At 44.9% G+C, this 72,089-nt stretch overlaps 1 protein-coding gene across 1 annotated transcript; it reads right to left on the bottom strand.

Annotated features, from left to right (window-relative positions):
• Positions 1 to 20,218: 20,218 nt before the first annotated feature.
• LOC147991565 (uncharacterized) lies at positions 20,219 to 60,138 on the bottom strand. The gene is made up of 4 exons (XM_087538727.1): positions 59,927 to 60,138; positions 50,087 to 50,514; positions 20,779 to 20,810; positions 20,219 to 20,401 (listed from the first exon to the last, which is right to left on the bottom strand). Exons 1-4 carry the CDS (start codon positions 60,136 to 60,138, stop codon positions 20,219 to 20,221), a joined length of 855 nt encoding a protein of 284 aa, XP_087394853.1.
• Positions 60,139 to 72,089: the final 11,951 nt, after the last annotated feature.

Below are 72,089 nucleotides of genomic sequence, written 5' to 3'. Positions count from 1 at the left end.
GTGCTTTAACATGATGGAGTCGTGACCATGTGCCCAAAGTCTACATCTTTGCGGCTCTATGGTCCATATGCTCAAACATGGTGACCTCGGTCACCGCTTGTATCTTGCTTGTATGGACCATTCGTTACGTATTGTGGTTGGGTGGTTAGTTCATCTTAGTATGGCCATAGATGACTCAGGTTTTCACCCACATAAATCTCTAAAAACTCCTTGCCGGAGTCTATATTCAATTATATGTGTTGACCCCATGCAAATCCTTTCCACTGCCCTGTTTTTCCTGTCCAGTGGCCGGACATCCGGCTCTGTTGCCGGACATCCGGGCCCTGGGGAACATCCTTCTACTGTTCAAGCCGTCATCATGTACTTCCAGTGGCCGGACATCCGGGCTCTAGCCGGACATCCGGGCCCTGAACCCCATTATGTTTTCTCCCTGACCTTCTCACGCCGGATATCCGGGCTAGTCCCTGGATGTCTGGCCCGTTGACCCAAATTCTTCTGTTTCCTGACCTCTGCTCGCCAGATATCCGGGCCATGCCCCGGATGTCCGGCCAGTACCCTACCGCGACACATAACAAGGGCGGGGCGTGGGATCTGGGAGCAGTTCCCCACTTGCCCGTTCCTCTCCCCATCTCTCCACACAGCCGCCGCCGCCGGGCTATGCTCCGGCACTGCCCCGGCCCTCTCCTTCGTCCTCCGGCCCCGATCTCCTGCCCACGGATTCCCCTCCTTCCGATCTACGGTTCTGTCCAATACATTTCTTGGGTTGTGGTATGAATCTCTCGGGAGGGACCGGTCTTGTGCATTTCTTCACCGGTGTTCCTCATGGCGCGTACCAAGAACTGCGGCCCCCAGTGCCCCGAGTCTTCTTCTAGGGGTATGGATGCTATCTCTCTTGCATCTTTATCCTGTTTTGACCAAATCATCTTAGGATTTCATTATCTCTCATATATCTTTTGGCACATATCTCTCTCTAGTGTTTTGGTGTCACTTGCCTAAACCTCAAATCTCGTTATGTACTTGGTTAATCAACATGATCATGGGGATGTCCACATCACTCCCTTGCTTAATTTGTTTTATCCTTGTTCATATTCTTTGACTCCTTCTCATCGGCACACATATCATGATCTATTTCAGTCGATCGCCGACAAGGCTCAACCAACTCCGATGAGCATGCCCGACCCAAGAAGAAGAAGAACACCATCAAGAAGAAGAAGCGGGCACCATCTACAAGTCCTACCGCCTCGGATTCGGATGATGAGGATTAAGTTGGAGAGGAGGAGGATGACCTTGTGCCAAGGCACTCCATTGGGAAGTCCAAGCCTGGCACTAGGAGAGCACCGGTGCCCCCAGTTCATGGTTCTGCTATGACCGTGGTCCATGGTCGTCGCATATCCATGGAGCTCCCCAACAGCGGGGACCGTTCCCCACACGACTTCACCACCGTGGGGGCTGGTCCATATCTTGAGTTTCGACGTGATACCGGTCAATATGAGATGGTGGCTGATGCTGAGGATCCTAGGTTCCGTACTCGCATGCAGCAAGATCTGTACTCAAGTTTTGTCCATGGTCGTGGGCTTGCTCCTCATAGATACCTGGATCTTCAGTTCATGCGTGATAATCCTGCCATGTTCCCTGACAACACTGTCCAGATCATTGACGATATGACTCTTGGTCAAGCCATGACCTTCAAGTGTGATTGGAATGAAGCTGCCATCCTTCAGTTTTACGCCACTTGCTTATTTGGGCCAGACAACACTCTCACATGGATGACTGATGACACTGTGTTGAGCATTACCTATGATCGCTTTGTTCAGACTTTGGGCTTCTCCGGTGTTGGTCATCACATTCATAGTATGGATCCTCACTATAAGCCTAAAGGAATTGATGCTTGCATGGCTCTTCTCAAGCCCATCCTCACTGACGAGGAACGTGCATATCCACCAAATGAGTCATCTATTTTTCGGTCTCCATACTATGTTCTCTATCAGTGTGTGCTTCGCACTCTCTATCCGAAGAAGGGAGATCGTTCAAGAGCATGCAACTACTGTATTGATCTGATGGTACATATGCATGATGCACCTACTGAGCCTCTTGACACTGCTCACTATATTTGGCATGAGATTCGTCTCGCCAGCTTCATTCAAACGCGTTAGTTTCCACACGATCCATTCATTCAGGCCATCATTGATCACACTGGTCCGTTTGAGGTTGTTAAGACTGTTAGGCATTCCATTTGGACGCCACCCGTTCACATGTGCATGGCTATTCCTGCACCGGCTGCGGCACCTCCTAGGAAGCCTACTGGTGGGTCCCGGCCCATTGCTTCCTCCGTGCCATCTTCCTCGACCTCTCCTCATGGCCGTGTTGCATCATTCTTGGGCAAGGCTCAGTCTGCTATCATGAAGGCGATCACTTTCAGCTGTCAGCAGAATCATGATGTTCAGAAGCGCCTTGTCATCTCGAAGAATCTGCTCAAACAGCGCCTCCGTGACCGTGGGACTCCCGTTAGCGATGATGATCCTCTTCCCGCTGCTCCATCCTCGTCCACCTTCGGTTTTCCATCTCGTGACGAGTACCCCGAGTTCCTTGATGATGATGATGACATCCGCCAGGAGTGATTGAGTCTATTTAGTTCTTCGCCCCTTTTTACTTGTTGCTGTCAAAGGGGGAGAAGTAGTATCCCAGTAGTAATCTTAGGTCATGCTATGTTATGATGTCTATTCATGTTAAATACTATTCGAACTTGTTATGTTGCTACCTAGTTCGGTACTTGATCGTGTGAGAGACTATGTTAACTATCTTCGAGTATCTTGTGGTTTATCTTGTGGTTGTGAAATCTTGTGGTTTATCTTGTGGTTATGAAATGTTTTTAAGTCTATGAGTTATTGTTTTATTGTGGTTTCATATGAGCATGTCTCTCACATTTATATTTAGCTACATATTGTACCTCTTAACATTGTCATTCCATGCACATATTGAGGGGGAGCTAAAAGCAAATAGAGTCATAAACTTATTTTGTACTTTTTTGCTCTAATGAATTGTCAATGCGGAGATTATTTATTGCATCTATGATACTACATGTATGGTTGTCATCAACAAACAAAAGGGGGGAGATTGAAAGAGCAATCATGCCCTTACATCATGTTTTGATGTTGATGACAATATACATGTAGGGGACTGACAATGGTTGTCAAGTATATCTCAGGTGTTAGCCCCCAGTTCAACCATGTGTGTGGATCAAGAGCATACAAAGTAACTTATCTCAAGAATGAAGCATGATATTTGATTACGTATTTTGTTTCTTGAGTATAGGATCTCACACTGTTAAGAGGGGACCAATAGGGATGTTAAAGACTTGCTCTTACAACAAATCCTCTTACCAATCATGCACACGTCAAATCCTTTCTGTCTCTGGACTGCCGGATGTCAAGGCTTCAAGCCGGATGTCTGGGCTTCACGCCGGATGTCCGACCTGCTTGCCGGATATCCGGGCCTAGCTATCCAGGGAAGCATTTGTGCTGTGGTTTTTGCCGGATGTCCGGTCCTCTATGCCGGATGTCCGAGCTTTCATTGCACCCCGGATGTCCGGGCTTACTGCCGGATTTCCTGGCTGTGCTATCCAGAGTCTAGTTTTGACTCGTTTTATCTGCCGGATGTCCGACCATGTGCCGGATATCCGGGGCTACCTGACATGCCGGATGTCCGGGCTTGCCCCCGGATGTCCGGCCCCTCTGGTTTCTGCTCTGTTTCTGCTTTGTTCTTCAAGTGGCTTGTCAGGCCGGATGTCCGGCCTACCCGTTCACTTGCACTACAACGGCCCTATTTGTGCTCTCACTATATATAGCCCCTCTTCCCCACGGGAGAGGGTTGACCATTCACTTTGAACAAACCCCAGACCACCTTTCACTCTCTCTCTCATTCCTCCAAACCAAATCTTAGATGCCCAAGGGATTTGAGAGAATTTGAGTGAAGTTGTCCGATCAAGTGATAGATCCACTCCTTCCCCTTCTTTGCACCCAAGGAAATCATGATTTGACCAAGTCTTGAGCTTTTCCCCATCGTTCTTGTTACTCTTGGAGGTTGGAGACTCCTAGGCTGTAGGAGTCTTTTAGAGAGGAATCAAACTTTGTGATTACCCTTGGAAAAGTTTGTGCGGGTTTTGAGACCACCCCAAGGTCTACCACTAGTGGTTGATAAACACCTCCGTGGTGTTGTATCAAAGGGAGAATAGGGTGAGCCTTCGTGGCATTGGTGTGCCTTTGTGGTAACACTCACCTCTCTAACGGTGACGTAGCTTCCCTCCAAGGAAGTGAACATCGGGATACATCCTCGTCTCTCGGAGTTGTGGTTATTCCTAACCCTAACTCTCTACTTGTGGTTACTTATCTCTTAGCACTTACTTATCTCATATTGTGCTTGTTTACTAACATACTTGTGTTACTTGCTTATCTTGCTTAGCATATAGTACTACACTTGCAATTGTTAGGCTCACCTTCATATTCTGCATTAGTGCCTAAAAATGCTAAGTAAATTGAAAATTTGTAGTTGAACCTATTCACCCCCCCTCTAGGTCCATCTCGAACCTTTCACTATCTACAAGACCCTCCCAAGGGTACAAGATCGTAGCTTAGGTAACAGTTGAATCATTGTTGTCCTAATGCAGTAAAAGAGAGCAGGAGCGAGAGAGTGGGATTGTATCAGAATGAACAAGGGGGTTTTGCTTGCCTAGCAGAGACGTAGAGGGGTACTGCCCTTCAGCTGGATACTCGTGAATATCCTCGAAGGCAGAACCTACCACACACAATCATTACATGGCAATATGCAACAATATGATGCATGCCATGACATGGCAAAATGAGTGTGTTTTGGCTAATGCAGCTTTGAAAAGGGTGGTTTGAGTTCATTTGAATCAAAGATTCAAATGCAAACCCAAAATATGAACTCATATAAGTGAATTATCTTGTTTCATCTAAACAGCAAGGTTAGGTTGCTCTAACATTCATGAAACCTGTATATATGGATAGATTGGATTTTTCTGATCAATTTTCATATATAAATCTTTGCATTTGGAGTTATAGATTAATTTCTTTGATTTTTTGAAGTTTATAACATTTTTTGGAATTTCCTGAATAAAAATAAATCTAGAAAATACTTTATTGCGTCAGCATTGCGTCACTGTGATGTCAGCGGTAAACGGAGACGGTCCAGGTCAAAGCTGACCAGTGGGACCCACTGGTCAGTGTCACTGTTAGTTATTTAACTAATTATGGTTAGTTTAACTACTAACCTAGGTTTGACTAACGGGCAGGCCCACATGTGAGCGAGTCAGTGGGTTGACTAAGTTAAATTAAAAACTTAACCAAAATTAGCAGGGGCTAGGGCCCACTTGTCAGGGACTCAGGGGAGGTCAAACCCCTGGTCAGCAGGGTCAAACCTGCCGGCGACATGACGCCAGCTAGGCCAGACGCGGCGGGGAGCGTTGGAAACGCTGCTCTGGCCACGGTTCGATGCGCGGGTTGGCGCTACGGGTAGCTGACGGTGTGGCACGTCCAACGGTGGCCTTGTACGGAGCTGGGGTGGTCGGAAATGGCGACGGTGATGAGCCGAGCGGCGATGAGCTTCGGCCTCCATGAGCACGACACTTACGGTGTGCAAAAGGACGCGGTCGTAGGGGGAAAATGACCGGAGGCTCACAGCGCGTCGATTGAAGTACTCGTCAGGCTCGGGGAAGGCCTATAGACGACGGAGCGACGGCGGCGATCGCCGGATCCCGCAGAAGAAGACAGCAGCGTTCAGGATGAAGAAGGGCTTCCCGACCCGCGCATCTCGGCGAGGAGGAGTAGGGTGATGGGGCGGTTCTTCTAGACACGATGGAGAGGTGGGGCAGTGGCTCTGGCCGCGGCGAACGTCGTCGGTGGCGATGGTGGCGCTCAGGCACGAGGTGCAGAGCGAGAGAGAGAGGAGTTGACGAGCACGGGGAGAGTGCGGGAGTGAGCCAGGGAGCTGCGTGGCGTCGCGAGGGAGGTCCAGGGTGAAGGGGGGCAGCCAAGCAGGGTGGAGGTGGCCGCACGGCGGTGCGCACGCATTGGGCACGCGCCTGTCCTCCTGGTAAGGAGGAAGACGACAGGAGGAGGCCAGTGGGTTGGGCCTGCAACAGTGCTGGGCCAGCTGGGCGCCAGGTAAGCGCTAGGTGAGCCCAGGTAGGAGTTTTTCCTTTTCTTCCCTTTTGTTTCTGTTTTCTTTTATTCTATAACTTCAGGGCTTTATTAAAAATAGCTAGGCACTTTCAAAAATCATACAACTGACTATGGCAACTGTTTGGAATATAACCAACAGTAAACATTTCAGTTTATGATTATTTGGACATTTAAAATATTTATAGATTTTAATTGTCCAAATTCAAATATATATGAATTAACTCCAAAATCCTGAAATGTCCTAGAAATGTGTGCATCATATTTGGGAGAAGTTTTCACCCATTCCAAAATTGATGAACTTTTCTAAAGGCCATTTTGGGTAGATGGAAAAGATTTAATTTGACCATAGTTGTATTTCATTTAGTGCTAGGGTTTCAACATACCCATTTCAAGATTAATTGAAATTGAAAATGATGCATGGATGCAGTGCCACTAATTACAAGAAGATTTCTAGGGCTGTGACAACTCACCACCACTAAACAAGAATCTCGTCCCAACATTCAAGAAGTGAAGTAAGAAGACATAGGGGTCACAAATCTATCACAATCTTCTCGATCCAACTGCCCTTCTCAAAGATACCGATACATTGCATCATAGTGATCTTGACGTCTTTGTTTTTGAGATCTTCATTCAACATGATGACAACGGAAGGAAACTCTACAGGATTGATCTTCTCGAAGATCAAGCTATTCAAGATCAACTCGCGGAATGAGATGTTAAACATCTCGAGTTGAGACACAAGACACCCATCGAGAGGGACGGAAGAACAAACGACGAAGTTTGATTTGGTGGGCAACAACTCCACGCTTAAGGAGATGGTGGATGGTGTCATGGTAGCGAGGAAATAATTGCCATGATTCTCTGGCGGGGCACCTTAGGAAAGGTGACTCCTAGAAATATTCCCTTAAGTGGCAAAAAGAATTGCTTTTGATTCAGAGATCATTGAAGCTCCTTATACCAGCCGAAGGAAAATCACAAACGATCGTTTGAAGGAGTTCAAAGAAATGGCATACTCAGATCAGAAAGGAACTATGGTTATATAACAACTCGGCAAACGGAGGACACATTCCAATTGGTACCAAGGATATAACCTAGTTCCTGAGCATGCTCTCAAGAAATTGAGCATTTCCATACTCATCAAGGTCTTACCAACATCCATGTCGGGGATCCGGGCAACACCTCATACTACCATGATGAATAGTGATGGACAATGCAGATGCAAAGGAAGACAACACTTTCTCAGATTTCACCTTAGCAAGGCCAAGGAAACGAAATCTAGATGATCGACCGAGAGACATTTAGCACTCCTCTTCTAATGTTCTCCTTGATGTGGTAGTGTAACCCATTTATAGATATGGTTTGGTATCTAGAACATCAAGTAAAAGGTCGGACTTCGTGAACACAAGAATCCATAAGGAGTAACTCTAGAACAGGTCATATGGAATCCTCATGGGGCAGCGGCCAACTTTTCAATTCAAGATACTACAATAATAAGTCTTCCGGCTGGGTGTGTTGGCCACAACATCCATTTTACCGGGTTACCAAGAGACCAATATTATAGTTCTTGGGAAATGGTCCAACCATTATATCTGCCTGAGATTCAGATCTGGTTGGTCACAGGATACTTCAAACAACTTGTATGAAAAAGAAAGTTTGCAGCACAAATCGACGAGATGACGTTGAGGGATTCTCGGGAAATGAACTACAATAGCAAGCTCCAAAACATGAGCTGGTTCTGCTACACACATGTGAACACGCTGTCCAAGACAAGCATGACCACGTAGTGGTCTTATAATATAATACTACCAAGTTCAGGTTGGAAATCACCATCGAGGATATCGAAGTCTTGTGCATTACCATGGATTAGCACTCAACTCCTTTCTTCGAACAAATCAATCAGTGGCTTGGTGTGCTAGGAACACATATGGAGTGGAGGTAATTAATCTACCAAACCATAGAATACCTCGCATGAATGCATGACTGACATGGGATGATTCCAAAGGAAGCAAAAACAAACATTCTCGAACTCACGGTGGCAACTTGCATCGATTGCACGTGAACTTAGAGGAAGTCACTACTTTCATCCAAACATATACTTCATGAACGGCGCATGAAGAAAATGCTTACACAAGTTTCCAACACTAGCTGGATGTTCAGCACAAATAATGGAGGAGACAAAATGCTGCTGATGGGCTCAACAGCAACTCATCGGAATTTCCATATCACTGGACTTCCACCATTATGTGAACAATGTGATAGTATTGGTCAGACCAAAAGATGTAATGGTGTATGCTCGAGGAATCAACCACGAGTAAGACAACATTACGAATATCCTTGGTTCTAACTTGATTTGACGATGGCCCACACTCATATCAAGGTTTGGGCAAGACGATAGCTTCAACAACTAATCACGAGGACCAATTGATGAAGAAATCATCTTTCTACAACAAACACACAAACACAAGATATCCCTTTGGAAATGAACTAAGTTAGACAAGCTTTTATCTTCCAACTCCCCAATTTGTTGTTTAGCTCAACAGACTAGTTCAGGGTATCCAACACAAAATCTTGGAGAATGGGTGGTTTGAAGGGAAACCAACATGATCACGAACTCAACATAGCGTCCAGTTGAGAACCTGGTAATACTTCCAAGAAGATATTTGAAACATCACGAACCACCAATATGTTACTAAGCTCGAGAACAATCTTGCTTTTCGGAGCAAGACAATACGATCAAATAAGCGAGGAATTGAATAATCCTAACTCATTGATCGAAGAGTGCACCAGAAATAAGGACTAGGTAGCACAATCTATCTTAGAATGATGATTCAATAACTGGCACGCTAAGAATGAAATTATTGTCCTTTAACTACCAAGCAACAGAGTTGCTAGCAGCATTGATTTCACACATCACAATTCGCTTGTCAGTATTCCAGATACTATAACATGGAAACCGAGGAATGAATGCTAATGGCGAGAGGTATCACTGCATCAAGAATTCATAAGGGTTGATGCAATTCTCATGACATTCCTGACATCAAGAGGGCAATACTTCAGGGTAGAACAGAACAAAAGCTGGACTGGCAATTTGATCTGCGAAATACAACTACTTTGACCCAATCCTAGATATGGATGGGGTACTGGAGTTTGTTTCTCCTACTCATTCTGAAATGGAATGGCTTGACGTACCACAAGAATGAGGTACCAATGAGCAAGAATGCATGACATGCTCTTGGCTATCAAATGATAGACGGAGGTCAGAATACAACTAAAGAGATCAACTCAAAGGAACATATTATTTTCTGAGTTGTGGACGCATAGATTAGTATGTCGAGCAAAGCTCAACATTTCTTTCGGATAATCCATGCAGAAAGGTAGAACTGGCAGATTCACAAGGTAGAATAGAGAACTCATTAAGAGCACTCTAGTTGTGATCTTTTGGTTCAAAAGAACTCTTGCCAAGAATGGTTCATGGTATTTGGAAGAATGATATACCACGGACCTCGAGGACTATCGCAAAGGTTACTAATATCCTAAAGGAACTAGCAAACACTAACAACATGAAGTAGGTAGGGTGAATCTCGGGTTCAAGAACCCAGGAATGGAATGCCTACTAACTAAGTGGCATCACGGGATGCTTTCGAGAATGATGGCCAGAATCACCATAGTGGGAACACAAAACATGGCTAGATTACTAGGTGATCCTCTAAGATACCTAGGGTCATAATAATAGCTTCAACATATATGTCGAGGTAATAGAGTACCTCAACTCACCGATTAGTGTGGTTAAACTGGCCTAACAAACATCAGAAACAGGAAGGATTTGCAAATGCATGAGACTGTTTAGAAACCTGGAATGACTCAGATAGCATAATGGCTGTAAATGCTCAGAAAAAGATTTGGGACATTCACAAGAATTTGCATAGCCACTCAACAACATCATATCAAGGTTCTGGTTCAACTGACAACATACTAAAAGTAGTAGAGACTGAACTGAGGCCTGGAACCAACAATCCTAGGATTCTGCGGATTAGTAACATGTGAACCTGATAGAGAGAAGAGAGCCTAGTCCCTAACCCACGTAGAAAGAGAAGAGAATGACTCAGATCAGAGGTCATAAGGTAAAGGAGTAAAAAGAGCCTTACGTTCCCTTCCACAATCAATTCCCTTATATAACTAAAGCATTTCTAGACTCAACTTCGACCAGTTTGGCTTGGTAAACCTACAGGCAGTCAGGCTCTGATACCAAAGTTGTCATGACGCCGATTCTAAGTCACACCAATCTAGCATGTAACACCTCATATCACTTTGCGGCCTCACGCACGGTATTTCCACGGGTGTCACCTTACCTGGCCCGGGATCGTTTGCGCCTTTTGGCTCACGTATATGATAGTGTCGCTAGCATCCATATGACAGAGTACCTGGGCCGACATGACTAGTCGTGAACCCAAGGTGGCACTAACTTACGGGGACAGGCATACATGAAACAACATCAAGCATGTCGGTCAGCAGCGTGTGAATCCGGGCTGTAGCAACTAGGCAAACAGGACTCCGGGAACCCAGGCTGTAGCAGGCTAGCAGGACTCCGGATGTCATCGCGTGACATTTCTCGAAGGGACAGACACAGGAATGAAGTGTATCACATGCCGGCCAGTCTAAGTGTTCCGGAGCAGTAGTAACTGGGCTAGCAGGACTCCGGTAAACCGGGTTGTAGCAGACTACCATGGCTCAGTGGAAGCACCATACTACAGTTCTCCATAAGAGAGGCTACCAAGAATAGACAACTAGGTTGTCGGATCCCACACATACCAAGCATTTCAATCATACACAGAAGATGCTCGATATGTGCAAATACAACATGGAATCACAACAAGACTCTACGACTCAGAGTATTTATTCATTAGGCTCCGAGGAGCCAAGTATTACAAACATGGTCTCATGACCCAACATACAGAGCATACAAGCATCGAGCGGAAGCATAAACATGTCTAAGTACAGACAAATACAAATGAAAAAGGCTGAAAAGCCTGACTATCTACAAGACCCTCCCAAATGTACAAGATCGTAGCTGAGGTAACAGTTGAATCATTGTTATCCTAATGCAGTAGAAGAGAGCAGGAGCGAGAGAGTGGGATTGTATCGGAATGAACAAGGGGGTTTTCTTGCCTGACAGAGTGGTAGAGGGGTACTGCCCTTCAGCTGGATACTCGTGAATATCCTCGAAGGCAGAACCTACCACGAAGATCACATCGGTAACACAATCATTACATGGCAATATGCAACAATATGATGCATGCAATGACATGGCAATATGCAACAATATGATGCATGCAATGACATGGCAAAATGTAGCTTTGAAAAGGGTGGTTTGAGTTCATTTGAATCAAAGATTCAAATGCAAACCCAAAATTTGAACTCATATAAGTGAATTATCTTGTTTCATCTAAACATCAAGGTTAGGTTGCTCTAACATTCATGAGACTAGTACAGATGGATAGATTGGATTTTTCTGATCAATTTTCATATATAAATCTTTGCATTTGGAATTACAAATTAATTTCTTTGATTTTTGAAGTTTATAACATTTTTTGGAATTTCCTGAATAAACATAAATCCAGAAAATACTTTATTGCGTCAGCATTGCGTCACTGTGATGTCAGCGGTCAACGGAGACGGTCCAGGTCAAAGCTGACCAGTGGGACCCACTGGTCAGTGTCACTGTTAGTTAATTAACTAATTAGGGTTAGTTTAACTACTAGCCTAGGTTTGACTAACAGGCAGGGCCCACATGTGAGCGAGTCAGTGGGTTGACTAAGTTAAATTAAAAACTTAACCAAAATTAGCAAGGGCTAGGGCCCACTTGTCAGGAACTCAGGGGAGGTCAAACCCCTGGTCAGCGGGGTCAAACCTGCCGGCGACACGACGCCAGCGAGGCCAGACGCGGTGGGGAGCGTCGGAAACGCTGCTCCAGCCACGGTTCGATGCGCGGGTTGGTGCTACAGGTAGCTGACGGTGTGGCGCGTCCAACAGTGGCCTTGGACGGAGCTGGGGTGGTCGGAAACGGCGACGGCGACGAGCCGGGCGGCGATGAGCTTCGGCCTCAATGAGCACGACGGCTACGGTGTGCATAAGGATGCGGTGGTAGGGGGAAAATGACCGGAGGCTCACAGCGCGTCGATTGAAGTACTCATCGGGCTCGGGGAAGGCCTGCAGACGATGGAGCGACGACGGCGATCGTCGGATCCCGCGGAAGAAGACAGCGGCGTTCAGGATGAAGCAGGGCTTCCTGACCCGTGCAGCTCGGCGAGGAGGTGTAGGGCGACGGGGCGGTTCTTCTAGACACGACGGAGAGGTGGGGCAGTGGCTTTAGCCACGGCGAACGTCATCGGTGGCGATGGTGGCGCTTAGGCACGAGGTGCAGAGTGAGAGAGAGGAGGTGACGAGCACAGGGAGAGTGAGGGAGTGAGCCAGGGAGCTGCGTGGCATCGCGAGGGAGGTCCAGGGCGAAGGGGGTTAGCCAGGCAGGGTGGAGGTGGCCACACGGCGGTGCGCACACGTTGGGCACGTGCCCGTCCTCCTGGCAAGGAGGAAGACCATAGGAGGAGGCCAGTGGGCTGGGCTTGCAACAGTGCTAGGCCAGCTGGGCGCCAGGTAAGCGCCAGGTGAGCCCAGGTAGGAGTTTTTCCTTTTCTTCCCTTTTGTTTCTGTTTTCTTTTATTCTGTAACTTCGGGGCTTTATTACAAATAGCTAGGCACTTTCAAAAATCATACAACTGACTATGGAAACTGTTTGGAATATAACCAACAGTAAACATTTCAGTTTATGACTATTTGGACATTTAAAATATTTATAGATTTTAATTGTCCACATTCAAATATATATGAATTAACTCCAAAATCCTAGAAATGTCCTAGATCAACCAGTGAGCATATGCTCAGATTGTCTAGGTACTACAATTGCTTGAATCAAGTGGGAGTTAATCTTCCATATAAGATAGTAATTGACAAAGTTCTCTAGTCACTATCACCAAGTTACTAGAACTTCGTGATGAACTATAATATGCAAGGGATGACGAAAGTAATTCCCGAGCTCTTTGCAATGCTGAAATCGGCGAAGGTGGAAATCAAGAAAGAGCATCAAGTGTTGATGGTTAACAAGACCACTAGTTTCAAGAAAAGGGCAAAGGTATAGAAAGGAAACATCAAGAAGAATGACAAGCAATTTGTCACTCCCGTGAAGAAACCCAAATCTAGTCTCAAGCCTGAAACTAAGTGCTTCTACTACGAAGGAAATGGTCACTGGAAGTGGAACTGCCCTAGATACTTGGTGGATAAGAAGGATGGCAAAGTGAACAAAAGTATATTTGATATACATGATATTGATGTGTACTTTACTAGTGTTTATAGCAACCCCCCAGTATTTGATATTGGTTCAGTTGCTAAGAGTAGTAACTCGAAACATGAGTTGCAAAATAAACAGAGACTAGTTAAAGACGAGGTGACGATGTGTGTTGGAAGTCATTCCAAGGTTGATAAGATTACCATCGCACAGTCCCTGTACCTTCGGGATTAGTGTTGAACCTAAATAAATGTTATTTGGTGTTTGCGTTGAGCATGAATATGATTGGATCATGTTTATTGCAATACGGTTATTCATTTAAGTCGGAGAATAATTGTTGTTCTATTTACACGAATAAAACCTTCTATGGTCATACACTTAATATAAATGGTTTATTGAATCTCGATCGTAGTGATACACATATTCATAATATTGAAGCCAAAAGATGCAAAGTTAATAATTATAGTGCAACTTATTTGTGTCACTGCCGTTTAGGTCATATTGGTCTAAAGCGCATGAAGAAACTCCATGCTGATGGACTTTTGGAATCACTTGATGCTTGCGAACCATGCCTCATGGGCAAGATGACTAAGACTCCGTTCTCTGGAACAATGGAGTGAGCAACTAACTTATTGGAAATAATACATACTAATGTATGCGGTCCGATGAGTGTTGAGGCTTGTGGCGGGTATCGTTATTTTCTAACCTTCACGGATGATTTGAGCAGATATGGGTATATCTACTTGATGAAACATAAGTCTGAAACATTTGAGAAGTTCAAAGAATTTCAGAGTGAAGTGGAAAATCATCGTGACAAGAAAATAAAGTTTCTACGATCTGATCGCGGAGGCAATATTTGAGTTATGAGTTTGGTCTTCATTTGAAACAATGTGGAATAATTTCTCAACTCACGCCACCTGGAACACCACAGCATAATGGTGTGTCCGAACGTCGTAACTGTACTTTATGGTGCAATCTATGATGTCTCTTACCGATTTACCACTATCGTCTTGGCGTTATGCATTAGAGACAGCTGCATTCACGTTAAATAGGGCACCATCTAAATTTGTTGAGACGACACAGTATGAACTATGGTTTGGCAAGAAACCTAAGTTGTCGTTTCTTAAAGTTTGGGGCTGCGATGCTTATGTGAAAAGGCTTCAACCTGATAAGCTCGAACCCAAATCGGAGAAATGCGTCTTCATAGGATACCCAAAGGAAACTGTTGGGTACACCTTCTATCACAGATCCGAAGGCAAGATATTCGTTGCTAAGAATGGATCCTTTCTAGAGAAGTACTTTCTCTCGAAAGAAGTGAGTGGGAGGAAAGTAGAACTTGATGAGGTAATTGTACCTTCTCCCGAATTGGAAAGTAGTTCATCACAGAAATCAGTTCTAGTGATGCGTACACCAATTAGTGAGGAAGTTAATGATGATGATCATGAAAATTCATATCAAGTTACTACCGAACCTCGTAGGTCAACCAGAGTATGTTCTGCACCAAAGTGGTACGGTAATCCTATTCCGGAAATCATGTTACTAGACCATGACGAACCTACAAACTATGAGGAAGCGATGATGAGCCCAGATTCCACGAAATGGCTTAAGGCCATGAAATCTGAGATAGGATCCATGTGTGAGAACAAAGTATGGACTTTGATTGACTTGCCCAATGATCGGCGAGCCATTGAGAATAAATGGATCTTCAAGAGGAAGACGGACGATGATGGTAGTATTACTATCTGCAAAACTCGAATTCTTGCAAAAACGTTTTCGACATGTTCAAGGTGTTGACTACAATGAAATTTTCTCACTTGTATCTATGCTTAAAAGTCTGTCCGAATCATGTTAGCAATTGCCGCATTTTATGAAATTTGGCAAATGGATGTCAAACCTGCATTCCTTAAAGGATTTCTTGAAGAAGAGATGTATATGATGCAACCAGAAGTTTTTCTCAATCCTAAAGGTGCTAACAAAGTGTGCAAGCTCCAATGATCCATCTATGGACTGGAGCAAGCATCTCGGAGTTGGAATAAATGTTTTGATAGTGTGATTAAAGCATATGGTTTTATGCAAACTTTTGGAGAAGCCTATATTTACAAGAAAGTGAGTGGGAGCTCCGTAGCATTTCTAATATTATATGTGGATGACATATTGTTGATTGGAAATAATATAGAATTTTTGGATAGCATAAAAGGATACTTGAATAAGAGTTTTTCAATGAAAGACCTTGGTGAAGCTTCTTATATATTGGGCATCAAGATCTATAGAGATAGATCAAGACGTTTAATTGGACTTTCACAAAGCACATACCTTGATAAAGTTATGAAGAAGTTCAAAATAGATCAAGCAAAGAAAGGGTTCTTGCATGTGTTACAAGGTGTGAAGTTGAGTCAGACTCAATGCCCGACCACTTCAGGAGATAGAGAGAAAATGAAAGTCATTCCCTATGCTTCAGCCATAGGTTCTATCATGTATGCAATGCTGTGTACCGGACCTGATGTGTGCCTTGCTATTAGTTTAGCAGGGAGGTACCAAAGTAATCCAGGAGTGGATCACTGGACAGCGGTCAACAACATCTTGAAATACCTGAAAAGGACTAAGGATTTGTTTCTCGTTTATGGAGGTGAAAAAGAGCTTGTCGTAAATGGTTACATCGATGCAAGCTTTGACACTGATCCGGATGACACTAAGTCACAAACCGGATACGTATTTATATTGAACGGTGGAGCTGTCAGTTGGTGCAGTTCTAAGCAAAGCGTCATGGCGGGATCTACGTGTGAAGAGCAGTACATAGCTGCTTCAGAAGCAGCAAATGAAGGAGTCTGGATGAGGGAGTTCATATCCGATCTAGGTGTCATACCTAGTGCATCGGGTCCAATGAAAATCTTTTGTGACAATACCGGAGCAATAGCCTTGGCGAAGGAATCCAAATTTCACAAGAGAACCAAACACATCAAGAGATGCTTCAATTCCATCTGCGATCAAGTCAAGGAGGGAGACATAGAGATTTGCAAGATACATACGGATCTGAATGTTGCAGACCCGTTGACTAAGCCTCTCTCACGAGCATAACATGATCAGCACCAAGACTCCATGGGTGTTAGAATCATTACAGTGTAATCTAGATTATTGATTCTAGTGCAAGTGGGAGACTGGAGGAAATATGCCCTAGAGGCAATAATAAAGTTGTTATTTATATTTCCTTATATCATGATAAATGTTTATTATTCATGTTAGAATTGTATTAACCGGAAACTTAGTACATGTGTGAATACATAGACAAACAGGGTGTCACTAGTATGCCTCTACTTGACTAGCTCGTTAATCAAAGATGGTTGTGTTTCCTAGCCATAGACATGAGTTGTCATCTGATGAACAGGATCACATCATTAGAGAATGATGTGATTGACATGACCCATCTATTAGCTTAGCACTATGATCGTTTAGGTTGTTGCTATTGATTTCTTCATGACTTATACATGTTCCTATGACTATGAGATTATGCAACTCCCGAATACCGGGGGAACACTTAGTGTGCTATCAAATGTCACAACGTAATTGGGTGATTATAAAGATGCTCTACAGGTGTCTCTGATGGTGTTTGTTGAGTTAGCATAGATCGAGATTAGGATTTGTCACTCAAATTATCGGAGAGGTATCTCTGGGCCCTCTCGGTAATGCACATCACTATAAGCCTTGCAAGCAATGTAACTAATGAGTTATTTATAGGATGATGCATTAGGAACGAGTAAAGAGACTTGCCGGTAATGAGATTGAACTAGGTATTGACATACCGATGATCGAATCTCGGGCAAGTAACATGCTGATGACAAAGGGTACAATGTATGTTGTTATGCGGTTTGACCGACAATGATCTTCGTAGAATATGTGGGAGCCAATATGATCATCAAGGTTCCGCTATTGGTTATTGACCGGAGATGAGTCTCGGTCATGTCTACATAGTTCTCGAACCCGTAGGGTCCGCACGCTTAACGTTCGATGACGATCGGTATTATGAGTTTATGTGTTTTGATGTACCGAAGGTAGCTCAGAGTCCGGATGTGATCACGGACATGACGAGGAGTCTCGGAATGGTCGAGACATGAAGATTGATATATTGGAAGGTTATGTTTGGACACCGGGATGGTTTCGGATGAGTTTGGGCATTTTCCGGAGTACCGGGAGGTTACCGGACCCCCCCCCCCCCCGGGGGGGGGGCTTAATGGGCCTACATGGGCTTTAGTGGAAGAGAGAGGAGAGGGCCAAGAGGAGGGGCGCCCCCCCAAGCCCAATCCGAATTGGGAAGGGGGGCGGCCCCCCTTTCCTTCCTCTCCTCTTCCCCTTCCTTCCCCCTCCTATTAGGACTAGGAAAGGGTGGAACCTACTCCTAGTAGGAGTAGGATTCCCCCCCTTGGGGGCGCACCATGAGGCCGGCCGATCCCCTCCTCCCCTCCTTTATATACGGGGAAGGGGGGCACCCCATAGAGACACAAGTTGATTGTTAAGCCGTGTGCGGTGCCCCCCTCCACAGATTTACACCTTGGTCATATCGTTGTACTGCTTAGGCGAAGCCCTGCGTCGGTAACTTTATCAACACCATCACCACGTTGTCGTGTTGATGGAACTCTCCATTGGCCTCAGCTGGATCAAGAGTTCGAGGGACGTCACTAAGATGAACGTGCGTAGATGGCGGAGGTGCCGTGTGTTCGGTACTTGATCGGTTGGATCCTGAAGACGTTCGAGTACATCAACCGCGTTACTTAATGCTTCCGCTTTCGGTCTACGAGGGTACGTGGACACACTCTCCCGCTCATTGCTATGCATCACCTCGATGGATCTTGCGTGTTCGTAGGCAAATTTTTGAAATTAATGCGTTCCCCAACAAATGTTTCCCTCCGTGACGGAGGAGGCCATCCACTTGCCCTGCGCACCGGATCCAGACATGGTTGGAGTGTTTGTTGGCGGAAGGGCTTGGAGCTTGGGCGCTAGAGCTCGAGAACGAATGGGTAGAGGAGGAGGAAGGCGTGGGGTAAAAAGGTGGATCCTTATCCCTTATAAAGGCAGTGAATATCAAGCGTCCCCCCACGAGCCTTAAAGCTCGCCTATTCCCAAGGGGTCGTGCGGACGGCATGGTTGGATTACCCACACCCAGATTGATGAGAATCCCGCGATAAGGGGACACATTCTCTACTTTGACAAGACGTGCCAATAAAAACCGCGTCTCTAAACATGAAGCGGGAGGCTAAAAATGGTTCGAAATAATAACAAGGCGAGGACGTAACGTCTCGCTAGAAAAGTTGTCAGCAGACATGACTTGTTAAGTATTATGCCCTTTGCAGTTGTGTGTGGTAACTGTTCGACAGAGCCGGATACAATATTTGTGTTCGGAGGATTACTCTGGAGTATTTGGAGGAGCAACCCGGCTTGCAATGTGAAAGACAATATTCGTGCCGGACACATCATCATTGAAGCCAAGTTCAGGGGCTACTGAGGGAGTCCTGGATTAGGGGGTCCCCGGGCATCCGGGCTATGTGACACGGGCCGGACTGATGGGCCTTGAAGACACAAGATAGAAGGCTTTCCCCATGTCCGGATGGGACTCTCCTTTGCGTGGATGTCAAGCTTGGCATTCGGATATGAAGATTCCTTTCGCTGTAAACTGACTCTGTACAACCCTAGGCCCCTCCGATGTCTATATAAACCGGAGGGTTTAGTCTGTAGAGGCAATCATAATCATACAGGCTAGACATCTAGGGTTTAGCCATTACGATCTCGAGGTAGATCAACTCTTGTAACCCCTATACTCATCAAAGTCAATCAAACAGGAAGTAGGGTATTACCTCCATTAAGAGGGCCCGAACCTGGGTAAACATCATGTCCCTATCTCCTGTTACCTTCGATCCTCAGACGCACAGTTCGGGACCCCCTACCCGAGATCTGCTGGTTTTGACACCGACACCCTACTCCTGCTTTAGTGGATTGATGGTGGAATGGGGATGGTGAAACACAGTACACTTGCCCGGCAGGGGTCGCCGTAGGGCAGCAGCGACTACGCGCGTATGGTGGTGTGGGTTCGTTAACTTTCCAACAACCCTTCCTACGGGTGCCATGGGCCTCCTTTTATAGATTAAGGGGTCACCACAGTGGCAAAGTAGTCATTATCCACTGATATGATAGCAAACAGTGCTATCATATCTAACTCTACGGGCTGACAGGGTGCATTAAATGCACCGCTTAGTGTCACATCACCGGTTGCCCGGCAAGGCTTGCCGGGCTATCCTGCCAGCTCCGCACCTGTTCTCTTGACATGTCGCACGACAGGTGTCATCTGTGTGTTTCTTATGTAGGAAATGGCTGCCATGTGGCGAATGGCTGCCACTTAATCACCTTGCGGCTTGACACCGCATTGATTGACTACGTGGGTCATGCTTGAGTGGTCGGCGGGGTGCTTCTGCCCCCACGAGCCCCGACAGACCTTGCCCGGGTGCCTTGGTCGCCTGCTTCTAGCGGTGGCCTCGCCCTTTGCCGAGCTCGCCTGCCCGGCAAGGGAGGCCCTTCTCTTGCCGATATCTTGCTCCTCTAGCTGGATCTTGGTCTCTCCGAACTGCATGTTGGTTCTTCAAATCTCTTGGTCCTTCCATCTCTGACTTAAGCTGGTGCTTCAATCTTGTTCTTGTGCCTATGCACAGTCTGGGCAATAGACCCAGGGTTTGTTGCACCGACAGCTGAAATCCCTTTTCAATTTTTCAGTCTCTTCTAAGGCAGTTTTCAGCTCTGACTTGGCCTTCAAAGTTTCTAATTGTTGGGACTTGATGTTTTGCCGCAAATCAGTGACTTGAGATTCTTTCATAGTTAATTCAGCCTGCAATATGCAAAGACAAGCAACATTATAATCATCTTATTTGAAGTCCCAAGCATAATACAAGTATTTTACTTGGCACTTGGGGGCTAATGCAGGACATCTTTTTTGCATACGAATGTCTAATGACCCGGCGCATTCTTTTCAAATTGAGCCGGCTCATGGGGGCTACATATGCGGATTTTATGAAACATGATCTTAAGTCCTGGCTTAACTATCCTTAGGGACTACTCATTTTGACTCAATGGAGATAAACTAATATGGAGAAGCTACAAGGTGTAATATATGATTTTAAAGTCTACAGCATGTTCAATTCTTTCACATCCAGTAGACTTGGCGGATGATATATACTTATATGAGAAGGATTTGTTAGTGCTTACCTCAAAGTGCTCCTTCATAAGGTTAACCAGCACTACTGCATGATGCTGCTAACACGACACTACGATCAGAGACCCTTCGACGAAACTGTGTGCGATGCAATAATCGCAAACGGTGGTGTAAAAGAACCGTCAAAAAAGGTGCAAAATGTTTGTGATGGCGGAGCCATCAAACACGGTTCAGATTTTAGTTGCGTGTGCGATCCATGGCATACGGTTCAGTCCAATGAACTGTTTGCAATGAGGCGGAACAAAAGAAACGGGCAGCCTGATGAAGGCGTGTGCGATATAGAGCATACGGTTCACTCGGATGAACTGTTTGTGATTAGGCAACACAAAAGAAACGGTCAGCCAGATCAAGGTGTGTGTGATTGAGGGCATATGCTTCAGAAGGATTAATTGTTTGCGATTAGGCAATAGAACAGAAACAGGTCAGCCAGATGAAAGTGTCTGCGATTGATGGCATACACTTCGCATGAATGAACTGTTTGCTTAGCCACAACAAACTGAAACAGTTAGATAGATCAACGTGTGTGCACTAGACGGGCACACACATTCTAATTAAAAGAAGCATGCGTGATGGTAATAACAAGTGCGCATGGTTGTTGGAACAAGACGTGTGCTGAGATTGCCTATTGCGGTGCACCCTATGGTGCAAACGCCACGTACACAGCCGAGAAGGCGACGTGCCCATGTTACGCCTTCCGGGAATCATGCCTCACTTATAACCGTCAGTGAGCATGCGTCCCATCACAATTTTTTTTAGAATAACAGGGAGGCCGTGTCCCGTCACATTCCAAATTGCAAACCTGTTCACACCGATCAATACCTAAACGGTTTCCCACTTAGGAGTGTATTACTACTCGGTTATAAATACTACTACTCCAAGATGACTGCACATTCCTCCTCAACTCCTCATCCACAAAAACAAACAAGTCATTCATCATCGTTCACTTGCGTCTGCCATGGCCAGCGTGAGTTCTGGATCTAGAGATTGCCACTAGGGAGAGGCGAGCCTGGAAGCGGAAGCACGAAAGATGTCCCACCTTGCCGCGAAAGCAGACAACATGTCTCGTCACATGGTCGTAGCAGCAGAGAGGTCCCGCCGCGCCGCCGAAGCAGCAGACTGGTCCGGCCGTGCCGCGGAAGCAGAAGAGATGTCCTGCCGCACCGCGAATGCAACAGAGATGTCCTCCCGCGCCGCGGCGGCCTGGGAAAATGTCTCGCGGGCAGGCGAGGACTCTTACAGGCGCATGCGTGCCCTCGTCCTTAGGCAGATGGATTAGATCTCCAGCTGGGCGAGGTTGCAGGATGACCTGAAAGCCTCGTTTGAACAGTCTACCTGCGTCATCCGGCAACTAAATGAGAGCAATGCGAAGCTCCGGGCCGAGCGCGACCTGCTGAGAGCGAAGATCGTCGGAAGTGCGGAGCAGCAGGAGCAGACCACTGTCTTGTTGAAGAGGACTGGCGTCAATGTCGAGAAACTTATGGACGAGAATGCCATGCTACGCATCGAGCGCAGAAGGCTGGTGGAGGAATCCGTGGATTCTCTCAAGCAGCATCTTGAGGACAAGAAAGAGCTCATCGCCGCTCGTCACGGAGACTAGTTCCCATGGCCTGCAGCAACGCATCAAGAAAGTAGAGATCAGCGAGCCAGATCATTGTCTTCCTACTTCTTTTGCCCCTTGTGTATTTCGAGCATTGCCGCATGTGGCTTTTTTAATTATGTTCCTAAATATGTAAGACAATTATTATCACTGTCATCATCCTTATATTCGTCATGCTTGCTATAAGTCGTAGTCGATGCTATATAGGTCCGTCAGATCTTACATCAAGATCCATGCAAAACTTTCTTTTTAGATTTTCATTTTTCTCTCTTAAATCTCAGTCCAATGAGACATATAACCACGCCGTAGAACAGGTGCTTGGGCGCCATTAATGGAGATGTTGGGAGGGAGGTGCGCGGCGGGTAGCGGTCAAAGGGCTCTCCTCCCGATGAGCACGCGCAGGGGTCTGATCGCACGCCTCCTGTACTCAAATAGCTACTCCGCACGGCACCTCCTAGCCAATAAAAAAGGGGACGCGTGGCGGCACGTAATTGGTAAGTAGAACGCCCACGGTTTCAATAATACTCGTGTTTCCGATTTGTAACGTGACAGCACTTATTCCAAAATGACTTTGTTGATTGTTAATGTGTGCGCCTTCGCAAATCGGACAGAAAAATTACCACAGCATGTTGGTGCCATGTCATGACACCATGCCAAGTTTCATGATTTTCAGGCGTGTTTTGGATTTACAGGAATTAAAAAGTTTCTCAACCTTTCCGGCCGAGCCACGATGCCCAGATGTTTGAATTTCATTCCCATCTCTTGAATAGGACCTAGAAATTCACCCAAGGACACACATGTGATTTTTCAAACAACTTTGGTGCACTGGAGCCTGTGCTTGTACTTCAAATTTGAATTATGCACATTAAATGCACAGAAACTCAATTAATGTATAAAAAAGGCCAAATGAACCCGGAATACTTCCAAAAATTAGCACGATACTTCTATTTGGTCTAATCTTCCTATGTAAAAAAATTAAGGCGGGAGAAGGCAGTGTACGTGTGTCGTTTCGCACACGGAGGTGACACGTTCCCTCTCGTAACCACGAGCCTTCTTGAGGGAAGCTCCGGTTTGCAAGAAGCAGACACCAAAGCTTGTCCAATACGGCCTAAAAATTACTGCATCATGTTGGTGCCATGTCATGACACCATGCCAAGTTTCATGATTTTCAGGCGTGTTTTGGATTTACAGGAATTAAAAGACCAAGTTTCTCAATCTTTCCGGCCAAGCCACGACGCCCAGATGTTTGAATTTCATTCCCATCTCTTGCATGGGACCTATAAATTCACCCAAGGACACACATGTGATTTTTCAACCAACTTTGGTGCACTGGAGCATGTGCTTGTATTTCAAATTTGAATTATGCACATTAAATGCACAGAAACTCAATTAATGTATAAAAAGGCCAAACGAACCCGAAATAATTCCAAAAATTAGCACGATACTTCTATTTGGTCTAATCTTCCTGTGTAAAAAAAATAAGGCGGGAGAAGGCAGTATATGTATGTCGTTTCGCACACGGAGGTGACACGTTCCCTCTCGGAACCACGAGCCTTCTTGAGGGAAGCTCCGGTTTGCAAGAAGCTTACACCAAAGCTTGTCCCAATTCGGCCAAAAAATTACCGCAGCATGTTGGTGCCATGTCCTGACACCATGCCAAGTTTCATGATTTTCATGCGTGTTTTGGATTTACAGGAATTAAAAAACCAAGTTTCTCAATCTTTTCGGACGATCCACGACGCCCAGATGTTTGAATTTCATTCTCATTTCTTGCACGGGACCTATAAATTCACCCAAAGACACACATGTGATTTTTCAACCAACTTTGGTGCACTGGAGCATGTGCTTGTAGTTAAAATTTGAATTATGCACATTAAATGCCCAAAAACTCAATTAATGTATAAAAAAGGCCAAACAAACACGGAATAATTCCAAAATTTAGCACGATACTTCTATTTGGTCTAATCTGCCAGTGTACAAAAATTAAGGCGGGAGAAGGCAGTGTACGTATGTCGTTTCGCACACGAAGGTGACACGTTCCCTCTCGGAACCAAGAGCCTTCTTGAGGGAAGCTCCGGTTTGCAAGAAGCTTACACCAAAGCTTGTCCCAATTCGGCCAAAAAAATTACTATAGCATGTTGGTGCCATGTCATGACACCATGCCAAGTTTCATGATTTTCAGCCGTGTTTTGGATTTACAGGAATTAAAAAACCAAGTTTCTCAATCATTCCGGCCGAGCCACGATGCCCAGATATTTGAATTTCATTCCCATTTCTTGCATGGGACCTATAAATTCACCCAAAGACACACATGTGATTTTTCAACAACTTTGGTGCATTGGAGCATGTGCTTGTAGTACAAATTTGAATTATGCACATTAAATGCCCAGAAACTCAATTAATGCATAAAAATTCCAACGAACCCGGAATAATTCCAAATTTAAATACGACACTCATGTACAAGTTGCATGTTCACTGTAAGTAAATGTTCTAGCAATTCAAACATCATCCTTTCCCTCCGTAACACCATTTTGTCTTTCAAAACATAATGAAAAAATCAGGTATACCACAAACAGTTTACTAGAAAGAATTGTGTGGGATGCGATGTAAAATATCTTGGCGCACCATCTTGTCTGGCTTACGCTGTTGGGGAACGTAGTAATTTCAAAAAAAATTCCTACGCACACGCAAGATCATGGTGATGCATAGCAACGAGAGGGGAGAGTGATGTCTATGTACCCTCGTAGACCGACAACGGAAGCGTTGACACAACGTAGAGGAAGTAGTCGTACATCTTCACGATCCGAGCGATCCAAGTACCGAACGCATGGCACCTCCGAGTTCTGCACATGTTCAACTCGATGACGTCCCTCGAGCTCCGATCCAGCCGAGCTTCGAAGGAGAGTTCTGTCAGCACGATGACGTGGTGACGGTGATGATGTTGCTACCGACGCAGGGCTTCGCCTAAGCACCGCTACGATATGACCGAGGTGGATTATGGTGGAGGGGGAACCACACACGGCTAAGAGAGATCAACGTGATAAACTTGTGTGTCTAGAGGTGCCCCCCTGCCCCCGTATATAAAGGACCAGGGGGAGGAGGCCGGCCGGCCAGGAGGAGGCGCGCCAGGGAGGAGTCCTACTCCCACCGGGAGTAGGACTCCCTCTCTTCCTATTCCAACAAGGAGAGGGGAAGGAAGGGAGAGAGGGAGAGAAGGAAAGGGGGGCGCCCCCTCCTCCTTGTCCAATTCGGACCAGAGGGGAGGGGGGTGTGCGGCCGACCCTGCCTCCCTTCCTCTTCTCCACTAAGGCCCATCATGGCCCAATAAACCACCTAGGGGGTACCGATAACCCCCCCCCCCCCCCGCCCCCGGTTCTCCGGTAAATGTCTGAAACCTCCCGGAACCCTTCCGGTGTCTGAACATAGTCGTCCAATATATCAATCTTAACGCCTCGACCATTTTGAGACTCCTCTCATGTACATGACCACATCCGGAACTCCGAACTACCTTCGGTACATCAAAACACAAAAACTCATAATACGATCATCATCAAACTTTAAGCATGCGGACCCTACGGGTTCGAGAACTATGTAGATATGACCGAGACACGTCTCCGGTCAATAACCAATAGCGGAACCTGGATGCTCATATTGGCTCCTACATATTCTACGAAGATCTTTATCGGTCAAACCACATAACAACATACATTGTTCCCTTTGTCATCGGTATGTTACTTTCCCGAGATTCGATCATCGGTATCTGAATACCTAGTTCAATCTCGTTACCGGAAAGTCTCTTTACTCCTCCCGTAATACATCATCCCGTAACTAACTCATTAGTTACAATGCTTGCAAGGCTTATAGTGATGTGCATTACCGAGTGGTCCCAGAGATACCTCTCCGACAATCGAAGTGACAAATCCTAATCTCGAAATATGCCAACCCAACAAGTACCTTCAGAGACACCTGTAGAGCACCTTTATAATCACCCAGTTACGTCGTGACATTTGGTAGCACACAAAATGTTCCTCTGGTAAACGGGATTTGCATAATCTCATAGTCATAGGAACATGTATAAGTTATGAAGAAAACAATAGCAGAATACTAAATGATCGAGTGCTAAGCTAATGGAATGGGTCAAGTCAATCACATCATTCTCCTAATGATGTGATCCCGTTAATCAAATGACAACTCATGTCTATGGTTAGGAAACATAACCATCTTTGATTTAACGAGCTAGTAAAAGTAGAGGCATACTAGTGACACTCTGTTCATCTATGTATTCACACATGTATCATGTTTCCGGTTAATACAATTCTAGCATGAATAATAAACATTTATCATGATATAAGAAAATAAATAATAACTTTATTATTGCCTCTAGGGCATATTTCCTTCAGTCTCCCACTTGCACTAGAGTCAATAATCTAGATTACACTGTAATGATTCTAACACCCATGGAGCCTTGGTGTTGATCATGTTTTGCTCGTGGAAGAGGCTTAGTCAACGGGTCTGCAACATTCAGATCCATATGTATCTTGCAAATCTCTATGTCTCCCATCTGGTCTTGATCCCGGATGGAGTTGAAGCATCTCTTGATGTGCTTGCTTCTCTTATGAAATCTGGATTCCTTTGCCAAGGCAATTGCACCAGTATTGTCACAAAAGATTTTCATTGGACCCAATGCACTAGGTATGACACCTAGATCGGATATGAACTCCTTCATCCAGACTCCTTCATTTGCTGCTTCCAAAGCAGCTATGTACTCCGCTTCACATGTAGATCCCGCCACGACGCTTTGCTTAGAACTGGTCCAATTGACAGCTCCACCGTTCAATATAAACATGTATCCGTATTGCGATTTAGAATCGTCCAGATCAGTGTCAAAGCCTGCATCGACGTAACCATTTACAACGAGCTCTTTGTCACCTCCATAAACAAGAAACATATCCTTAGTCCTTTTCAGGTATTTCAGGATGTTATTGACCGTTGTCCAGTGATCCACTCCTGGATTACTTTGGTACCTCCCTACTAAACTAATAGCAAGGCACACATCAGGTCTGATACACAACATTGCGTACATGATAGAGCGTATGGCTGAAGCACAGGGAACATCTTTCATCTTCTCTCTATCTTCTGCATTGGTCGGGCATTGAGTCTTACTCAACTTCACAACTTGTAACACAAGCAAGAACTGTATCACCCTCGATGCGACTATATCTCCCACGTGTCGAGGCACGACTTAGAGGCATAATCGCATTGAAGGCATATGTCGCAAGTTAGGCAATCTTCACAACATCCCATGTAATATAAATAATAAAGGGGAGATAACATAGTTGGCTTACACTCGCCACGTCAATCAAGTACATAAATAACATTACATCATCCAAACACTCATGGCCCGACTACGGTGCCAAAATAAAAGATAACCCAACCTGCGACACGGTCCCGATTACCCCCAACTGGGCACCACTACTGATCATCAGGAAAGGAAACATAGTAATGTTGAGAGTCTTCGTCGAACTCCCACTTGAGCTCAAACGCGTCTCCTGGAGCGGAATCATCAGGCCCTGCATCTGGTGTAATAGTAATCTGTGAGCCACAGGGACTCAGCAATCTCGCACCCTCGCGATCAAGACTATTTAAGCTTATAGGTATGGCAAGGTAAAAATGTGGAGCTGCAGCAAACGACTAGCAAATATGGTGGCTAACTTATTCGCAAAAGAGAGCGAGAAGAGGAGGCAAAGCGCGAGCGAGAAACTAGAGAACAACCTACGCAAGCATTACTCCAACACCGTGTCCGCTTCCCGGACTCCGCCGGAAGAGGCCATCACGGTAACACACTCAGTTGATTCATTTTAATTAAGTTAAGGTTCAAGTTATCTACAACCGGACATTAACAAATTCCCATCTGCCCATAACCGCGGGCACGACTTTCGAAAGTTCAAATCCCTGCAAGGGAGTCCCAACTTAGCCCATGACAAGCTCTCACAGTCAATGAAGGAATAGACCTCCTCCCAAGACGTTCCGATCAGACTCGGTATCTCGGTTCTTCAAGACACTTCGACAGGTTAAAACAAATCCAGCAACACCGCCCGAATGTGCCGACAAATCCCGATAGGAGCTGCACATATCTCTTTCTCAGGGCACACTCAGATGAACACTACATACAACTAAAACCAACCCTCAAGTTGCCCCGAGGTGGCGCTGCAAGTGGCTCTATTTGGACCAACACTCAGAGGATCACTGGCCCGGGGGGGTTTAAATAAGATGACCCTCGGGCTCCGGAAACCCAAGGGAAAAAGAGGCTAGGTGGCAAATGGTAAAACCAAGGTTGGGCATTGCTGGAAAAGCTTTAATCAAGGTGAACTATCAAGGGGTTCCCATTATAAGCCAACCGCATGAGCAACGCAAAATCTGGGAACATAACACCGATATGACGGAAACTAGGGCGGCAAGAGTGGAACAAAACACTAGGCGAGAGGCGGAGCCTTCCACCCTTTACCAAGTATATAGATGCATTAAGATAACAGGATAAAATGATGATATCCCAACAAGTAAATAAATGTTCCAATAAGGAACGGCCTTCAATCTTCACCTACAACTAGCAACGCTATAAGAGGGGCAGAGCAAAGCGGTAACATAGCCAATCAACGATTTGCTAGGAACATGGTGGGTTAGGGGTTTGACATGGAAATTTGGGAGGCTTGAAAGCAAGTGGTAGGCATCGTAGCATTGGCATAGCAAAAGAGCGAGCAAATCTAGCATAGCAAATATAGTAGTGATTTCGAGGGTATGATCATCTTGCCTGCACAGTTGTCAGAGTTGACTGAATCCTCGAAAGCAAACTCAACGGGCTCCTCGTTAGCGAACTCGTCTCCCGGCTCTACCCAAACAAGACAAACAAGCAACAAGGGAACAATCAACCCCGGGCAAGCTCAAACAATATGATGCAAAGATGATACGCTATGCGGGATGCGATGCGGGATGCATATGCAAGATATGACAGGAAATGCATGAACCTGGCCTCAACATGGAAATCCAAGTGTGCCACTGGAAAGATTACATGAAATCTCTTGAAAACGATATAAAGAACGCCGGAATTGGAGTTACGGTTTGGAAATGGCAAGCGATTCAAATATGACGCCGGTCTGCGATTTACAGCAAGTAGCCATCTAAATGCAATGAGATGAACATGCTACAGCACTCAAACATGGCAACAAAATACATGGCAGGGATGCATTCAAGATGCTTAACAAAAGTCTAGCACTGAGCTACGGCCAATTCATCCATTAACAGGTTCAAACAAGCATGGCAAAAATGCATATGGAAAACTTGTCTGGACTTTGTGAAATTAACACTTGTCTGGAATTTCAGATCAGGTAGCACTCTTCGGAGCAACAAAACTACATGCTATAGGACCTGAACATGGCAAAGTAAAACATGGCATGGAGCTACTCAAAGAGCTTAACAAAAGTCCCTTAGTGACCTTCAGCCAAAAGGGATCAGAAAATACAATTGCAAGCATGTGAACATAGCAAAAACATAATCAGTTTTCAGACTTAGTGAAAACTGGCACATGCTGAAATATAACTCAAGTAGGCATGTTTACGAGCTCGATGCACTCAGTACGGTGCAAGTCATGAAAAGCTAAGCATACCTCTATCAAGAACACACAAAATTCAAACTAGACATGGCAAGAACAATAACATAGCATGCTTGGATCAACTACAACATCATCGGCAAAATTGCAAACAAGTTGACAATCTGCCCAGATTCACAAAGTAGCAAAAGTAGAGCTCGATTGACTCAAGCTAGGGTGCTCCATAATTGCAAACAAAGACATGTATGTATAGAGAACTACAATATTAACAAAACATACTTACTGATCATCCTCAAAAGAGGCACGGATCACTAGGAAACAACATGAACATATGGCATCATGAGATAAACAGATCAAGGACTTAGTGGAATTACTAAGTCCCTGAAAACAGAAGTACCAAGTGCACCACTTTGCAAGCTTGTGCTAGTCACCACACACATCACAAAAATACATGGGTTGCACCTCTGGAAAGATGGCAAAAACCTTAACAAAACATATGTAGAGCATCAGGGCATATCATGCACACATTAATCATGGCAAAATGACAAAAAGCTAAATGAAGCAGCAGATCTGACAAATAACTCAAGTAGCCCTCTTCTAACAGCATTTCGGGCATCAAGATGACTTCAAATGAAAATGATGCAATGGAATGAAATGATGTACTCTCTGAGATGAACATTTTGATATGCTATATGCATGAATCGGAGCTACGGATGCAAAGTTACGGGGCCATGAACATGAGCACTTGGATCTAGAATTCCTGGGACTTAGAAGAAATTTACCCCGCGCGGATCTAGGGTTTGATCTGGCGCGCGAACCGAGGCGGAATCCGGCGAGGTCGGCTCGTCGGCGGGGAGAAGAAGGGGAGGCGAGGCCAGCCTCTCCTCGGCCGGTGCTGACGGCGGTGGCGGCGGCGAGCTTCGAGGGGCGGCGGGCCGGCGACGACCGCGCGGCGGGGCGGCGACGACCGCGGTGGCCGGAGCGGGCGGCGGAGAGCTCCGGTCGCCGGCGTTGGCGAGGGAGGCGGCGATGCGGGGGCGGGGAGCAGGGAGGCGCGGGCCGGCGGATGGGCCCGCGGGGGCCGGCCACGGGCCGAGCGGGCTTCGGCGGCGGGGACGGCGGTTGTGGCCACGTGGCGGCGCAGGAGAGGCTGGGAGCGGTGGCGGGATTTGTCCGGCGTCGCCTGGACGTGTCCGGCGGCGCGGAGGGGAAAAATTAGGGTTTCAAACGAGGGGATCCGGATTTTTCGGAGGAGGGGCTAGTTTTATAGGTAGAGGGAGCTAGGAGAGTCCAAATGAGGTGCGGTTTTCGGCCACACGATCGTGATCGAACGCTCTAGATGATGGAGAAGGCTTAGGTGGGTTTTGGGCCAAATTGGAGGGGCGTTGGGCTGCAACACACACGAGGCCTTTTTGGTCCCTCGGTTAACCATTGGAGTATCAAACGAAGTCCAAATGATACGAAACTTGACAGGCGGTTTACCAGTAGTAAACCAAGGCCGCTTGGCAAGTCTCGGTCCAATCCAGAAATGTTTAATCCCCACACACGAAAGAAAGCTAGAAATGACCACTGGAGGAGAACGAAGCGCCGGAATGCAAAACGGACAACGGGGAAAATGCTCGAATGCATGAGACAAACACGTATGCAAATGCAATGCACATGATGACATGATATGAGATGCATGACAACGATAACAACACACGGAGACAAAGGCCCGAACCCGAGAAAATAAAATAACTTAACGCCGGAAACGGCAAGAGTTGGAGTACAAATTGGGAAAGTTACATCCGGGGTGTTACAACACTCAACCACTACGAAAGGATCTCGTCCCGAGATCTAGGACTGAAAGAACGCCGGGTACTCAGAACGGAGGTGATCCTCGCGTTCCCAGGTAGCTTCACGGTCGGAATGGTGTGACCACTTGACTTTGAGAAATTTGATTGACTTGTTGCGAGTCTTGCGTTCAGTCTCTTCAAGAATAGCAACTGGGTGCTCACGATAAGAGAGATCTTCTTGGAGCTCAATGGCCTCGAAGTTGACGGTGCGGTCAGGAGTCTTGAAGCACTTTCGAAGCTGAGAGACATGGAACGCGTCATGAACATTTGCAAAGTTTGAAGGAAGCTCGAGTTGATAGGCGAGGTCGCCTCTCTTGCTGATAATCTTGAAAGGTCCCATGTATCTGGGGGCAAGCTTCCCTTTGATACCGAAGCGACGAGTACCTTTCATAGGAGAGACGCGGAGGTAAACATGATCTCCGATCTCGAAAGCCAAATCACGGTGCTTACTATCATAGTAGTTCTTCTGGCGGGATTGGGCTGCTTTGAGGTTATCACGAATGACTTTGCACATTTCTTCTGCCTCTGTGATTAAGTCATTTCCCAAAAGCTGACATTCACCGGTTTCAGACCAGTTGAGAAGGGTACGGCACTTCCTGCCATACATAATTTCAAATGGGGCCTTGCCCGAACTTGCTTGAAAACTGTTGTTGTAGGAGAATTCAACATAAGGAAGACAATCCTCCCACTTCATGCCGAAGGAGATCACACAAGCCGTGAGCATATCTTCAAGAATCTGGTTGACACGCTCGACTTGACCGCTAGTTTGAGGATGGAAAGCTGTGCTGAAGCGGATGTTAGTGCCCATGGCCTTCTGAAAAGAATCCCAAAACTTGGATGTAAAGATGCTGCCACGGTCTGAAGAGATCACTTGAGGAATACCGTGCAGAGAGACAATTCGAGAGGTATAGAGTTCCGCCAATTGAGCTGCAGTGATCGACTCTTTGATAGGCAGAAAGTGAGCCACTTTAGTGAGTTTGTCGATGACAACGAATATAGCATCATTGCCACGCTTGGACTTTGGAAACCCAGTCAAGAAGTCCATTTCAATGTGGTCAAACTTCCATTCTGGAATGGCAAGAGGTTGGAGGAGACCAGCTGGCCTTTGGTGTTCTGGCTTCACTCTTCTGCAGACATCACATTCATTCACGAATTGAGCGATCACGCTCTTCATTCGAGTTCACCAATAAGCCTGCTTGAGGTCCTGATACATCTTCGTGCTCCCAGGGTGGATGGAGAGGAGAGAATTGTGAGCCTCGTTCATGATCACTTTACGGAGGTCACCTTTGGGTACCACAATACGATCCTCGAAGAAGAGAGTATCCTTGTCATCAAGGCGGTAGCACTTGTACTTGGGTTGACTCTTGGCAATCCCAATCTTCACCTTTTTCACCATAGCATCAAGAAGCTGGGCTTGGCGAATCTGGTCTTCCAAGGTAGGAGAGACTTGAAGGTAGGCGAGGAAACCTTGGGGAACAACTTGCAGATTAAGTTTGCGGAAAGCTTCACAAAGCTCGGGTTGATAAGGCTTGAGAATCAAACTGTTACAATAAGCTTTCCTGCCCAATGCGTCAGCAATCACATTGGCCTTGCCTGGAGTATACTCGATACTCAGATTATACTCTTGAATCATTTCGATCCATCGAGTTTGCCTGAGGTTGAGATTAGGCTGAGTGAAGATGTACTTGAGAATCTTGTGATCAGTGAAAATGTCCACTTTTCTTCCCAATAGAAGATGTCTCCAAGTCAAAAGAGCATGCACAACTGCCGCCAACTCGAGATCATGAGTGGGATAGTTCTTCTCATTAGGATTCAACTGGCGAGAGGTATAAGCAACAACTTTCTTCTCTTGCATCAATACTGCGCCAAGACCTTGGAGAGAGGCATCACAAAAGACCTCGTACGGCTTGGATTCATCAGGCGGAGTCAGAATTGGAGCAGTGATCAATTTCTCTTTCAAAGTGTTGAAAGCAATGTCATACTACGGAGACCAAACGTACTTGATGTGCTTCTGGAGAAGATTAGAGAGAGGCTTCGCGATCTTGGAAAAGTTTTCAACGAATCTTCGACAGTAGCTTGCGAGACCGAGGAAGCTACGGAGTTGCTTCACGTTCTGAGGAGGTTCCCAATTCACAATTGCAGACACCTTCTCAGGATTCACGGCAATGCCCTTGGCAGAGATGATATGACCAAGATAAAGAACCTCATCGAGCCAAAATTCACACTTGGAGAACTTGGCGTAGAACTGATGTTCCCTAAGCTTATCGAGTACCAAACGCAAGTGCTTGGCATGATCTTCCTTGTTTTTCGAGAAAACCAGAATGTCATCGAGATAGACCAAAACGAAGTCATTGGTGTAGGCGTTGAAGATGAAATTCATCATGCGAGAGAACGTCGGAGGAGCGTTGACGAGACCAAAAGACATGACAGTGTATTCATATGAACCATAGCTTGTCCTGAAAGCCGTCTTGGGAATATCTTCCTCACGAATACGAATCTGATGATAACCCATATGGAGATCAAGCTTGGAGAATACTTGGGCACCTTTGAGTTGTTCGAACAGCTCGTTGATGTTGGGAAGTGGGTATTTGTTCTTGATGGTATTCTTGTTCAATGGGCGGTAATCAACACAAAGTCGGTCTGTTCCATCCTTCTTCTTCACAAAAAGAACACCACAACCCCACGGAGAAGAACTAGGCCGGATGAGACCCATTTTCTCTTGAATATCGAGTTGCTTCTTCAGCTCCTTCAACTCTTCAGGTCCGAGCTTGTAAGGACGTTTGCACACAGGTTCCGTGCCAGGCTCAAGATCAATAACGAATTCAACTGGCCGATGCAGATGCATTCCTGGAAGCTCTTCTGGAAAGACGTCTTGATATTCGCAAACGACTGGAATTTGCGAGATGGCATCGAGTTCACCCTTCTCATTGAGAGAAAACAGATGGATAGTATCATCACGAGTGGCAAAGACAATTACATCCTCAGACGAATGAGTCAATTGGATCTGCCTGGCTGCACAATCAAGATGTGCCTTGTGCTTAGTAAGCCAATCCATTCCGAGAATAAGATCAATATCCGAGTTGCCAAGAACCACCGGAGAAGAGAGAAACTTGTAATCACCCAACGTGATAGAGACATCCGGGACGCAATTGTTAGAAGTCATTTGCTTGCCCGGAGACACAATCTTCAATGGAACAGGAATCCTTTCGGTCACAAAATCATGCTTGGCCACAAATGGAGTTGAAATAAAGGAAAGCGATGCACCAGTGTCAAAAAGAACTTTTGCAGGAACATCGTTAACAGGAAGGTTACCCATAATCACATCTGGCGAGTCCTCTGCCTGAGCTGCATTCAGCAAATTGACCTTGGCGTGCTTGGGATTATGCTTGACCACAGTTGTACTTGCCGATCTGACAGGAGGAGGAGGAAGACGCCTCTGGTTGAAACACTTGTTGGCATAGTGACCCTTCTGTTGGCACTTGTAGCACGTCACCTCTAAAAGCGAACGGTGATACGGAGCACTCCATCTTGGAGCTTGAGACGAAGTCTTGTTCTGAAAGCCAGGGTTGGGTGGGTGGGAAGAACCACTGCCACCTTTGCTCTTCTACTGATATGGCTGACGGAACGGAGGAGGAGGAAGCCAATACTTCTGCTGCTTGGCCACTTGAGTAGAGGAAGAAGGAGTAACATCTCTGACTCGCTTCTTGGAAGCATCACACCTCAACTGAGCAGCCTCTTGCTTCAGTGCCATGTTGTAGAACTCATCGTATCTCAAGGGCTCAAAGAGAACAAGAGCTAGCTGAATTTCTTCTCTGAGACCACCCCTGAACTGATATATCATGCTCTTCTCATCAGGGACGTCCTGCTTGGCAAAGCAGGCGAGCTTCTGAAACAACTTGTTGTAATCATAGACAGACAAAGAGCCTTGCTTCAGGTTGCGGAATTCCTCACGCTTGCTTTCAACCACGCTCTGGGGAATATGATGAGCCCTGAAATCTTGACGAAATTCATCCCAAGTGATAACACGTCCACCTCTGGAGTCCTTGTACTATTGGAACCATTCTGCAGCTTGATCTTTGAGTTGGAAGGAAGCGAACTTAACAAAGTCCTCAGGCTTGACGTTACTGCACTCGAAATGCTTGCACAGATCCACTAGCCAATCGTCAGCATCGGTTGCCTCAACACAATTGCTGAAAGTCTTTGGCCCGTTAGCAAGGAACTGGTTGAGTGTAGCAAAGTGATTCTGATTGTTGCCTTGATTCCCTTGGTTTCCTTGATTGCGCTCTTGAATAATTTGGATGATCAACTGTGTGTTTGCATTGGTTGCGGCCATCACAGCTTGCCATGCCTCCGGAGGAGGTGGAGGTGGTGGCGGATCAGGATTCGGAGTCGTGCGCGTTGGAGGAGCCATCCTGAAGAGGTTGACATCCATTAGCACAATGATAGACAAATATTGAAGCTGAATCCAACGGAATGAAAATTGCAACATATAGTCTTCACATCCGAACAAAATGAACGAATGCATTCCTCTGGAAATGGTCACATATCCATAAATTGAGAAGCCACGTAGAATTAAGGTAGAGAAATAAATCAACAAGGTACGGATCAAGAACGAATAATCGGTAAGAAATCCCAATCTCAAACCAATATCCGTGGAAGAAGAACTAGAGCTACTAGAATTCCCACCTATGAAACTCCCAAACCTTTCCGGTTATGCAATCAGGTGTTGGGGATACAGGGGAAGCATAATATCTCACCCAAACTAGCAAATCCTACATCCAGTTGTATCCATCCTTCAACACATAACCAAGAAACCTTCGGAAACCATCTACCTCAACCTTCGAAAAGCATCCGTTATACAAGTTATGGCGATACTCCCGAACTCCCGCCCCAGTACTGGGCAGCGTCGAGGTTATCTCACCAACGAACTGCATAAAAGAGATTTTCGATGTCGGCGTACTAAACTCAGGTATTCCAGAAGTGCAACGATAAAATTATGATGACAACACCTCAGATCTCAACTCCCAGGGACACTTCCACGAAACCCCTGATAGGAGGCACCAAGACAATGTTCTCATCATAAAACCATCAGAACGATTCCAAGATACCCGCGTGATCCTAAATTTTTTTAGTGAAATTTGAGAAGAGAAGAGTCAAAACTCTACGTCAGGAAGCCTTACCAGAGCGATGAGGAGACTGGGAAGTAAAAAAGAATTCCTAAACTCTTTGATATATAATTCCTAAATGACTCAAAACGTTTTTCTAGACACAACTCGGCTGCTAAAAACGATCAAGCAATGGGGCTCCTAAGGTCGGCGAAGGCTCTGATTACCAACTTGTATCACCCTCGATGCGACTATATCTCCCACGTGTCGAGGCACGACTTAGAGGCATAATCGCATTGAAGGCATATGTCACAAGTTAGGCAATCTTCACAACATGCCATGTAATATAAACAATAAAGGGGAGATAACATAGTTGGCTTACACTCGCCACGTCAATCAAGTACATAAATAACATTACAACATCCAAACACTCATGGCCTGACTACGGCGCCAAAATAAAAGATAACCCAACCTGCAACACGGTCCCGATCACCCCCAACTGGGCACCACTACTGATCATCAGGAAAGGAAACATAGTAACGTTGAGAGTCTTCGTCGAACTCCCACTTGAGCTCAAGCGTGTCTCCTGGAGCGGAATCATCAGGCCCTGCATCTGGTGTAATAGTAATCTGTGAGCCACAGGGACTCAGCAATCTCGCATCCTCGCGATCAAGACTATTTAAGCTTATAGGTATGGCAAGGTAAAAATGTGGAGCTGCAGCAAGCGACTAGGAAATATGGTGGCTAACTTATTCGCAAAAGAGAGCGAGAAGAGGAGGCAAAGCACGAGCGAGAAACTAGAGAACAACCTACGCAAGCATTACTCCAACACCGTGTCCGCTTCCCGGACTCCGCCGAGAAGAGTCCATCACGGTAACACACTCAGTTGATTCATTTTAATTAAGTTAAGGTTTAAGTTATCTACAACCGGACATTAACAAATTCCCATCTGCCCATAACCGCGGGCACGGCTTTCGAAAGTTCAAATCCCTGCAGGGGAGACCCAACTTAGCCCATGACAAGCTCTCACGGTCAACGAAGGAATAGACCTCCTCCCAAGATGTTCCGATCAGACTCGGTATCTCGTTTCTTCAAGACACTTCGACGGGTTAAAACAAATCCAGCAACACCGCCCGAATGTGCCGACAAATCCCGATAGGAGCTGCACATATCTCTTTCTCAGGGCACACTCAGATGAACACTACATACAACTAAAACCAACCCTCAAGTTGCCCCGAGGTGGCGCTGCAAGTGGCTCTATTTGGACCAACACTCAAAGGAGCACTGGCCCGGGGGGGTTTAAATAAGATGACCCTCGGGCTCCGGAAACCCAAGGGAAAAAGAGGCTAGGTGGCAAATGGTAAAAGCAAGGTTGGGCATTGCTGGAAAAGCTTTAATCAAGGCGAACTATCAAGGGGTTCCCATTATAACCCAACCGCGTAAGGAACGCAAAATCCGGGAACATAACACCGATATGACAGAAACTAGGGCGGCAAGAGTGGAACAAAACACTAGGCGAGAGGCCGAGCCTTCCACCCTTTACCAAGTATATAGATGCATTAAGATAACAGGATAAAATGATGATATCCCAACAAGTAAATAAATGTTCCAACAAGGAACGGCCTTCAATCTTCACCTGCAACTAGCAACGCTATAAGAGGGGCAGAGCAAAGCGGTAACATAGCCAATCAACGGTTTGCTAGGAACATGGTGGGTTAGGGGTTTGACATGGCAATTTGGGAGGCTTGAAATCAAGTGGTAGGCATCGTAGCATTGCCATAGCAAAAGAGCGAGCAAATCTAGCATAGCAAAGATAGTAGTGATTTCGAGGGTATGATCATCTTGCCTGCACAGTTGTCAGAGTTGACTGGATCCTCGAAAGCAAACTCAATGGGCTCCTCGTTAGCGAACTTGTCTCCCGGCTGTACCCAAACAAGGCAAACAAGCAACAAGGGCACAATCAACCCCGGGCAAGCTCAAACAATATGATGCAAAGATGATATGCTATGCGGGATGCGATGCGGGATGCATATGCAAGATATGACAGGAAATGCATGAACCTGGCCTCAACATGGAAATCCAAGTGTGCCACTGGAAAGATGACATGAAATCTCTTGAAAACAATATAAAGAACGCCGGAATTGGAGTTACGGTTTGGAAATGGCAAGCGATTCAAATATGACGCCGGTGTGCGATTTACAGCAAGTAGCCATCTAAATGCAATGAGATGAACATGCTACAGCACTCAAACATGGCAACAAAATACATGGCAGGGATGCATTCAAGATTCTTAACAAAAGTCTAGCACTGAGCTACGGGCAATTCATCCATTAACAGGTTCAAACAAGCATGGCAAAAATGCATATGGAAAACAGATCTCAGACTTGGTGAAATTAACACTTGTCTGGAATTTCAGATCAGGTAGCACTCTTCGGAGCAACAAAACTACATGCTATAGGACCTGAACATGGCAAAGTAAAACATGGCATGGAGCTACTCAAAGAGCTTAAAAAAAGTCCCTTAGTGACCTTGAGCCAAAAGGGATCAGAAAACACAATTGCAGGCATGTGAACATAGCAAAAACATAATCAGTTTTCAGACTTGGTGAAAACTGGCACATGCTGAAATATAACTCAAGTAGGCATGTTTACGAGCTCGATGCACTCAGTACGGTGCAAGTCATGAAAAGCTAAGCATACCTCTATCAAGAACACACAAAATGCAAACTAGACATGGCAAGAAAAATAACATAGCATGCACGGATCAACTACAACATCATCGGCAAAATTCCAAACAAGTTGACAATCTGCCCAGATTCACAAAGTAGCAAAAGTAGAGCTCGATTGACTCAAGCTAGGGAGCTCCATAATTGCAAACAAAGACATGGATGGATAGAGCACTACAATATTAACAAAACATCCTGACTGATCATCCTCAAAAGAGGCACGGATCACTAGGAAACAACATGAACATATGGCATCATGAGATAAACAGATCAAGGACTTAGTGGAATTACTAAGTCCCTGAAAACAGAAGTACCAAGTGCACCACTTTGCAAGCTTGTGCTAGTCACCACACACATCACAAAAATACATGGGTTGCACCTCTGGAAAGATGGCAAAAACCTTAACAAAACATATGTAGAGCATCAGGGCATATCATGCACACATTAATCATGGCAAAAATGACAAAAAGCTAAATGAAGCAGCAGATCTGACAAATAACTCAAGTAGCCCTATTCTAACAGCATTTCGGGCATCAAGATGACTTCAAATGAAAATGATGCAATGGAATGAAATGATGTACTCTCTGAGATGAACATTTTGATATGCTATATGCATGAATCGGAGCTACGGATGCAAAGTTACGAGGCCATGAACATGAGCACTTGGATCTAGAATTCCCGAGACTTAGAAGAAATTTACCCCGCGCGGATCTAGGGTTTGATCTGGCGCGCGAACCGAGGCGGAATCCGGCGAGGTGGCGGCTGCTCCGGCGAGGTCGGCTCGTCGGCGGGGAGAAGAAGGGTTGGTGAGGCCGGCCTCTCCCCGGCCGGTGCTGACGACGGCAGCGGCGGCGAGCTTCGAGGGGCGGCGGGGCGACGACGACCGCGGTGGCCGGAGCGGGCGGCGGTGAGCTCCGGTCGTCGGCGTTGGCGAGGGAGGCGGCGATGCGGCGGCGGGGAGCAGGGAGGCGCGGGGCGGCGGATGGGCCCGCGGGGGCCGGCCACGGGCCGAGCGGGCTTCGGCGGCGGGAACGGCGGCTGTGGCCACGTGGCGGCGCGGGAGAGGCTAGGAGCGGCGGCGGGATTTGTCCGGCGTCACCCGGACGTGTCCGGCGGCGCGGAGGGGAAAAATTAGGGTTTCAGACGAGGGGATCCAGATTTTTAGGAGGAGGGGCTAGTTTTATAGGTAGAGGGAGCTAGGAGAGTCCAAATGAGGTGCGGTTTTCGGCCACGCGATCGTGATCGAACGCTCTAGATGATGGAGAAGGCTTAGGTGCGTTTTGGACCAAATTGGAGGGGCGTTGGGCTGCAACACACACGAGGCCTTTTCGGTCCCTCGGTTAACCGTTGGAGTATCAAACAAAGTCCAAATGATACGAAACTTGACAGGCGGTCTACCGGTAGTAAACCAAGGCCGCTTGGCAAGTCTCGGTCCAATCCGGAAATGTTTAATCCCCGCACACGAAACAAAGCTAGAGATGACCACCGGAGGAGAACGAAGCGCCGGAATGCAAAACGGACAACGGGGAAAATGCTCGAATGCATGAGACGAACACGTATGCAAATGCAATGCACATGATGACATGATATGAGATGCATGACAACGATAACAACACACGGAGACAAAGGCCCGAACCTGAGAAAATAAAATAACTTAACGCCGGAAATGGCAAGAGTTGGAGTACAAATTGGGAAAGTTACATCCGGGGTGTTACAAGAACCCTTTCTTTGCTTGATCCATTTTGAAATTCTTCAAAACTTTGTCAAGGTATGTGCTTTGTGAAAGTCCAATTAAGCGTCTTGATCTATCTCTATAGATCTTGATGCCCAATATATAAGCAGCTTCACCGAGGTCTTTCATAGAAAAACTTTTATTCAAGTATCCCTTTATGCTATCCAGAAATTCTATATCATTTCCAATCAACAATATGTCATCCACATATAATATTAGAAATGCTACAGAGCTCCCACTCACTTTCTTGTAAATACAGGCTTCTCCAAAAGTCTGTATAAAACCATATGCTTTGATCACACTATCAAAATGTTTATTCCAACTCCGAGATGCTTGCACCAGTCCATAGATTGATCGCTGGAGTTTGCACACTATGTTAGCACTCTTTGGATCGATAAACCTTCAGGTTGCATCATATACAACTCTTCTTCCAGAAATCCATTCAGGAATGCAGTCTTTACATCCATTTGCCAAATTTCATAATCATAAAATGTGGCAATTGATAACATGATTCAGACAGACTTAAGCATCGCTACAGGTGAGAAGGTATCATCGTAGTCAACTCCTTGAACTTGTCGAAAACCTTTCGCAACAAGTCGAGCTTTGTAGACAGTAACATTACCATCAGCGTCTGTCTTCTTCTTGAAGATCCATTTATTCTCGATGGCTTGTCGATCATCGGGCAAGTCAACCGAAGTCCACACTTTGTTCTCATACATGGATCCTATATCAGATTTCATGGCCTCAAGCCATTTTGCGGAATCTGGGCTCATCATCGCTTCCTCGTAGTTCGTAGGTTCGTCATGGTCAAGTAACATGACTTCCAGAACAGGATTATTGTACCACTCTGGTGCGGATCTTACTTTGGTTGACCTATGAGGTTTGGTAGTAACTTGATCCGAAGTTTCATGATCATCATCATTAGCTTCCTCACTAATTGGTGTAATCATCATAGGAACCGGTTTCTGTGAAGAACTACTTTTCAATAAGGGAGCAGGTGCAGTTACCTCATCAAGTTCTACTTTCCTCCCACTCACTTCTTTTGAGAGAAACTCCTTCTCTAGAAAGGATCCAAATTTAGCAACAAAAGTCTTGCCTTCGGATCTGTGATAGAAGGTGTACCCAACAGTCTCTTTTGGGTATCCTATGAAGACACATTTCTCCGATTTGGGTTCAAGCTTATTAGGTTGAAGATTTTTCACATAAGCATCGTAGCCCCAAACTTTAAGAAATGACAACTTTGGTTTCTTGCCAAACCACAGTTCATAAGGAGTCGTCTCAACGGATTTCGATGGTGCCCTATTTAACGTGAATGCGGCCGTCTCTAAAGCATAACCCCAAAACGATAGCGGTAAATTAGTAAGAGACATCATAGATCGCACCATATCTAGTAAAGTACGATTACGACGTTCGTACACACCATTACGCTGTGGTGTTCCGGGTGGCGTGAGTTGCGAAACTATTCCGCATTGTTTCAAATGAAGACCAAACTCGTAACTCAAATATTCTCCTCCACGATCAGATCGTAGAAACTTTATTTTCTTGTTACGATGATTTTCCACTTCACTCTGAAATTCTTTGAACTTTTCAAATGTTTCAGACTTATGTTTCATCAAGTAGATATACCCATATCTGCTCAAATCATCTGTGAAGGTGAGAAAATGACGATACCGGCCTCGAGCCTCAACATTCATTGGACCACATACATCAGTATGTATGATTTCCAACAAATCAGTTGCTCGCTCCATAGTTCCGGAGAACGGCGTTTTAGTCATCTTGCCCATAAGGCACGGTTCGCAAGTACCAAGTGATTCCAAAAGTCCATAAGTATGGAGTTTCTTCATGCGCTTTACACCAATATGACCCAAACGGTAGTGCCACAAATAAGTTACACTATCATTATCAACTCTGCATCTTTTAGCTTCAATATTATGAATATGTGTATCATCACTATCGAGATTCAATATGAACAGACCACTCTTCAAGGGTGCATGACCATAAAAGATATTACTCATATAAATAGAACAACCATTATTCTCTGATTTAAATGAATAACCGTCTCACATCAAACAAGATGCAGATATAATGTTCATGCTTAACGCTGGCACCAAATAACAATTATTTAGGTCTAATACTAATCCCGAAGGTAGATGTAGAGGTAGCGTGCCGACCGCGATCACATCGACTTTGGAACCATTTCCCACGCGCATCGTCACCTCGTCCTTAGCCAATCTTCGCTTGATCCGTAGCCCCTGTTTCGAGTTGCAAATATTAGCAATAGAACCAGTATCAAATACCCAGGTGCTACTGCGAGCATTAGTAAGGTACACATCAATAACATGTATATCACATATACCTTTGTTCACCTTGCCATCCTTCTTATCCGCCAGATACTTGGGGCAGTTCCGCTTCCAGTGACTGGTTTGCTTGCAATAGAAACACTCAGTCTCAGGCTTAGGTCCAGACATGGGTTTCTTCTCTTGAGCAGCAACTTGTTTGTTGTTCTTCTTGAAGTTCCCCTTCTTCTTCCCTTTACCCTTCTTGAAACTGGTGGTCTTATTGACCATCAACACTTGATGCTCTTTCTTGATTTCTACCTCCACAGCCTTTAGCATTGCGAAGAGCTCGGGAATTGTCTTATCCATCCCTTGCATATTATAGTTCATCACGAAGCTCTTGTAGCTTGGTGGCAGTGATTGGAGAATTCTGTCAATGACGCTGTCATCCGGAAGATTACCTCCCAGTTGAATCAAGTGATTATTATACCCAGACATTTTGAGTATATGCTCACTGACAGAACTATTCTCTTCCATCTTGCAGCTATATAGAACTTATTGGAGACTTCATATCTCTCAATCCGGGCATTTGCTTGAAATATTAACATCAACTCCTGGAACATCTCATATGCTCCATGACGTTCAAAACGTTGTTGAAGTCCCGGTTCTAAGCCGTAAAGCATGGCACACTAAACTATCGAGTAGTCATCAGCTTTGCTTTGCCAGACATTCATAACATCTGGTGTTGCTCCTGCAGCAGGTTTGTCACCCAGCGGTGCTTCCAGGACGTAATTCTTCTGTGCAGCAATGAGGATAATCCTCAAGTTACGGACCCAGTCCGTGTAGTTGCTACCATCATCTTTCAACTTAGCTTTCTCAAGGAACGCATTAAAATTCAACGGAACAACAGCACGGGCCATCTATCTACAACAACATAGACATACAAAATACTATCAGGTACTAAGTTCATGATAAATTTAAGTTCAGTTAATCAGATTACTTCAGAACTCCCACTTAGATAAACATCTCTCTAATCATCTAAGTGATCACGTGATCCAAATCAACTAAACCATGTCCGATCATCACGTGAGATGGATTAGTTTCCGTGAACATCACTATGTTGATCATATCTACTATATAATGCACGCTCGACCTTTCGGTCTTAGTGTTCCGAGGCCATATCTGCATATGCTAGGCTAGTCAAGTTTAACCTGAGTATTCCGCGTGTGCAACTGTTTTGCACCCGTTGTATTTGAACGTAGAGCCTATCACACCCGATCATCATGTGATGTCTCAGCACGAAGAACTTTCGCAACGGTGCATACTCAGGGAGAACACTTAAACCTTGAAATTTAGTGAGAGATCATCTTATAATGCTACCGTCGATCTAAGTAAAATAAGATGCATAAAAGATAAACATCACATGCAATCAATATAAGTGATATGATATGGCCATCATCATCTTGTGCTTGTGATATCCATCTCCGAAGCACCGTCATGATCACCCTCGTCACCGGCGCGACACCTTGATCTCCATCATAGCATTGTTGTTGTCTCGCCAACTATTGCTTCTACGACTATCGCTACTGCTTAGTGATAAAGTAAAGCAATTACAGGGCGATTGCATTGCATAGAATAAAGCGACAACCATATGGCTCCTGCCAGTTGCTGATAACTTTGTTACAAAACATGATCATCTCATACAATAAAATATAGCATCATGTCTTGACCATATCACATCACAACATGCCCTGCAAAAACAAGTTAGACGCCTTCTACTTTGTTGTTGCAAGTTTTACGTGGCTGCTAGGGCTGAACAAGAACCGTTCTTATCTACGCATCAAAACCACAATGATAGTTCGTCAAGTTGGTGTTGTTTTAACCTTCACAAGGACCGGGCGTAGCCACACTCGGTTCAACTAAAGTTGGAGAAACTGACACCGGCTAGCCACCTGTGTGCAAAGCACGGCGGTAAAACCAGTCTCGCGTAAGCGTACGCGTAATGTCGGTCCGGGCCGCTTCATCCAACAATACCGCCGAACCAACGTATGACATGCTAGTAAGCAGTATGACTTGTATCGCCCACAACTCACTTGTGTTCTACTCGTGCATATAACATCAACGCATAAAACCTGGCTCGGATGCCACTGTTGGGGAACGTAGTAATTTCAAAAAAATTCCTACACACACGCAAGATCATGGTGATGCATAGCAACGAGAGGGGAGAGTGATGTCTACGTACCCTCGTAGACTGACAATGGAAGCACTGACACAACATAGAGGAAGTAGTCGCGCGTCTTCATGATCCGACCGATCCAAGTACCGAACGCACGGCACCTCCGAGTTCTGCACACGTTCAACTCAATGACGTCCCTCGAGCTCCGATCCAGCCGAGCTTTGAAGGAGAGTTCCGTCAGCACGATGGCGTGGTGACGGTGATGATGTTGCTACCGACGCAGGGCTTCGCCTAAGCACCACTATGATATGACCGAGGTGGATTATGGTGGAGGGGGGCACCGCACACGGCTAAGAGAGATCAACGTGATCAACTTGTGTGTCTAGAGGTGCCCCCTGCCCCCGTATATAAAGGACCAGGGGGGAGGAGGCCGGCCGGCCAGGAGGAGGCGCGCCAGGGAGGAGTCTTACTCCCACCGGGAGTAGGACTCCCTTTTTTCCTATTCCACCAAGGAGAGGGGAAGGAAGGGAGAGAGGGAGAGAAGGAAAGGGGCGCCCCCCCTCCTTTTCCAATTCGGACCACAGGGGAGGGGGCGCGCGGCCTGCCCTGCCTCCCTTCCTCTTCTCCACTAAGGCCCATCATGGCCCAATAAACCCCCCGGGGGGTTCCGGTAACCCCCCGGTTCTCCGGTAAATGTCTGGAACCTCCCGGAACCCTTCCGGTGTCTGAACATAGTCGTCCAATATATCAATCTTAACGTCTCGACCATTTTGAGACTCCTCTCATGTCCATGACCACATCCGGGACTCCGAACTACCTTCGGTACATCAAAACACAAAAACTCATAATACGATCATCATCAAACTTTAAGCGTGCGGACCCTACGGGTTCGAGAACTATGTAGATATGACCGAGACACGTCTCCGGTCAATAACCAATAGCGGAACCTGGATGCTCATATTGGCTCCTACATATTCTACGAAGATCTTTATCGGTCAAACCACATAACAACATACATTGTTCCCTTTGTCATCGGTATGTTACTTGCCCGAGATTCGATCGTCGGTATCTCAATACCTAGTTCAATATCGTTACCGGCAAGTCTCTTTACTCGTTCTGTAATACATCATCCCGTAACTAACTCATTAGTTACAATGCTTGCAAGGCTTATAGTGATGTGCATTACCGAGTGGGCCCAGAGATACCTCTCCGACAATCGGAGTGACAAATCCTAATATTGAAATATGCCAACCCAACAAGTACCTTCGGAGACACCTGTAGAGCACCTTTATAATCACCCAGTTACGTTTTGACATTTGGTAGCACACAAAATGTTCCTCCGATAAACGGGAGTTGCATAATCTCATAGTCATAGGAACATGTATAAGTTATGAAGAAAACAATAGCAGAATACTAAATGATCGAGTGCTAAGCTAATGGAATGGGTCAATTCAATCACATCATTCTCCTAATGATGTGATCCTGTTAATCAAATGACAACTCATGTCTATGGTTAGGAAACATAACCATCTTTGATTTAACGAGCTAGTCAAAGTAGAGGCATACTAGTGACACTCTGTTCGTCTATGTATTCACACATGTATCATGTTTCCGGTTAATACAATTCTAGCATGAATAATAAAAATTTATCATGATATAAGGAAATAAATAATAACTTTATTATTGCCTCTAGGGCATATTTCCTTCATACGCAGGAAGCTTCATCGTCTACAGTCCACCGCCCCCGCTTGAACCACACTTGCGCGCCAGTTTCTCGCGGCACCGAGCGAAATTTTTTTGCCACCGCAGAAATATCTATCTCCCCGCCCCCTCCCTCCCACCAAAAGCCACATTTCCACTGTTCCTCCTTGCTTTCCAAGTTCAAACCTTCACTACTGCTTACTGGGAGCTCAGCCTCCTCGCCGGCGACCCTTCTTCTTGCAGCGCCGCCTCCTCGCTGGCTGCCCTTCTTCTTGCAGCGCCGCCTCCTCGGTGGCGACCCTTCTTCTTGCAGCGCCGCCTCCTCGCCGCCGGCCCTTCTTCTTGCTACGCGGCCTCCTCGCCGCCGACCCTTCTTCTTGCTGCGCGGCCTCATCGATATGGTCAGGTAATCCACACCCCACCCACACCATCCTCCTCCTTTCCTGTCCCACATGCCCCGACCGACGGAGCGACACCTTCCACCAAAATCACTGCCCCCCTCCTCCAATTAAGCACCGCACACAGCCATTTTGCATGCAGTATAATGTGGAGCTCAGTAGCATGCACCGCATGCACGAATGAGGTCGCTATGGCTCCCATGCGTGTCGACCGCCAGATCTTGGAGGAGCACCTCGTCTTCGAGGCCACCGTCGACACCGCCATGCAGTTGTCTACATTAAAATATAGTTCGTGATGTTTTCTTGATGCCACCGCCAGTGCCTTCTAGTGATTTGTCCTCTGTAATGTTAATATGCAATCTGATGTTCAGTTAACAGTTTGGTCCTCTGAAATGTAATGTTCAGTTAACACTTTGATCCAACAATTGCTACATTTTGTAGTACTGTTCTCAAGCATTCTTTGTTTTGTTAACTGTCTTATCTTCTAGTACATGTTTCTATTCTGCAATGTCGTGCTCAGTTAAGTATTTTGGTTCATCGGTCTGCTGTCCATTTAACTGTTTGGTTCAGTCCTGCAATTTGATTTTCATTTGCTGTGGGTACAATTTTGTATTGTTATGCATGTGAGACCAATCGAATTTGGCTGTACTCAATACATATTCTACTGATAGTATGGCAACTCTCAATTAACCTGATCAAGATCTTCCTTATGTGTGTTGTAGGGAAACAATGGGAGACACTACGGTTTACCATCGAGGTTTGTTCAAGCAGGGTCCTTTGGCTAATAGCACATTATTGTGCAGTTGCAGGAATCATTCTAATATTTAGGTTTCTTACAATTTGGTCTTGCACATGTAGGTCCTGCTGTCAGAGGCTTAGACCCACTGTTCGACCCATTTTGCATGTGGGGAAATGAGATGTCCATGAATATCAGTCAAGTCAAGAAACTCAGAAAGACTCTTAGGATGAAGAAACTTGCGACGAATAACAGCAAGATCTTTGTTTGCACAATGAAGAAGACATCAGTCAACTATAGGATGGTACCAACTCTTTTACCTTGTTTTTACCCCTTGCACCATTTCAAAATTTACAACAGCAATTTATGCATAGCTTTGTTTTCAGTACTTTTCAAAGCAGTTCACCGATGATTACCTCTCAAACCACCTGCATGGTCAAGAGGCGAGGAAGGTATTCATTCACACCCATGGTACAATATTGAAGTCTTGCTGAAGAGGACGAAGGTTGGGCGGGCAATTATCCATAGCCACTGGCCTAAAGTTGCAAGGACATTCAACATCACTGAAGGCTCAATATTTGCCTTTCGCTTCTGCAGTTTCCCATATGAGATTCATCTGTCTATTTACCGTGTATGATGCTACTTTCCAAAGGTTTTTGATGCTGCATGTGAAACTTGGTGCTGTTGTGTAATGGCGTAACTGAGTGCCGAAGCTATCTGATGTAATTCGATTATGAAATCCTGGTTGCCTTCATACGGATATGAAATATCTTGCGTGTTTTATAAGAAATATCAGTTTGATTAGTACATGGATTATCAATAATAGGCTAATTACCCTACTTATTGGGGTTTTCTATTGCAGACGGTTACTCAGGCAGCACCGTGGGCGATGAACTCAACCAACCCGCACGGTTTCTAGAAAGTAGGCGTGTTCCATCAACTAACAATCACACACGGCTTCCGGCAGCAAACTGTTTGCGTTAGGCCACCTTGCACAAACGTTTCCACACAAAGAACTGTGTGTGATATACGTACCTACGGAAATGTTTTTCTAGGATTCATCGTGTGGGGTTTACATACCTACGGAAATGATTTTCTGGGATTCACCGTGTGGGATGTACATACCTACGGAAATGATTTTCTAGGATTCACCGTGTGGGATGTACATACCTACGGAAATGATTTTCTCGGATTACCGTATGGGATGTACATACCTACGAAAATGATTGGGTTTCGATGCCTCGCCCGATCGCACACGGCCCCAGCATGGGTCCCAGGAGGGCCTATCCCTGACGATTTCTAGGTCGTGTGGGAAGGACCCCCCTATCTCTCACACTCACTTGGCGACGGTTCCAAATGCCGTCACAGAAAGTGGTTAAAAATCATTTGTTTAGCACGTCGTTGTACCAGTGTAGGCCAGCTTCAAAGTCGCGACTGGTATGAAGGCGGTTCAAATAGCCCGCATGAATCTCATGGGCATTAAACTGGGCATAGCTTTCCAAATCTAATTTCCACTTGCCTTTCTCAGCAGCTGAAAATTCATCTTTGGCGATGTGTTTAGATAAGACAGTGGGGTTGCCCGGCTCTGTATAACCAACCCCGGTGACAATAACATCTTCAGCCTCTTCTTCAGCGGGCTTGATGGGACTTGGCGTCTTAGCATTAGCCAGGTTAACATACATGGAATCCATTGTAATGTTGTGCTCTTCTGGCGGCGGATCAGCAGCAGCAGCTTCAGGAGTCTGATGAGAAGCTTCTAACATCATTTTCTTCTCCGAGTCAGTAGCCTTGGGATCTTCAGTCGGTTTATTTACCTTCATCTTCTTGTTGGGCTTGGCTATGCCACTAGAAATAAGATACATGACGGGGTTAATATATCAAATGTGTAAGTGTTAAAGCAAAGAAGTTTAATGTTCTCACCCGGGGGCGACTTTGAAAAGAGGAATCTGAGTTCCAGTTGAGTCGTCGGAAGAAGAGTGAGAAGTTCCCTCGTAATTTGAATCGAATGGATTAAGCGGTTGACGGATAAGACACGCCTTAGGAAAGGAGAGGGTTGAAATTTGTGGCACCTCATTCCGGCGTTTCCGAGGAGCCGGCGTGTTGGGTAAACCGGAGGAGAGATTCCCACAGCCACTGTTTGGGGTCGTGCGGCGAACTTCATGTTGTTGTTTCTTCAAAATAAAGTTGGGATCCAGGTAAGCTAAAGGGTGAGAAAACCTTACTTTTCGACTCGCTTGATGAACTTTCTGTCTTGGCAGAGGTTCTGAGTTGGAGGAAAGGATAGTTACCTCTTCACCATCTGCGTGGCTAGCCTCCGCATCATCCTGATAGCAATCGGTGTCAATAAGGTGTATAAAAAATGAGCCAAGGGAGTCAAGTTCTACCTCCGACTCATCATCCGGAGTAAATGGATCAGTTGCATCTGCCTTCTTTTTGGCAGGCTTCTTGGAAGCCTTGGTCTTGGTTCTGACCTTCTTGGCCGGCTTATCTTGGAGTTTCTTGTTCCAAAAGGGGGAGTCAGCCTGCGGAAATCAAGTGATTATGAGAAGACAATTCATGCAAATAAGGAAGGAGTTAGAAGTTACTCAAAATACTTACAGCTGGAGGTTTGTTAAGGGTGCAGAAGGGATTCAACCCTATTTTGTTGCAAGTTTCCAAGCTCTCATTAAGCAGCGTTTTGGTCATCCTATTGATCTCATCATCGTTCAGTCGCATTTGGCAATGACGTTGTGGATCCTTGACATCACATGTATATTCACACATTAAACCGGGCTAGCGGCTCAAGGAAAAAATTCTCCAAGCAACCCAACATTGAACTAGATCGACTCCAGTCAAACCATTGACCATTAAGGCTCTGATCTTTGAAAAAATGGGCATATACTTGGCCCGTTCTTCTGTGCTAATCCATTCTAGGAGAGGGTGTCAGTTGCTAAGTCGGTTTGCGCAGTAACTCGGCAGAGGATTTTCACCTTCTGGAGATGTGTCGTGGCAGTAAAACCAAGTCTGGTTCCAGTCCTTAGGATGACTGGGAGGTGCGGCGGTAGGAAAAGTGGCTTCTTTCCACCTCTAAATTGAAATGCCACCTAGTTTGAGGTTGGGCCCATCTGTGAACTCGGTTTGGCGGTTCAAGTAATAGTATTCCCTGAACAATTCTACGGTTGGCTCTTGTTGAAGGTACACTTCGCAAAACTTGAAAGTTGCAGATATTTGAAACAGAGTTGGGCCCGATATCTTGAGGATGAATTTGGAAGAAATGCAGCACATCACGAAAGAATTTTGAGTCGAGCGAGATGAACCCCCGAAGCATATGATCAATAAAAACTATGACCTCGCCTTCTCTTGGATCAGGGGTGGTCTCTGTTCCTGGGACTCTCCAGTGGATAACATATTTTGCAACTAAGGCACCCACTTGGACATACTCATTCAGCGTTTGTTCTATGACCCGGGAGGTGACCCAGTTGCATGAAATAGCGGTTTTGGTCATTTTGTTGATGAAAAGCCTAGAAAGGAAAATATTGTCGGGTTAAGGTTATGCTGATTAAGCCGTCTGCTACCTCTTGAGCATGCGTTGGTTTTCCCTTGAAGAGGAAAGGGTGATGCAGCAAAGTAGCATAAGTATTTCCCTTAATTTTTGAGAACCAAGGTATAAATCCAGTAGGAGACTACGCACAAGTCACCTAGTACCTGCACAAACAATCAAGAACCTTGCAACCAATGCGACAAAGGGGTGGTCAATCCCTTCACGGCCAATCACAAAAGTGAGATCTGATAAAGATAGTAAGATAAATATTTTTGGTATTTTTGTTGTATAGATTGGAAAGTAAAGATTGCAAAATAGTAAACGAGATGCAATGTAAATAAAAGAGATGCAATATAATAAGAAAGAGACACGGAGGCCATAGGTTTCACTGGTGGCTTCTCTCAAGATAGCATGTATTACGGTGGGTGAACAAATTACTGTCAAGTAATTGATAGAAAAGCGCATAATTATGAAGTTATCTAAGGCAATGATCATGAACATAGGCATCACATCCGTGTCAAGTAGACCGAAACGATTCTGCATCTACTACTATTACTCCACACATCGACCGCTATCTAGCATGCATCTACAGTATTAAGTTCATAAGAACAGAGTAATGCATTAGGCAAGATGACATGATGTAGAGGGATAAACTCAAGCAATATGATATAAACCCCATCTTTTTATCCTCGATGGCAACAATAAAATACGTGCCTTGCAGCCCCTGATGTCACTGGGAAAGGACACCGCAAGATTGAACCCAAAGCCATGCACTTCTCCCATTGCAAGAAAGATCAATCTAGTAGGCCAACCTAAACCGATAATTCGAAGAGACTTGCAAAGATATCAAATCATGCATATAAGAATTCAGAGAAGAACCAAATCATATTCATAGATAAACTTGCTCATAAATCCACAATTCATCGAATCTCGACAAACACACCGCAAAAGAATATTACATCGAATAGATCTCCAAGAACATTGAGGAGAACTTTGTATTGAGAATCAAAGAGAGAGAAGAAGCCATCTAGCTAATAACTATGGACCCGAAGGTCCATGGTAAACTACTCACGCTTCATCGGAGAGGCTATGGTGTTGATGTAGAAGCCCTCCGTGATTGATTCCCCCTCCAGCGGAGTGCCGGAAAAGGCCCCAAGATGGGATCTCACGGGTACAGAGAGTTGCGGTGGTGGAAAATTGGTTTCGTGGCTCCCCCTGATGTTTCTAGGGTATAAGGGTATATATAGGCGAAAGAAGTACATCGGTGGAGCTCCGTGGGGCCCACGAGGGTGGGGCGCGCCTACCCCCTGGGCGCGCCCTCCTGCCTCGTGGCCGCCTCGCGGCGTTCCAGACTTCATCTCCAAGTCTCCTAGATTGCTTTCGGTTAAAGAAAGATCCTCGCGAAAGTTTCACTCCGTTTGGACTCCGTTTGATTTCCTTATCTGTAAAACACTAAAATAGGCAGAAAAACAGAATTTGGCACTAGGCCTCCGGTTAATAGGTTAGTCCCAAAATAATATAAAAGAGCATATTAAAGCCCATTAAACATCCTAAACAGATAATATAATAGCATGGAACAATCAAAAATTATAGATACGTTGGAGACGTATCAAGCATCCCCAAGCTTAATTCATGCTCGTCCTTGAGTAGGTAAATGATAAAAACATAATTTTTGATGTGGAATGCTACCTAACATAATTTTCAATGTAATCTCTTTATTGTGGCATGAATGTTCAGATCTGTAAGATTCAAGATAAAAGTTTAATGTTGACATAAAAATAATAATACTTCAAGCATACTAACAAAGTAATCATGTCTTCTCAAAATAACATGGCCAAAGAAAGTTTATCCCTACAAAATCATATAGTCTGGCTATGCTCCATTTTCATCACACAAAATACTTAAATCATGCACAACCCCGATGACAAGCCAAGCAATTGTTTCATACTTTTGATGTTCTCAAACTTTTTCAATCTTCACGCAATACATGAGCGTGAGCCATGGACATAGCACTATAGGTGGAATAGAATATGGTGGTTGTGGAGAAGACAAAAAGAGGGAGATAGTCTCACATCAACTAGGTGTATCAATGGGCTATGGAGATGCCCATCAATAGATATCGATGTGAGTGAGTAGGGATTGCCATGCAACGGATGCACTAGAGCTATAAGTGTATGAAAGCTCAAAAAAGAAAACTAGTGGGTGTGCATCCAACTTCCTTGCTCATGAAGACCTAGGGCATTTGAGGAAGCCCATTGTTGGAATATACAAGCCATGTTCTATAATGAAAAATTCCCACTAGTATATGAAAGTGACAAAATAAGAGACTCTCTATCATGAAGATCATGGTGCTACTTTGAAGCACAAGTGTGGTAAAAGGATAGTAGCATTGTCCCTTCTCTCTTTTTCTCTCTTTTTTTTCTTTTTTTTATTTGGGCCTTTTCTCTTTTTATAGCCTCTTTTTTTCGTCCGGACTCTCATCCCGACTTGTGGGGGAATCATAGTCTCCATCATCCTTTCCTCACATGGGACAATGCTCTAATAATGAAGATCATCACACTTTTATTTACTTACAACTCAAGAATTACAACTCGATACTTAGAACAAAATATGACTCTATGTGAATGCCTCCGGCGGTGTACTAGGATATGCAATGAATCAAGAGTAACATGTATGAAAAAATTATGAAAGGTGGCTTTGCCACAAATACGATGGCAACTACATGATCATGCAAAGCAATATGACAATGATGAAGCGTTTCCTAATAAACGAAACGGCGGAAGTTGCATGGCAATATATCTCGGAGTGGCTATGTGATACGTCTCCAACGTATCTATAATTTTTGATTGCTCCATGCTATATTATCTACTATTTTGGGCAATATTGGGCTTTATTATCCACTTTTATATTACTTTTGGGACTAACCTATTAACCGGAGGCCCAGCCCAGATTTGTTGTTTTTTGCCTATTTCAGTGTTTCGAAGAAAAGGAATATCAAACAAAGTCGAAACGGAACGAAATCAACTGGAGAAGTTATTTTCGGAAGGAAAGCAACCGGAGGAACTTGGAGTGCACGTCAGGGGAGATACATGCTGCCCACGAGGGTGGGGGCGCGCCCACCCCCCTAGGGCGCGCCCCCCTGCCTCATGGGGCCCCCGTGGCTCCTCCGACGTACTCCCGGCTCCCATATATACCTACGTATCCTAAAACTTCCAGAACAGAAGATAGATCGGGAGTTCCGCCGCCGCAAGCCTCTGTAGCCACCAAAAACCAATCGGGACCCTGTTCCGGCACCCTACCGGGGGGGAACCCTCACCGGTGGCCATCTTCATCATCCCGGCGCTCTCCATGACGAGGAGGGAGTAGTTCACCCTCGAGGCTGAGGGTATGTACCAGTAGCTATGTGTTTGATCTCTCTCTCTCATGTTCTTGATTTGGCACGATCTTGATGTATCGCGAGCTTTGCTATTATAGTTGGATCTTATGTTTCTTCTCCCCCTCTTCTCTCTTGTAATGGATTGAGTTTTCCCCTTGAAGTAATCTTATCGGATTGAGTCTTTAAAGATTTGAGAACACTTGATGTATGTCTTGCCGTGCGTATTTGTGGTAACAATGGGATATCTCGTGCCACTTGATGTATGTTTTGGTGACCAACTTGTTGGTTCCGCCCATGAACTAATGCATAGGGGTTGGCACACATTTTCGTCGTGATTCTCCGGTAGAAACTTTGGGGCACTCTTTGAGGTTCTATGTGTTGGTTGAATAGATGAATCTGAGATTGTGTGATGCATATCGTATAATCATGCCCACGGATACTTGAGGTGACATTGGAGTATCTAGGTGACATTAGGGTTTCGGTTGATTTGTGTCTTAACGTGTTATTCTAGTATGAACTCTAGGGCTGTTTGTGACACTTATAGGAATGGCCCAACGGATTGATTGGAAAGAATAACTTTGAGGTGGTTTCGTACCTGTAGGATCGGAAGTATGTCTAGAGGGGGGGTGATTAGACTACTTGACCAAATAAAAACTATCCTTTCCCAATTTTAGTTCTTGGCAGATTTTAGCTATCTTAGCACAAGTCAAGCAATCTCCACACAATTCAAGCAAGCATGCAAAGAGTATATGAGCAGCGGAAAGTAAAGCATGCAACTTGCAAGAATGTAAAGGGAAGGGTTTGGAGGATTCAAACACAATTGGAGACACGGATGTTTTTGGCGTGGTTCTGATAGGTGGTGCTATCGTACATCCACGTTGATGGAGACTTCAACCCACGGAGAGTAACGGTTGCGCGAGTCCACGGAGGGCTCCACCCACGAAGGGTCCACGAAGAAGCAACCTTGTCTATTCCATCACGGCCGTCGCCCACAAAGGACTTGCCTCACTAGCGGTAGATCTTCACGAAGTAGGCGATCTCCTTGCCCTTACAAACTCCTTGGTTCAACTCCACAATCTTGTCGGAGGCTCCCAAGTGACACCTAGCCAATATAGGAGACACCACTCTCCAAGAAGTAACAAATGGTGTGTTGATGATGAACTCCTTGCTCTTGTGCTTCGAATGATAGTCTCCCCAACACTCAACTCTCTCTCACAGGATTTGCATTTGGAGGAAAGAAGATTTGAGTGGAAAGCAACTTGGGGAAGGCTAGAGATCAAGATTCATATGGTAGGAATGGAATATCTTGAGCTCAACACAAGGGTAGGTGGTTCTCTCTCAGAAAATGTGTATTGGAAGTGAAGATCTGTTCTGATGGCTTTCTCCACGAATGAAGAGTGGGTGGAGGGGTATATATAGCCTCCACACAAAATCTAACCGTTACACACAATCTGCCAAACTCGGTGGGACCAAATCGTTAAACTCGGTCGGACCGATTCAGCAAACCTAGTGACCGTTAGGATTTTCGGTGGGACTGAGATGCAACTCGGTAGGACCGATATGGTTAGGGTTAGGGCATAACGTAATCTCGGTGTGACCGATTACACAAACTCGGTGGGACCGATTTTGCTAATAAGCTAACCAGAGAGTTGGTCAGTAAACTCGGTGGGACCGATTCGCTCTTTTCGGTGAGACCGAAATGTTACGAATGGGAAACAGTGAGTTTACATTGCAATCTCGGTGGGACCGATCGCTCACTTCGGTTGGACCGAAACGTTACGAAGGGAAACAGAGAAATTGCAATCCCATCTCGGTGAGACCGAGATCCCTATCGGTGAGACCGAATTGCTAGGGTTTGTGGCAGTGGCTATGACATGTGAAACTCGGTGGCTCCGGATAGAAAGAATCGGTGGGGCCGAGTTTGACTTTTGGTTTAGGTCATATGTGGATATGGAAAGGTAGTTGAGGATTTTGGAGCATATCACTAAGCACATGAAGCAAAAGGCTCATTAAGCAACATCTCATCCCTTCTTAATAGTATTGACTTTTCCTATGGACTCAATGTGATCTTGGATCACAAAAACATAAAATTTAGAGTCTTGTCCTTGAAGTTTGAGCCAATCCTTTGTTCTTATAATTTTGAGGGATCCACTTTCCTCATCCATGCCATGCCATCCATTGAGCTTTTCCTGAAATATTCATCTTGGAATAATGTTAGCTCAATGAGCTATATGTTGTTAGGAATTACCAAAACCACCCAGGGATAGTTGCACTTTTAATCTCCCCCTTTTTGGTAATTGATGACAACATATAGATCAAAGCTTCGACAAATGATAATAGGAATCAAATATATAGTCGCTTTGAGAAGTATGTGATAAGTAAGAGCTCCCCCTAAATTTGTGCATATTTTAAGATTTGCTTTGGACTGCAAATGCACAAAGAGTTAGAATCATGGGTTACTCTTCCATGTCACATACATCTTGGTGGAGCGCTCAAAATGATAAGAATTAAATACATGCACTCATCACCAAGCAAAGTGAATGATCAAAATAAGGATAAACTGATAATAACATCCAACAAGCATTAAGTGTAGCTTATGATCAAATACATGATTATCAATGTCTCACAAATTACGGCATAGTATCTCAAGCACTCAAAAGCAAATAAAGTTCAACCAAGAAGACAAGAGAGAACAAATGCAGACTCTCTCTCTCTCTCGAAGCCTATGATCTATACATTTTTCTCCCCCTTTGGCAACAAGTTACCAAAAAGTTCATAGAAAATGCATAGTACTAAACTACTCTCAGGCTTGGTCTTCAGTTGGTGGAGTCCGGATAACGCCAAGGACGAAGGCTTTAGTAGAAGTGGTTGGAGCTGCTGGGGTAGGAGCTGGAGCTGGTGGATTTGAAGCTGTAGCTGGTGCAGAAGTGGTGGCTCTGGTGTCAGGAACTGGCATTGCAGATGATCTCTGAGCTCTGGGCACCCTGGCAAATGCATCAGTTGTGGTTTTTCCCTTCCTCTCCTGCATATCATCTTGTAGTTGTTCCACGGCAGACTGAATCTCTGTTACTTTCACATCCAGGTCATAGAACTTTTGTTCCATGATTCTTTCCAGGCTCTCTTGGTTTTGAGTCAGGGTGGCCAGTCCTTTCTCAATTCTCAGAGTGGATGCTATCAGGTAACTGAGCTGCTCCTGCTTGTTCTTCAAGAAGTACTCAGATGCCTCCTCTTGAGTTGGCATCTTGGCAGCTTTCTCCATCTTTGCCTTCTCCTTCTTTGCTTGAGCATGTGCGGATGAAGGTTCATTCTCATTCATGACAACCTGATTGTCTTCAAAGTCTGGATGGATGGGCAGGTGTTCCTTGTCCAGCAGGTATGTGCCTGTGCCCATCTTTGAGTTAATCAACTCCTGAATTTGTGGGGCATATCCACAGCTCCTCTTCTGATCAGCTGATGTCCTCTTAATGGTCTCTACCATGAGGCTCATCACCTTGAATTTCTGTGGCACATAAAATATGTGGAGCATGTTTATTGCATGGCCTCGGATCATCTTGTGATCACCTGACTTGGGCAATAGAGTGTGCCTTAGAATCCAGTTGATAGTGGGCAGCCCTGACAGAAGGTAATGCACTGAGCCAAATTTGAAAGTGTCAAGTGCTTTGTTTGGGATCTCCTTGTACATGTTGGACATGGAATTGTGATCCATCTTCTTCTTGGCATATATGTCCAGGTCATCTTCCTGCTCTTCTGGGGCATTGATCAGTTGTGCCCATTTAGCAACTGTAGACTAATATCTGGTTCCTTCTGACATCCACACTATCCTGCCATCTGGATAGAAGTGTGCTGTGGAGTAGAATTGCATGATGAGCTCCTCATTCCACTTTGTGAGCTTCTGCCCAACAAAGTCTGCAACTCCACAACCCTTGAAGCTGTCATACACTCCAGGATAGTGTTCTTCGTTCTCCTTGATGTATTCCCAATCAACCCATCTCATGTCACATACTATGGGCTTCTTATCCAGCAGCACTGTCTCATAAAAGTCTTGCTGTTCCTTGGTGTGAAACCTGTAATCCATAGTTGTTCTTCTCCTTGAAGCATATGGATCTGCTTCTCTCCACTTCTTCAGCCCTCAATCTCTTCTAATTTTCATGTCCTCAGCCACAGGATGAGCATCATTGTGGTCTGGGATCTTGGGCTTGAGCTTCCTGAGTACTTGTCCTTCTTCTTCTTCAACAATGTCAGGCACTGGGGCCTTGTTCTTTTCAGCATTAGATATGTTCCTGGTGTTCCTCTTAGGTGCACTCTTGGTCTTGGAGGCAGCTTTGGGTGCTTCCTTGGGCTTGGATGCAGTAGCCCCTGACCTTATGGCATCACTCATGAGCTTCTGTGCCTTTGGTGTTGGTGCAGCAACCTCTTCTTCCTCTTCTTCATCTGAGGAATGCTTTTCAAACTCAGCCATTGGATCAACCTTCTTGCACCATCTGCCCCTTTTTCTTTCCTTCTTTTCTTTCACAGCCTCATCTTCTCCAGTTGACTTGGAGGGTTTCTGAGAGGATGCCCTGGCTTTGGACATTGGCTGTCTCCCTGCTGTCCTTTTGATTTTCAGTCCTGGCTTTGTGGCTGCAGCTGAGCCATACTCTTTCTTGAGCACCTTCTTCTTGGATGTGGCTTCCTCTTCTGCCACATAGTCTTCATCCTCTGATTCAGAAGTTCTCTTCTTGCTTGCTCTAGTGGCAGCTTTACGCAGATTGCTTGGGGTGCTCCTGCTACCCTCATCAGAACTGCTAGAGGGACTAGTGCCCTCACTCAGATGAACCTGCTCCTCAGATCTGTTCTGGCTGTCACTTTGATCAAACATGTTGCAAATTCAGACTGCTGACCCTGTGAATAGTTTATAGATGAGATAGAGTGGATGAGCATCACAAAATGCAGAGATTTTTGCAAAAGAATGAGTCAAAAACTTAGTTTTAGTTTTCCACAGAAAGCATTTCGGATCAACCGATTTGCAAACACAGTGATACCGAAGCAGCTTTTGGAACCAAAACAAGTGAACTCGGTCAGACCGAGTCACAGTTCGGTGGCACCGAGACTGCTAGGGTTTCACAAAGTCCTGAACTCGGTCTCACCGATTTGTAATTCTCGGTCGGACCGAGAACCACATGTGCAATGGCCGTGGCCGAATCGGTGGAACCGAGTTCCGCAACCCGGTGGGTCCGAGATGGTTTCGGCGGAAACCTAAACCTAAATTTTCGAATCTCAACTATTCTATGGATTGTTTTGACTGGATAGGAGTGTTTCAATCGTAGCAAGAATCATAAAGAACGCAATGTGCTAGGAATTGGACGGGGAATAGCACTGTGATCGAGTCCATACCCTAGTTCGGCGGCGGACTCGCTACGGCGACAACGGTGGAGACGAATTCCGTTGACGGCGGCGGAGACCAGCGACAGGAGGCGGCTGGCGACGAGGAGGATGATCCGGAGACCCAGGAGGCAGGGCGAGCTATGCGCGGGCGAAGAGGTTTCGGAGAAATTTCCAAAATTTTGCCCGTGAGTATATATAGCTCGACCCTGTCGGTGTGACCGAGTGGAACAACTCGGTGGCACCGAGATGCATAACTGTTGACAGGTATGGCAACCTGGTGTGACCGAAAAGTTCAAATCGGTTGCACCGAGGTGAAAACCTAGATCGACTTAGTGATCTCGGTATGACCGAAATGGAGGAATCGGTCAGACCGAAAAGCACAAAGAAGTTTTGGAAGTTTAAGTCTATGACAAATCGGGGACTCCGAGTGCTCCTCACATAGAGTGGTTTGAATCTGACTTGATCAAATTTTGTGATATAGCATGAATAGAGTTTGAGACGAGAAAAGCATAGATAGCTAGAGAAGGTTCTTAGGCATTCTTGTCCATCCACTTGGCAAGGAAAGTGGATGTCCTCGAATGAGTAAAATATGCTTTCAACATGCTCACACAATAAAATGGCAATTGAAATATGTGGCAAGGCATGCACAACCAATTCTAGCATCTATCAAGCAATTGGCGATGACTAGGTCATCTATATATGAGTATATTGACTTAGGAGTCAAATGAGAACATGTGATCATAGGTCATACTCATCGTTTAAGCACAAGTGGGGTTACCACTTTTACATAAAGTGTTGTTATGTTCACATCATTAGAGTTGCTTTAGCTCAATTCTTAGAGTAAAGCTCCCCCTAGATGTGATATCCCCCCTAAGAGGGATGAACTAACCTTGGGTTTTGTCGACGATGACTTCATGTAGATGTTGAAGATGTGGATGCTCAATTTTGACGTAGATCAATTGGAGTTATCCATTGGAGTGAATTGCACTTTCAATACCTACATGGGTTAGTCCCACAAGGAACAAACAAGGATATCCATAGACATAGAGTGATGCACACACAAGATGATGTCTATGAAAGCTTTTAGATTACCTTGTCCCTTGACTTACCAACAAGAGGGTTTGTGACTCCTTGAACTAGTGCAAGATGTGGAAGTTGATTGCATTTGTTCTTGCCAAAATGATAAGAGTGAAGTATGTTGGCGGAGTCACCCTCAAGAACTCTCTAGTTCTTCTTCTTTTGGATCCACACCATCTTGATGGGAATCCTTGGAGTTGTAGTCATACTTGATGAAGTGGAACTTGAAGTAGTCTTGGGAATCCACTTGACTAAGGTCTTAGGAGCTTCTTCAAATGCATCAATTTCCTCTTGAAGCTTGTCCTTCCCTTTTTGCTTGTAGTCTTGTGGTGGAAGATCATCTTGAGCTTGTGTCCCTTTGAAAGAAGTAGGATCATACTTCTCTTGTTGAGGAACAAACTTTGTCTTGGGGTATTGATCTTCTTCCCACTCAACTCCATTGGCATTGAACTTTCGTTCAAAACCAACACCTTGATTCTTCCGGTGCCTTCCTTGCTTGCGTACAATTTCCTCAAATTGCTTACTTCCGGCAAGGCTCTTGTAGACTCCTTTCTCTATAATTCCCTTCAATAGGCTATTTTCTTGCTCAAGTGTAACTTGGCTAAGAGAATCATTAGTGGAATCAAGGGAGCTACTAGAAGCAACAATATTGAATTTAACATGATCATTGTTACTACTAGAGGAAGAATCTTTCTTGTTCTTGTTACTAGACTTGACTTGAGGCATGTAAGTGGATAAGAGTAAATGCTTGGCAATGTAAGAAGAACTTTTCTTACGAAGATCATCATTAATTGCTTTTAAGAACTCATGCTCTTGCTCAAGGTTGAGCTTTTCAAAGCGTAATTTCTCATGTGTTCTTAAAAGTTCTCGATGATCTCCTAAGATAGTTTCATGAGCTAACTTAAGAGTGTTTAGTTCTTTAGTTAGAGCCTCAATCTTCTCCTTATCATTGTCATTCGTTTTATCTTGATTAGCATGATTAATTGACGTTTCATCATAGTATTCATCACTAGAGTTGTCAACAAGTAAATCATCATCACCTAACAAGTCATCTTCATCACTATTGAAATCAACATACTCGGAGTGTGATACCTTTGGGCCTTTAGCCATGAAGCATGTTCCAACTCCTTAATTTGGTGAGTCAAATATGTCATAGGAGTTGGTTGACACAAGTGCTAGACCGGCAACACCTTCATCTTGAGTATATTCGGAATCGAAGTGATAACTTCTCTCGGAGTGGTTGTCGGAGTCGGAGCTGGAAACCCATTCACCAACATGAGCTTGATGTCTTTGTTTTGTGTAGCTCCTTGATGACTTTTCTCTTCTTTCTGAATCCTTCCTTCTCCGTGAATGTCTTCGTTCATAACGATCATCTCTACTCCTTCTTTCTCTAGATGGTGATTCTTCTCTTCTGCTTCTTCTTTTGGGAGAGTCTTCTCTTCTCTTATAGGGAGCCGTACACTCATTGGAATAGTGTCCGGGTCTTCCACAATTGTAGTAGTTTCGCTCTCGACTAGAAGATCTTTTGTCATTGTAGGACCTTGACTTGGAGCTTCTATCTTTGCTTCTACTCTTATAGAACTTGTTGAAGTTCTTCACCATTAAGCTCAATTCTTCATTGAAGGTTTGCTTCACACTTGATGATGTGGGGGCTTCACATGAGGCTTTGTAAGCACCACTTGATTTGTTGTGAAGTTCCTCTTTATCCTTGAGTGACATCTCATGAGCAACAATTCTTCCAATGACTTCAGTTGGCTTGAGATCTTTGTAATTGGGCATCATTTGAATCAATGTGCACACGATATCATATTTTCCATCCAAGGCTCTTAGGATCTTCTTGATGATGAATCTATCGGTCATCTCTTCACTCCCTAAGCCGGCAATCTCATTTGTGATAAGAGAAAGCCTAGAGTACATTTCAGCGACACCTTCACCATCCTTCATTTTGAACTTTTCAAGTTGACTTTGAAGCACATCCAATTTGGATTCCTTGACGGAGTCGGTACCTTCGTGCATATCAATCAAAGTATCCCAAATTTCCTTTGCATTCTCAAGACGGCTGATTTTGTTTAATTCTTCAGGGCACAATCCGTTGAAGAGAATATCACAAGCTTGAGCATTGTATTGCAACATCTTCAACTCATCCGCGGTAGCTTCACGGTTTGGTTCTCTCCCATCAAAGAAGTCACCTTGCAAACCAACACACACAATAGCCCAAACGGCGGGGTTATGTCCAAGAATATGCATTTTCATTTTATGCTTCCAACTAGCAAAATTAGTACCATCAAAGTAAGGACCTCTACGGTGATAATTTCCCTCGCTAGACGCCATACTCTCCTAGGTTGTGAAACCAAGGCTATGACCACCAAAAGCTATGGAAATCAAAGCAAATGGAGACCAAAGCTCTGATACCTGATACCACTTGTAGGATCAGAAGTATGTCTAGAGGGGGGTGATTAGACTACTTGACCAAATAAAAATCTATCCTTTTCCCAATTTTAGTTCTTGGCAAATTTTAGCTATATTAGCACAAGTCAAGAAATCTCCACACAATTCAAGCAAGCATGCAAAGAGTATATGAGCAGCAGAAAGTAAAGCATGCAACTTACAAGAATGTAAAGGGAAGGGTTTGGAGGATTCAAACGCAATTGGAGACACGGATGTTTTTGGCGTGGTTCCGATAGGTGGTGCTATCGTACATCCATGTTGATGGAGACTTCAACCCACGGAGGGTAACGGTTGCGCGAGTCCACGAAGGGCTCCACCCACGAAGGGTCCACGAAGAAGCAACCTTGTCTATTCCATCATGGCCGTCTCCCACGAAGGACTTGGCTCACTAGCGGTAGATCTTCACGAAGTAAGCGATCTCCTTGCCCTTACAAACTCCTTGGTTCAACTCCACAATCTTGTCGGAGGCTCCCAAGTGACACCTAGCCAATCTAGGAGACACCACTCTCCAAGAAGTAACAAATGGTGTGTTGATGATGAACTCCTTGCTCTTGTGCTTCAAATGATAGTCTCCCCAACACTCAACTCTCTCTCACGGGATTTGGATTTGGTGGAAGGAAGATTTGAGTGGAAAGCAACTTGGGGAAGGCTAGAGATCAAGATTCATATGGTAGGAATGGAATATCTTGAGCTCAACACAAGGGTAGGTGGTTCTCTCTCAGAAAATGTGTATTGGAAGTGAAGATCTGTTCTGATGGCTTTCTCCACGAATGAAGAGTGGGTGGAGGGGTATATATAGCCTCCACACAAAATCTAACCGTTACACACAATCTGCCAAACTCGGTGGGACCGAATCGTTAAACTCGGTCGGACCGATTCAGCAAACCTAGTGACCATTAGGATTTTCGATGGGACTGAGATGCAACTCGGTAGGACCGATATGGTTAGGGTTAGGGCATAAAGTACTCTCAGTGTGACCGATTACACAAACTCGGTGGGACCGATTTTGGTAATAAGCTAACCAGAGAGTTGGTCAGGTAAACTCGGTGGGACCGATTCGCTCTTTTCGGTGAGACCGAAATGTTACGAAAGGGAAACAGTGAGTTTACAATGCAATCTTGGTGGGACCGATCGCTCACTTCAGTTGGACCAAAACGTTACGAAGGGAAACAGAGAAATTGCAATCCCATCTCGGTGAGACCGAGATCCCTATCGGTGAGACCGAATTGCTAGGGTTTGTGGCAGTGGCTATGATATGTGAAACTCGGTGGCTCCAGATAGAAAGAATCGGTGGGGCCGAGTTTGACTTTTGGTTTAGGTCATATGTGGATATGGAAAGGTAGTTGAGGATTTTGGAGCATATCACTAAGCACATGAAGCAAAAGGCTCATTAAGCAACACCTCTGTAGGATCTAGAAGTAGATGTGTCTAGAGGGGGGTGATTAGACACTTAGTGCTAAAGTTGCAATTTTTAGGCCTTTTTGGTTTGAGTGGAGTTTTAGGCACAATTTCAACATACACAATACATATCAAGCAAGCATGTAAAGAGTATATGAGCAGCGGAATGTAAAGCATGCAACTTGCAAGAATGTAAGGGGAAGGGTTTGGATAATTCAAATGCAATTGGGGACACGGATGTTTTTCCCGTGGTTCGGATAGGTGGTGCTATCCTACATCCACGTTGATGGAGACTTCAACCCACGAAGGGTAACGGTTGCGCGAGTCCATGGAGGGCTCCACCCACGAAGGGTAATGGCTGCGCGAGTCCACGGAGGGCTCCACCCACGAAGGGTCCACGAAGAAGCAACCACCCACGAAGGGTCCACGAAGAAGCAACCTTGTCTATCCCACCATGGCCATCGCCCACGAAGGACTTGCCTCACTAGCGGTAGATCTTCACGAAGTAGGCGATCTCCTTGCCCTTACAAACTCCTTGGTTCAACTCCACAATCTTGTCGGAGGCTCCCAAGTAACACCTAGCCAATCTAGGAGACACCACTCTCCAAGAAGTAACAAATGGTGTGTAGGTAATGAACTCCTTGCTCTTGTGCTTCAAATGATAGTCTCCCCAACACTCAACTCTCTCTCATAGGATTTGGATCTGGTGGAAAGAGGGTTTGAGTGGAAAGCAACTTGGGGAAAGCTAGAGATCAATATTCATATAGTAGGAATGGAATATCTTGGCCTCAACACATGAGTAGGTAGTTCTCTCTCAGAAATAGGATGCTGGAAGTGTAGGCTTAGTCTGATGGCTCTCTCCACGAATGAAGAGGAGGTGGAGGGGTATATATATAGCCTCCACACAAAATCCAACCATTACACACAGTTTTCCAATCTCGGTGGGACCGAATCAACAAACTCGGTCGGACCAAAAAGGTAAACCTAGTGACCGTTAGAGATTTTCGGTGGGACTGACATGCAACTCAGTAGGACCGATATGGTTAGGGTTTGGGCATAACGTAATCTCGGTGAGACCGATTACACAAACTCGGTGAGACCGAGTTTGGTAATAAGCTAACCAGAGAGTTGGTCAGGCAAACTCGGTGGGACCGATTTGCTCTTTCGGTGAGACCGAAAAGTTACAAAAGGGAAACAAAGAGTTTACATTGCAATCTCGGTGGGACCGATTCGCTCTTTCGGTGAGACCGAAAAGTTACGAAAGGGAAACAGAGAGTTTGCAATCCCATCTCGATGAGACCGAGATCCCTATCGGTAGAACCGAATTGCTAGGGTTTGGCAGTGGCTTATGACAAGTGAAACTCGGTGGCGCCGGATAGAAAGAATCGGTATGACCGAGTTTGGCTTAGGGTTTAGGTCATTTGTGGAAGTGGGAAAGTAGCTGAGGATTTTGGAGCATATCATTAAGCACATGAAGCAAGAGGCTCATTAAGCAACACCTCATCCCTCCTTGATAGTATTGGCTTTTCCTATGGACTCAATGTGATCTTGGATCACTAAAATGTAAAATGAAGAGTCTTGAGCTTTAAGCTTTAGCCAATCCTTTGTCCTTAGCATCTTGAAGGAGTTCCCACAACCTTTAGTCCATGCCACTCCATTGTTGAACTTATCTGAAACATACTAGATAGAAACATTAGTCCAACAAGAGATATGTTCTCATCAATTATCAAAACCACCTAGGGAGCACTTGTGCTTTCAATCTCCCCCTTTTTGGTAATTGATGGCAACATACATCAAAGCTTTAGATAAAGATATAAAGAACAGCAAGTAAAGCTTTGGAAGGACATGTAACAAGCATAGGCTCCCCCTACATGTATGCACTCATGTAAATATGAAATATAGAGGCATGTGAGAGCATAACCATGACAGAGTAGGCAATGTGTTACATGTATCTTGTCCATATGCATCAGAGCAAAAGATTATCAAGGAAAATACCTTCATGCTCATGAGTCCTTCTTGCAAACAGTATGTACATAAGCAAGAACTCCTCATACTCATGATTTTGATGCATATACTTACCTTGTGGTCTTGAGTTGGCTTAGGATGGAATGAACCTGCACAAACAAAGTTAGATAACACAGGTACATCCACTAGCCAGAGCAAACAAAAGAAAACACAAGAATACCAAGACTGGGATGACATGTAGAGAGTGAGTACAAGGTACCACATTGGATTCAACATGTCCCCAAGAATAAAGATATGCAATGAATTTGACTGATTTCTTTCCCTTAGGTGTCTTGCTCCCCCAGAATCTTACATGGGATATTGGGAGAAGATAAGGAACAGCAAATCAGAGCTGAAATATACAAATGAACATGTCTTTCCCCTAAAAAGACATGTGACATCTCTCCTCTTGAACATCAAGCATCAAGCATCTGGGACATCTGGGATCCTTGAGTATTCTCTCCCCCTGTAAGTATCTCTCTCCCCCTTAATACTTTCTCTCTTGTAGGTTTGGTCCTTGAGACTTTTTCTCGCCCTTGATGTGATCTCTCTCTCCTACAAGCTTTGATGTGATCTCTCTCTCCCCCTTTGACATCAATTTCCAAGAAGGGCTTTCTGGAATCCATCGTATAGGTTTGGTCCTTGAGACTCAGCACAAAGCAATGGATAAAACTGTGATGCTTGTAGAGGACAAGATTCATTGAGTAGAGCTAGATCAGAAGAAATATAGAACAAGTGGCAAACTGTTTTTCCTGTTGCGAAGTCGGTGGCACCGAGTGGAATGTTTCGGTGGTACCGAAAGGATTCGGTTGGACCGAAAATTACAAGTCGGTGAAACCGAGTTTACACAGAGAAAAACATTTGTCACCTCATCTCACTAGACATGTAGGATTGCAATGAATTACCTGAAGGATTTGCAAGGAATTGAATGCAGAAAATGCAGAACAAAAACAAAGAGAAAAGAGAAGAAACTGAAAGATCTAGATGAAGTTTTTTTTTTGAAAAAGAGAAAGAAAATAAACATGCATGAGACAAATGCAATAACACAGAAAAGAACACAAGAGAACTTCATCTAGAGTTGGGCGGTGACATAGTCACCTATGTTAGAGTATATTGACTTAGGAGTCAAGTGAGAACACTTGATCATAGGTCATACTCATCGTTTAAGTTCAAAATGGGGTTACCATTTTTCGTTTAAGCATCTTGATGTATTCACATCTTGTTGAGTTGCTTTGACTCATGTCTTGGAGTAAAGCTTCTCTAAGATGGAATAACATACTTTGGGTGGTGGTGTGGTTCTTGCTCATGTAGTTGAACTTGTGTGGGTGCTCAAGGTTGATGTAGCTCATCAAGAGTTGAGAGTACCACTTGGAGTTTGAGTTCATCTACCTACATGGGTTAGTTCTTGCAAGGAAGAGCACTTGTGTATCCAAAAATGACAATCATGAAGCTCAACATAGAATTTGTCAAAGGATATGTTTGAATGGTTTTGTGCTTCCTTGTCTTCAACCGCCATTGTGTAGAGACTTGGTGATGTAGAGATTGCTCAAGATGTGAGTGACTCGCAATCTCATGGAATTAGATTCAACCAAGCACCTACATGGGTTAGACAACATGCAAGGTACAAATATATCCAAGACATAAGATAGTCATCATAAGAGATATATCATGGATTAGTCATAAGCTCATGTCTTGCATGTATCCAATGGAGTTTCTACTCCAAGTTCGAAGCATCAATGATGTTCAATTCACCTCTCAACCTGCAAAATACTTTCTCATCAAGAGGTTTAGTAAATATATCCGCTAATTGCTTATCGGTGCGAACGTGCTTAAGATTAATGTCACCCTTAGCAACATGATCTCGAATGAAATGATGACGAACTTCAATATGCTTAGTTCGAGAATGTTGTACAGGATTATGACCAATTTTGATAGCACTTTCATTGTCACAAAGCAGTGGAACATGTTTCACATAAATCCCATAATCTTTAAGAGTTTGGGTCATCCAAAGTAATTGAGCACAACATGAACCAGCGGCAATGTATTCCGCTTCGGCGGTGGATAAGGATACCGAGTTTTGTTTCTTGGAAGACCAAGACACAAGAGATCTACCAAGAAATTGACAAGTACCCGAAGTGGACTTTCTATCAACCTTGTCTCCGGCATAATCCGAGTCGGAATAGCCAACAAGATCAAAAGAAGACCTCTTAGGATACCAAATGCCAAAATTTGGTGTATGGATTAAATATCTCACTATCCTTTTCACAGCCTTAAGATGACATTCTTTAGGAGCAGCTTGATATCGTGCACACATGCACACACTTAGCATAATATCGGGACGTGAAGCACATAGGTATAACAATGAACCAATCATAGAGCGATAAACCTTTTGATCAACCGGTTCACCATCTTTGGTCAAATCATTATGTCCACTAGTAGGCATGGGTGTAGACATACCTTTGCATTCTTGCATATTGAACTTCTTGAATAAGTCCTTGGTGTACTTCGTTTGAGAGACAAATGTACCTTCCTTAGTTTGCTTGATTTGCAAACCGAGAAAGAATTTGAGTTCACTCATCATAGACATCTCAAACTTCTCTGGCATTAGCTTTCCAAACTTTTCACTAAAGAGAGGGTTAGTTGAACCAAATATGATATCATCGACATAAATTTGGCATACAAATAGTTCTCCATTAACCCTTTTAGTAAAAAGAGTAGAATCAATTTTACCAATTTCAAAACCACTTGTAATAAGGAACTTGGTCAAGCATTTATACCATGCTCTAGGAGCTTGTTTAAGACCATAAAGAGCTTTGTGAAGTTTGTAAACATGATTTGGTTTCTTAGGATTGATAAAGCCGGGAGGTTGTTTGACATAAACTTCCTCCTCTATTTCACCATTTAGAAAAGCACTTTTAATGTCCATTTGTTACAAGGTGATATTATGGTGATTAGCATAGGCAAGTAAGATGCGAATGGACTCAAGTCTAGCAACGGGAGCATATGTCTCACCATAGTCCATACCTTCGACTTGTGTGTACCCTTGGGCGATGAGACGTGCTTTGTTGTGAACCACTTGTCCATCTTCATCTTGCTTGTTGTGAAACACCCATTTGGTACCAATGATGTTGTGGTTGTTGTCGGGCTTCTCAACCAATGTCCAAACTTGGTTTCTCTCAAAATTGTGTAGCTCTTCATGCATAGCGTTTATCCAATCCGGATCTTCCAATGCTTCTTCAACCTTCATAGGTTCAATGCTAGAGATGAATGAATAGTTTTCACAAAAGTTAGCTAAACGAGTTTTTGAGCGAGTGATTCTCCCGGTTTGTATATCATTGAGGATTTGCTCGACGGGATGATCTTTGGCAATTCTTGCTCGAACTCGTGAGAGCTTTTGCTTGGGTCTTCGTTGAACATCTTCTTCATCTTGTTCTTCTTCTTGGCCTTCTTCATTGTTGACGTCGTCGTTCTCTTGTCGTGGTGGAGAAAGAGGTTGTTGATGTTTGTCTTGATGCATTTCCTTGTCTTCTTCATCTTGGTGTGTCCCACTTGTGGATGCTTCCGTGTCGATTCTTGGTTCACCTTGTCGTGAAGTAGAAGCTTCCACTTGGACGGATGAAGTACTCTCCTTCACCTCCGTTGGACGAATGTTGCCAATGGACAAGTCTTGGATTGCTTCTGAAGGGTCTTTGTCTCCTACATCAATTGGCAATTGCTCTACTTGCGAGCCATTAGATTCATCAAACTTCACATCTACCATCTCTTCAACCTTTCGGGTGAAATTGTTGTAGACACGGTAAGTGTGAGAGTTTGAGCCATAACCAAGTAGAAAACCTTCATGAGATTTAGGAGCAAACTTTGAACGACAATGCTTATCAAGAATGTAGCACTTTGAGCCGAATACTCGAAAGTATCCAACTTGGGGTTTGTTACCGGTGAGAAGCTCGTATGCCGTCTTGCCGAGTAGCTTGTGAAGATATAAGCGATTTGTTGCGTGACAAGCTGTCTCAACCGCTTCTGCCCAAAAGTGCTTCGGCGTCTTGTATTCATCAAGCATCGTTCTTTCCATTTCGATGAGCGTCCGGTTCTTCCTCTCAACAACTCCATTTTGTTGAGGTGTGTACGTAGCCGAGAACTCGTGTGAAATCCCTTCTTTGTCAAGAAAGGTGTCCACATTTGCGTTCTTGAACTCCGTTCCGTTGTCACTCCGAACCTTCTTGATCTTCACGTCAA

Source organism: Triticum urartu, chromosome 1A (genome assembly GCF_056163025.1).
Source record: "Triticum urartu cultivar PI428250 chromosome 1A, HENAU_Tu73, whole genome shotgun sequence".
Taxonomy (NCBI): domain Eukaryota; kingdom Viridiplantae; phylum Streptophyta; class Magnoliopsida; order Poales; family Poaceae; genus Triticum; species Triticum urartu.
This window is presented reverse-complemented; position numbering and strand designations above follow the sequence as displayed.

Bases quoted from the DNA above. Each gene is read 5' to 3' on its own strand.
- LOC147991565 (XM_087538727.1), bottom strand. From the start codon at position 60,138: ATGTCCAAAGCCAGGGCATCCTCTCAGAAACCCTCCAAGTCAACTGGA. The intron at 20,811-50,086 runs GCCTACACTGGT...ATCATGCAGTAG, and splicing joins CAGTCGCGACTTTGAAGCTG to TGCTGGTTAACCTTATGAAG. The intron at 20,402-20,778 runs GTAAGCACTAAC...TGCATATTGCAG, and splicing joins TTATGAAGGAGCACTTTGAG to GCTGAATTAACTATGAAAGA.